Source organism: Lactuca virosa, chromosome 4, assembly GCF_052849685.1.
Source record: "Lactuca virosa cultivar CGN04683 chromosome 4, Lactuca_virosa_CGN04683_v6, whole genome shotgun sequence".
NCBI classification, from domain to species: Eukaryota; Viridiplantae; Streptophyta; class Magnoliopsida; order Asterales; family Asteraceae; genus Lactuca; species Lactuca virosa.
The window spans coordinates 462,779,218-462,851,306 of NC_136429.1; the positions used below are offsets into that span (position 1 = coordinate 462,779,218).

Consider the following 72,089-nt stretch of genomic DNA (forward strand, 5'->3'; position numbering starts at 1 on the left):
CCCCACTCATGATCTGGAGTTGGCAGCGGTAGTATTCGCCTTAAAGATATGGAGAAGGAATTGAACATGAGGTAACGGCGCTGGCTAGAATTACTCAAGGACTACGACTGTGAGATACTTTGCCACCCTGGTAAAGCAAATGTTGTTGCTAATGCTCTCAGTCGGAAGGTAAATCTTGAAAAGAAAAGGCCAAGAGCGTTGAGAATTGAAGTTGTCTCGACAATTGTGGAAAGTATAAAGAAAGCTCAAGAGGAAGCTTTAGAGAGAAATGACCGAAAGGAGGAACGTTTGGGAAAAACGTTGGTGTTTGATACAAACGGTCAAGGACTGAAGGTATTCAAAGATAGGATTTGGGTACCTAAGGCGGGAGGAGTAAGAGGTCTTCTGATGGAAGAAGCTCACAAAACCATGTACTCGATTCATCCCGGCAGTACGAAAATGTATAAGGATCTAAAACCCTATTACTGGTAGCCGACGATGAAGCTCGATGTTGCTAAGTATGTGGCCGAGTGTGTAACTTATGCTAGGGTTAAGGCACAACATCAGAAACCGTATGGGAGTTTAGAACCTTTGCCTCTACCCATGGGCAAATGGGAAGACATCACTATGGATTTTGTGACTAAACTGCCCAGAACAAGGAACGGACACGACATGATTTAGGTGTTCATTGATCGCTTCACTAAGAGTGCACATTTCATAGCAGTCAACGAGAAATGGTCTATGGATAAACTTGCGAATTCTTACGTGAAGGAAATTGTGAGACTTCACGGTGTTCCGTTAACGATTGTATCCGATCGTGACAACCGTTTTACCTCAAGGTGTTGGAGAAGTCTGTAAGAGGAATTGGGTACTAAGTTGTGTTTGGATACAGCTTACCATCCGCAAACCAATGGTCAGAGCGAATAAACGATTCAAACGTTGAAGGATATGCTGAGAGCATGTACCCTAGAATTCCAAGGTAACTGGGATGAACATTTACCTTTAGTAGAATTTTTCTAGGGTAATAGTTTCCACTCAAGCATCAAGATGACACCTTATCACGCTTTTTATGGGGAAAAGTGTTGAATGCCGTCATGTTGGCTGGAAGCTGAGGAAAAGCAGTTTATGGGACTTGAAATAGTCCATTAGACTGCTGAAAAGTTGAAAGTGATTAGGGAAAGGATGTTAGCTGCTCAAAAGAGCTATGCTGACAAGAAAATACAACCGATATCATTCGAAGTTGGAGATTCGGTTTTACTTAAAGTCTCGTCATGGAAGGGACTTATAAGGTTTGGTAGAAGGGGAAAGTTGAGTCCAAGGTTTATTGGACCATTTAAAAGTTCTTCAGAGGATCGGGAATCAAGCTTACAAGCTAGAATTACCGGAAGAACTAGAGGGTATTAATAATACCTTTCATGTGTGTTATTTGAGGAAGTTCACGAGAGGTGTGCCCGAGATAATTCCCATTTCTGAATTAAGGTTGGATGAGAGCAAGAGGTTAATTGGAGAACTTCAGGCAATCGTTGACCGTAAGACTAAGAAGTTGTAACGTAAGATGGTTGATTTAGTGCTTGTGCGTTGGAAACATATAAATGGACCAAATCCCACCTGGGAAACGGAGAGTGACATGGTGAGTCGCTACCCGTAGTTGTTTGTCGTTGTGTGATTCCGGGGACGGAATCATCCTAACGGGGAGAGAATTGTAATGCCCGTGTTTCTAGGCTAGACATTAATATTGACGTGATAGTCTAGGTTAACCTTTGTGACTCATTTTGAAGAAATGAAAAGGAATTATGTGAATATTATGCGTTTTATGTGTTTTATGCTTAATTACTAGGAGTTACTTAATTAAGAATAAAAATGAGTGTCGAAAATAAATATTAGATAAAGCCGATATTTATTAAGAAAGTTGTAGTGGTCGTGACAAAGATTACGGATATATAAAGAATGCCGAAATCCGAGTTATAACGAAGAAGTTATGACCTGTCGAAGTTTCGCGACAAACCGGCACGGTGCCGAATGTCGTAAAAAGTGAGTTTTTGATAAACTACTTTTTAGCCTTAGTGATCTAAATGAAACTCGTAGTGTTCGTTAAACCGAGAGTAGGTATAAAAAGAGCGCCCAAATCTGACTTCGTATGAAGAAGTTATGATTTTTCGAAGTTTCAGCTTAGCAGTAGACAGCTAAAAACTCAAATTTTAGATCGAGTGATTTTTAGCCGACACGACCTAAACGGGAATCGAAGGTCTCGTCATTAGTAGCACAACAGTAAAAAGTCTGACGAAAACGGACGTCGGATGAAGAAGTTATGAATTTTTAACGGATTTCCTGTCCCGGTCTGTTAAAAATAATAATATAAAAATTAAACACAAAATTATCCGACGAAGTCTAAACGAAAGTCGTAGAGCGTAATTTTACCTACGCGTGCATATAAAGAACGTCAAAAACGGAGCTCGTATGCGAAAGTTATGGATTTTAGAAGTTTTGGTGCGAAAACCGAGAAATTTCGCATAGGTGGCTTCGGCCACGTCACCTTCGCTCAGAACGTGCCACGTGTCCGAAATTGGTGAGTCATGCAAGCCACGTGTCCGAGCTGCTGAGTCATCCGATCTCGTGAGCTGATCTGAAGCGGTCCAGTAGAAGTGCGACGCGTGCCCTTTATCACGTGACCGAACCCTCGCAAGGATGCCACGGACCCCCCTACTTCGGACCTAGACCTCGGTCCAATCACAAGAGGCCAGCAGCCCCCTCGCATGCGCAGCCACGTGCGAGCCTATGTCCTGCGAGCCTCGGATCTTTGCCACCTGGAGGCTTCTCAGCCGTCCGATCAGAAGCTCCTCCCTATAAATAGAAGGCTGCGAGCCTTCTCGGATTTTTTTAAGAAATTGCCACTTTTAGCCCCTATTTCCATATTTCTTTCATATTAACATCCCCCAAAGCCCCGACATCGATTATAACCCCCGGAATACGCCACGAAGTGCCCGTGAAGCCCGAAAAATTTATCTTTTCGGTTTTGAAGCCCGACCCTTCGCAGAGCCCGGTTTCTCAATAAAACTCCCGGTTTTATTAGAAGCGATCGTTTTAGGAAACGAACTGCTGCCCGGTTTTTATTAAATCGGGTGAGTGTGTAGTTACTTTCACCTTACACATAGATATGAAGTATTTTATATAAAATACGTGCTGTTTGAATATTTATTGTTTGTTTATTTGAGTTGGATGTTGAAGGTGTGATTTATACATGTTTTTAAATAATTTAAACTGTATATGTATTTTTATCTACAAAAATGTTGGGTAAAACATGGGTAGATGAAATAGTGGGTGTGTGATGAAAGGTGAGTTGGATAAATGAGATGATCAGTAATATAGATCATAAGTTGAGGGTGAGTGGTGAAAGGAGATCATAAGTTGAGGGTGAGTGGTGAAATATGAGATAAGCCCTTACCCAAACGGTGACCCCCATCATTCAACAGAGTATGGATGACAACCATAGACTATTCTAGACGGTCTGTGGAACACTAGCAGGCTTGCAACCTGTAGGTGTGTGAACTATATGTTCATCAGGCGTACTTTAAAAACCCATTGACATGTATGACAGGGGCGAATACTGTCAATAATACTGTCGATAAATGAGAGCTATGGTGTAAAGCCGTAAATTTTCAAACAAATTTTTCATTTAAAAGAAACCGCGTACTTTTCATAACAAATTGTATAAAATCTCGTTTATTCATATTACAGAGCACAACTCCATTAATAATCCAGGATCCTCAAAATATAACTCTTTCTCTGGTGTGTACAATCAAGCCGGTGCCGTCCCGCGATCTCGAGAAAACCTGAAACACAAAACACATAACACGGTAAGCACAAAGCTTAGTGAGTTCCCCAAAATACCACACACAACACATATTAGCCACTCGAGGCTATAACTCTGTTGACCCTCTGGTCAATGTGTCTCAGTGGGACCCTCCAGTCCCATAACTCTGTGGGCCCTCTGGCCCTAACTCTGTGGACCTTCCGGTCCTAACTCTGTAAACTCTATAACATACATAGCATAAATCACATAGAAATCACATCATGCAAAAGCATACAAATACTCTGTCACATAACTCTAATTACCACTCTAGGTAAAGTATAGTGAGAAGACTCACCTCGGATGAAGAACAGCTCCTATAATCACTGCTGCTACACACCGGACTCTAACTCTGTGCCAAACCCACAATAATCTCAATTAGGAGCTAAGTCCAACCTCTCACTTATTAGGTCTAAAGATAGACCACCTATCCGCCCATTAATTCCCTAAGTCCATTGGGCCCACCAAGGCCCAATAATAAATGGGCCCTCACACGGCCCAAATCCCAACCAAAAAGGCAAGTCCAAACCAAAGGCCCAAAGCACATACATACACTTCTCTAGTCCAAGACTCTATTACATGAGGTCCAAACTCCCGGCCCAACACTCAAGGCCCAACAAAATGCTTAGCCCAAAAACCCCCAGAAGGAGTTACGCGGGGCGTACCCCCCTGGTACGCTCAGCGTACCCAAACACTCAAGGAACTGATCGGGGACCTCAACCCATTACGCGGGGCGTACTAGAATTACGCGGCTGGATCTGGACTTCCTAACATCTCTTGGATCTGGACTTCCTAACATCTCTTACTCCATAAAGTTAACAACTTTAAGCCTTTGCATGGCTGATAAGGCCACAACACATGAAAACTCTTGCTTTCTTAACCCAAAGTGCTCATAACTCATGCATGCGTAGATTCACACGATCAAGGCCTTATTTTTATGGTTCTCCACCACAAGAAACACTTAAAAGGACATGTTATTAAGCTCTGGAGGGCATCAACTCATAAAGCCTCAAGCTTAGGACCAAAAACCCTAAAATTGGTCCAAGAAGCACACAACCATAACAACAAGGAAAGTTATGAGCTTTTTACCTCCAAGTGAAGCTTCTCCCTTTGTAGAACTCAGATCCAAGCTTGCACTCCAACTTCTAGCCTTCACAAGAATCTCCTCTTCTTCTTTACTAACACACAAAGGCACTTTAGCTCCAAAAACACTCACACAAGCTTAGAACGAAGGTTGGCTCTCTTTTAGGGTTTCACTCACTCAAATGGTGGCTGAGGATAAGGCCATAACCTTCTTTATATAGGGCTTAAGTCTAAATTAGGGTTTTGCATCTGGGCCGGTTACGCCCAGCGTACTTCATGGAGTCTGCGTTTATTAAAAGCGAATGAGTACGCGCATCGTACTCTTCAGTACGCCCAACGTACTCCTTTGCAACATTTCCATAAAGGGGCTTCTCTTGACAATTTGGAGAAGAGGAAGGGTTAAACAGATATACCCAAATTCCCGGATGTTACAATTCTCCCCCACTTGAATTAGATTTCGCCCTCGAAATCGCTCCTTACCATACATAGATCAAACCCAACTACCCGAGATGCACTAGCTGTTGGATTAATGTCTAAGACCGTAACTATATTTGGTATGTACTTGACCCGACCCGGCATGGTCCATTTGGGTTGCACTTCACCGACACAATTTATATGGATAGTCTTTTGAGAATAGTATATTTATGATTTATATTAATATATTATAAGTTCTAATATATTAATATATAATAATATTATTTAATTAGTATTGATCAAGAATTAATTTATAATTAATTAAGTGATCAAAAGGAACTAATTAAATATGGACTCTTAGATATATATGTGTAGTGGGCCAAGTTCATTTAGGTTGGGCTAAGTCTTCATGGATAGTCCATGGAGCTTTAACCCATGGATCCTAGGAAATGAAAGGTCATGGGTATTAGGGTTTAACCCTAATCCTCCACACTATATAAAGGGTCTTATGGTTCATGAAATTAGGCTAGTGGCTAGTGTGGATACACTAAAGAGGGCAATAACCGATTTCATAAGTGTGAGCCACGTATCCATATTCTCTAAAGGTTTTCCAAGGTGTTTTGGTGATTTGTGATTCCACTTGAGGCTTCCACACTATTAGGGCTAAGCTCTTAAATTTCAAGACTTCAAGCTTCATTAAAAGGTATGTATTCTAACTTGTTATATTACCCAAGTATCAAGGATTGTATGCTAGATAGGGTAATACCTTGGAATATTCATATTTGCATGTATAATAGAGAAAACATAGATCCAAGGTATTTAGGGTTGCATGTACACTTAGGAGTGTTAGAATGCTCAAAAACTCAACAGTGGTATCAGAGCCATGGGTTGTTTTCTGTTATATTGATGCAAATGTTTTATTTTCAAGTTGAAAAAAAAGGAAAAAAAAACATGACGTTTGTCAAATTTTAAGATAATTACTTCTTTTGTGAAAAACGAATTATTTGTAAAATTTGAATCATTTGTTATATGAGTTGAATTAGGTCAAATTTAGTAAAAGATAAAATGATATGATTATTTTATTAGTTTTAAAAGTTTGATCTAAATGTTTTAAGGAGTTACATATTTTGTCATAAAATTTTGGATCTCAAAAGTTTTTTTTTTAAAGTTGTGATCTTAAGGGTTTTTGAAACTTCCATAAGTTATGGATATGAAAGTTTTCTTTTAAAAAAAAAAATTGATTCAAAGCTTTTATGGAGTTACAAAATTTGGTGTTAATGTTTTAAAGAATTCCATAACTTGTTCTTAAGTTATGGAACATGGAAAGTTTCATCATAAAACACCATTAATTCCATAAGTTATGGAATCCAAAGGTTTTCAAGAATTACAAAACTTGCCCTCAAGTTTTGGAATTTGAGAAAAGTTTTTTATGAAAAAAAGAATTGAATTCTAAAACTCTTGGGTTCATAACTTAAACAATTAATTAAATGGTTTTAATTTTGAGTTTAATAATTGGAATTATGATGTTTTGTTGAATAGTTCAAATTAACTCTTATGGACTTTATTAATAGTTAATTAAAGCGTTTAATTAACAGAGTATTATTAAATCCATAAATATATGGTTTGAGTTTAATTAAATTAAAAGTCTAGTTTAATTAATAGATTAAACCACCAAGTATTTTAAATGTCCAAAATACACCCTTATACTATTATAATATTAAAAGTTTAATATATTATATGTATAAGAGCAAGTCGTCTTACCATTAGTAGGCCTCATTCACGAAGCCGGTCTATAAGGGGGGTATAAGGTTGTTGCCTATAAAATGGCAGCTTAATGGGTGTCCACTCTCACCCACCGCTTCCTTGACTGGTGGAGGGTCGTTAGCCGAACAGGTAGGACAAGGACTATAATTCTCCCTTCATTAAAAGTATTAATGATAAATACTAAGTAACTAAACCTTTTATTAATTCCCAATCTTAGTTACTTAGGAAAATGTGAATAAGGTGCTAATCCATGAAATTACACTTTGCACTTTGTTTAAACCGTTAGTGGAGCGTGTGTGGTTAACCGGCACACTAACCTGGATTTAACAAAGTAGGCAAAGGGTAACTTAATATTTATCATAGTATCGGTGGAGCTCGTGTGGTTAACCGGCACATCGATTGAGGGGTAAATATTAAGGGTACCAAGTATATTTGCATGGTTACTTCACACCTTGTTTTGTGATCCTCGGCATCCCAGTCACAAAACCTGAAGGGCACACTCGAGATTGAAACATGCCATTGAAAAGTTCAATGAATCTCAAAAGAATCTAAGAGTTTCAAAACCAATTAAAACCTAATAATACATTTCGTTTATCTTGGTGGAAATTGGTGAATCGTCATTCACCTACCTTCAAATATTTTATAGCTTGGATTACGACATCCCTCTTCCAAGTTATAAAATAGTTTGTTGGGTCCTAGCCTTAATATATCATATTGGGTGTTATATTAAGGACTTAAATCAACTTTACGTGAATTTCTCCCATTGTTGATGTCTGGTTTAGACAACAATGATCTTCCCAAACCAAGCTTTCCTAATGAATATGACTTCCCGAGTTTGGCTCATGGAAGTCATACTTCTCTTCGTCCACCTCCTCCAATTATTCTCCCTAACCCACAAGTTCAAGGTCACTCAAGCCCTAATGGCAAGCAAGGTCTATGTGTGATCACATCTTAGAGATGAATTCACATATTGACAAGCCGGGAGAGTTGGGTGTCAAAGTCTTGAGAAAGTTGGATGTTCAATCACTTTCTAAGTCACATAGTAAGTTCCTTTGGGACTACTATGAAACAGACTATGACATGAACCTTAATGATCATATCTATTTGCTTGGTGCTGCTGAATCAGCAATGATTTGGAACGATAGTAAAGCAAATTTGATAAGAAGATCAACTTCCCAAAAACTTTATGGACAGTGACAATGGTGACACTGGAAATCCAGAAAAAGCATTCTCTTCCCAGTGGAAAGGGATTGGCCATAGTCAACCCGGTTGACCAAATGGTAAAGAGAAAGGCTAAGTCTGAGATAATCCCATTACCAAAGGGTCCATATGTTTATTTTGCCAAAGGAAGGGGCGTTGATTGCAAAGCTGCCAAATTTACCTAAGGATGTTAAAGTCAATAAGTTTGACTCTACATCAGGTAGAGCCCATTATCTAACTCTGTTAAGTTCTATTCTGAGATCCTCATTACATGATGTGACTGGGTCACATGTTGATGTTTTAATAATCAAAGAATAGAGAGAAATCTTAAAGGAAGTATATGCTGATTCTGATCGCGAAGGTGGATTTCGATCGCATCAGAATTTTGAGCAGTTGCTTAAGAAGTTATGATATATTGCTAAGGAATAGATAACAACAATTTTCCATGTGGATTGTAAGGATAAGTTTTTCCGCAAAGTTTTAAAATAAAAGAAAATTGTTTAATTTTATTTATTTGAAGTATCCTTACAATGGCATTTGTGGAAAATTGTTGCTTATATGATTCCACTGATAGCAATATTGGAAAATGGATTTGATTCTTTCATTTGTGGTAGTGTCTAAATTTACCAAATCAGGAAAGTTCCTCATCGCCCAAGTTTCAATTGGACCGAAACTTGGAATCATGCAAGTTTAATAGTATGATGAATGAGAACTTTCAAGCATTGGAAAATCAAGACTAATTACTTGTTCACATGGATGTGTGAGTCAAGTGAAGGACTAAAGGGATCGAGTACACATTCTTGTGCACAGGTCATGTCCACCACAAAGCTCGTTAAGACTATTTGATTTACTAAAGTTTAGTAAATATGGTTATACTTACAAGTTTAAGTATAATTCTGAAACATTGGAAAAGTCTCAATGTATGGCAGAACGAATGGGAAGAATCAAATTAGGCAGAAAGATAAAAGTTTCTCAAATCTGAAAAGATGGGAGAGTACTTTAGTATCATGTTTGTGATCATCTTAATGATTTAGAAATCATATCACAATTAGTCCTCTAAAGGTCATCTTAGTGCATTCTTATGACTAAGAAGAGGAGTCATGAATTGTTGAAATGGTTAGATCAGGAAGATGAGTCATACTTCGTTCCAAAACAATTCTTAGAGTCATACTCCAAGATTGTAACTTGAGTGACATATCTTAAAGAAAGGTTTAAAACACTTGTCAAATGTAAGAGTAAAAGTGTCCTACTCTTGTACATTTGAAATTGGTAAGTTGTGATGTTTTGGATAAAACAAAGACCAACTAAGGCCAATTGTGTGAAGTGTTTGTCTTGATAAAGAATCTGCACTATCTCTTGAATATTTGGCAAGATAGTCTTATATGTCAAGAGGATAGTGGGAGTCTTAAAGATCCTAAAAATAATTTCAAGAACTAATCAAGAATAAAACCTGAGGTTCTTCACTAGCACACGACTTGAGGTTTATAGCCTATCGTGTTGACATATTATGTGCCCATTCCAGTTAAAGTTGGCTTTGCATAGGAGTTCTGAAAGTTCTCAATTGGTTGCATAACAACTTGGAAGCAATGGCAGGCCCTGTACTGCCAGGTGGCAAGAAGTTAAGATTACATAAGTTCAGTCCATATGAGTTTGGATTTGTCATTATCCTTGTCTTGTGACTATGGTTTTGACGATTCACATGGATAAGAACACATACACCATAAAATCTAAGGGTCATAAGGTTTCTCTCCGATTCATGAAAATGATGGTGAGGAAACACTTCCACCAAGTAGATTTGAAGCAGATGGCAAAAGGTCTAAACAATTGAGACTATGATTACGGCATCCCTTTTCATAGTTCTGAAATTGTTTAGACACACATGCATGCTATCTAAGGAAAGTTGTATGACTTTGATAAAGTTTTATCAAAGCATCTCGTATCAGAAATCTGAACTTTGGTAAGAAAGTCAATAAAGTATTGATTTCTAGAAGTCCAGCTGATTTCTGAGTACATGTCAAAGCTAGTGGGAGCATAATTGTTATGCTAATAATCATCATGTTAGTGGGAGCATGATAATTATTGTTAGTGTTGCAAGTTAGCAATGTTAATTATAGAAAACAAAAGTTTCAATTCATGAGGCTGCAGGGATTGAAAAAGTTGTTTTGCTATAATTAAGGGAGAGGATATACTTCATTTCAGTTCTAAAGGCTTAGATTGAGACCTTAATCATCTTTAGTCAAGAATATATATATGAATTTCATGTTGGATTGGTTCAACTTAAGGAAATTCTATATATTGCGTTCTCAAAATTCGATTATGATTACGGCATCCCTCTTCATAGTCAAATTTTGAAAACATGGAAAATAAAAATATTGTAGCAAAAGACTGGTCTAGAATCATGTCTTTATGTGAGACATCATGAATCGTGTATCATTTGCTTTGGGTACAGGATCGATTGCATGTGCTATAATATTTGTCATTTCTAAATTTTTCCAAATGCCCTGAGGCATTAAGAAGGGAAAAGGTCTAGAATTGGATATGACTAAAATGATTAAGCAATTGTCGAGGAAAATCTGAGGTTTACCAAAGATTGGTTGCTCAGGGACAGTTGGAAGTATAGTGCTAATTTTGGAAGGACCATATTGACATATTCTGAAAAGAGGCATCTCTTATTCAGAAGTGATAGTCAAAATGAGAATATGGAGTTGTCTCCATAGGTGGAAGTTATCTGTGTAAGATTAGAAAACTTAATGCAAGAAGCATGTCCAAAGCAATGTACTTTGAATATGAGACTTAGTTTCCATGGAGTTGATCTCCATTGGAATACCTTATAATGACTGTTGACAAGTCTTTGTGACTTTGTACATATTCATTATAGGAGGGTCAGTGCATATAAGTTTAAAATCTAAACATATTTCGATAACTGATAGGAATTTGAAATTCTCACATTTTTCGATAAGGATTTGGGAGTGTGAAATTAGAATCATTGAAATTATGTTCAATTGGTTTATTTCACAAAGTAAGGATCATAGACAAACATAGAGTGCATACTTGGTGTATGGCAAAGCTATTGTTTAAGAAAAACATAGTGTACATGCTTGGAGCATGGGACAACTAGTGTTTTTAATTCAAGTATAAAGTTGATAAAACCGAAACAATGAATAATGAGTAATCAGTATGGTGATAAATAAAAGTGTTTATTTATATTCATAGGGTTTGATACCATATTTGATTCATTTATTCTTGTGTTTCACTTTGCATGTTTTGACTTCCAGAATAACTAAGTCGCTCTTCCTGAATGATTAAGTTATTCAAACCATCCACAGTCGGTCATATGTTGGAAGTAGATATGAATCAAGACTGTCATGGGTTGGTTTGTAGAGGTCCAAGTTGGTGGACAGTGTGGTGCTACAACACTCATGAGTGCTCATAAGTTCTGAGTATTGGATTCAACCCGCGCTCATTTGAATCACTTCATGGATTTATCACGAGTGATCATGAGACGATAATATCTTATATTCTTCAAACCTAGAGATATGAGTTGTTACTATGAGTTGGTTATACATTGATTGCACGAAAACACATTTGGTAATTCAATGTTATAAAACGTGCCTTTGTGTATGATTCAACAAGTAGTAGAACAAGCCATATGAGTCGAAGTTTATCCATTCCTTTTACCTTCGGGATAAAAGCGATATCTGTGGGCCCCTCGATGATTTAGCGATGACACATGTGACTGCTTGGCCAAGCCAGGACTGATTTGATTTGTTCAATCAGTCAGTCATCATAAATCGAAAATCGGGAAACAACAAATGGACAGAGAGAATGATTATAATCCATGTCTCAGTCCATATGATATCTAGAATGGAGGAATATATGATCCCTTATCTAATGGACAAGTCATTGACAAAGGTCAGAGTTCGTTGACAAGATCAGAGTTCGACAGCAGCTTTAAGAGCTACGATTGCCAGTTGGTTTTTGAAGTCATACTCAATAATAGTTTTAGACTTATCCAAGTGGGAGACTGTTGGATTAATGTCTAAGTCCATAACTATATTTGGTATGTACTTGACCCGACCCGGCATGGTCCATTTGGGTTGCACTTCACCGGCACAATTTATATGGATAGTCTTTTAAGAATAGTATATTTATGATTTATATTAATATATTATAAGTTCTAATATATTAATATATAATCATATTATTTAATTAGTATTGATCAAGAATTAATTTATAATTAATTAAGTGATCAAAATGAACTAATTAAATATGGACTCTTAGATATATATGTGTAGTGGGCCAAGTTCATTTAGGTTGGGCTAAGTCTTCATGGATAGTCTATGGAGCTTTAACCCATGGATCCTAGGAAATGAAAGGTCATGGGTATTAGGGTTTAACCCTAATCCTCCACACTATATAAAGGGTCTTATGGTTCATGAAATTAGGCTAGTGGCTAGTGTGGATACACTAAAGAGGGCAATAACCGATTTCATAAGTGTGAGCCAAGCATCCATATTCTCTAAAGGTTTTCCAAGGTGTTTTGGTGATTTGTGATTCCACTTGAGGCTTCCACACTATTGGGGCTAAGCTCTTAAAGTTCAAGACTTCAAGCTTCATTAAAAGGTATGTATTCTAACTTGTTATATTACCCAAGTATCAAGGATTGTATGCTAGATAGGGTAATACCTTGGAATATTCATATTTGCATGTATAATAGAGAAAACATAGATCCAAGGTATTTAGGGTTGCATGTACACTTAGGAGTGTTAGAATGCTCAAAAACTCAACACTAGCGAAGGTCCTTAAACCATACAACAATCGCTTCCACAGATACTCGATCCCACCAGGGTCTCCTGACCCAAAAGGGCAGACCCAACTGTCGCTGCGGTACTCAATCTGAATCTTCAGAGCTTGAAAACTCTTGCGGTCTATCTCCTGGCCAGATCACACTCGAATCATCATCCTGTTAACCGCCCGCTGACTAAAAGACTCTAAGAACACTCTACCAACCTTGATTCCCTGATCAAACCCGATCTCAACTCAAAAGGACAGAAAGATCATAATCTCCCCCCTTTCTCCAGGACCTACTGCAAGCACCAACATCAGGATTCATCAGAGGGGATGAACCCAAAACTCTAATCTTGGACACCAGAAATTGATCATGCTCGCCTGGGAATATTCTCTTACTTTAATAACCCAATAGATGAACCTCATGCCCACCCATCCCATAACCAAAAAGGTTTCACCGATTCCCATCTTATAATAACTGTCTCGACTCTTAGTGACGCACAAGTCACGCAGTTCGCTTCCCTCAAGCGAACACTACACTCTATTGAAGATCGGATCACCCCTGAACTCTGTCGATTACTGCTCAATAGTTTCGTGCATCCCGCTGCACCTCCCGAACCAAGGCCCTGACCTACTCAGGTCTAAGACATCAGATTACGAACAATACCCCTCATATGGAATCCCACCTCCGATTCCAGAATCTCATCTCACCTATCCAACACACCACCAGGACTCAACTCAACTCGAGAGTTTGGTCCGACCCGTAGTTGTAACCACTCGTCCCCAAGACCCACTCAACTCATGACTCGTGACCCACAACCCATGCGTACTTCACTTATCCAGTCCCTTCGGATTGCGATGTCCACACCTTACTCAGAATATAATGATTCCCGATCATTGAGGAGACCCCGGTCTCGCCCCTGGTCCGACCACCAGGCTCCCAAAAACTCATAGATTAGGGCTACTCATGCCTAAAACTCTTCTGTGTCATGCTCTGATCAAGAATGCTTCATCATAACAACCTCTCGCTAACTAGTGCGTACTACGGTTCCCCATGGCATCACAACAACCTCCTACTGACTAGTGAGTACTACGGCTCCCCGTAGCATCACAACACCCCCTCTCTGACTAGTGAGTACTACGGCTCCCCGTAGCATCACAACACCCTCTTCTGACTAGTGAGTATTACGGCTCCCCGTAGCATCACAACACCCTCTTTCTGACTAGTGAGTACTACGGCTCCCCGTAGCATCACAACACCCTCTTCTGACTAGTGAGTACTACGGCCCCCCGTAGCATCACAACACCCTCTTCTGACTAGTGAGTACTATGGCTCCCCATAGCATCACAACACCCTCTCTCTGACTAGTGAGTACTACGGCTCCCCGTAGCATCACAACACCCTCTTCTGAGTAGTGAGTACTACGGCTCCCCGTAGCATCACAACACCCTCTTCTGATTAGTGAGTACTACGGCTCCCCGTAGCATCACAACACCCTTTTGCACTAACTCATTGAACTGCAGCTCTTCGCAGTCCCACCCCACTAACTCTTACCACTTCACAATCTCATCCTCAGGTTGACATCACACTGCGATCATTAACTCATGCTTTGTGGCCCAGCATAGATAGGTACACACACACCCATCCAGGCTAAGAATCACTACTTCGGACGACCACCGTCGTGACAAAAACCTCTTTTTCTCGCTGCAATTCACACTCTCAAATAAATCCATTTGATGTCAATTAGCTGAAGGGCCCCCACCGAAACCATAGACACCTGATGCACCACTTGTCATCTCAAACTCAAACTCAAAATAATCCGAGATTTAGGACATTAAACTCGGATACCCCGGAATATTCCATCTCCCAAATTAAAACACGGAGAAATTGCCGACGACTCAGAACACGAAGATGACAATCCGAGACTTCCTCCTCTATTGCTCAAAACTCATGCAAGAATACTCATAATAACCCTGAAGTTGATTGCTCAATCAACTTCTTTCCTTCCCATACTGCATATAATAGCCCATACTCTGAACTAGAAACTCTCAACCGCCGAACTAACCTCACAAGCCAACCACCTCGAATTCACCTTTTTAACCTTGAAGGATTCCTAACCACCACCAGGTCTCCGACCAATGGCCACTTGCCATGGAGACACTCATTCTTTCTCAAACACGTACCACATGCACTATCTCACTCTGCACCTGCCCTTGACCACCAATAACTCTGGTCTCAGGAATCCACACCGCAGGCCTCTCTATCCAGTTCTCTAACCACCCTTGAACAAATCTCTAATCTCCTCAAAAGTACCCGGTTCTCCCCCATTCAGGGTTCGAACCATCACCAATTGGTTCGCCAACAATCTAACCCACAAACTGTTTTTACTAACAGCATCGCACCTACTCTTGGAAGGTGATACACAATGCTCGATGATCTCCCCGATGGAGGTCAAGCAATTCCAAATACCCCGAATCTTCGATGAAATCCTCATAAACTTCTCATCATGACAATAAGAGCCACCGCCCCAATATCCTCTTCTTGATCATCTGCCGCTGCAGCTAATACATGCCCTACTATGCTCAATAGGGTGTATCCTTGTCCTTAACCATCTCAGTCCCCGATGACAACCTGCTCATGCTCTAACATTACCTCTCGGCAGACCTACTGCCCAAATACTCTGATGAAAGATCGTAACCAAAGCTACCCCACAGGGTTCACCCCCAACTATGGAAACCGGAAATCTCAATACCTCTCTTGTTTCCCATAGGAACAGAAATAGCACCGCTCAGGTCACAGAAAATGACATCTCCACTATCGGCTGATTGCTCAACTCATGCCATAATCCTCCATAACCGCCATCTCTACTCATTCCTGAGTCTTGCGACTCCACTTGGCATGTCACCAACAATCCCTCGGAGCTAACTCGATTTCCCCTTTTAAGGTATGCTCCATTAAAACTCGTTCATCATGGCCCTCTGGCCCCATACTCTTTCACATCTGATCTCGGTCTAGCCAATCACCACGGAATAACTGGTAGAACCAATAACACTAACTGTCACGGGTCATGGTACTAGAACCATGCGGCCACCTCTCGATCTGCTACAAATCATGGTACTCGAACCATGAAATCACCTCTCGATCTGCTACCAATCATGGTACTCGAACCATGCCATCACCTCTCGATCTGCTACCAATCATGGTACTCGAACCATGACATCACCTCTCGATCTGCTACCAATCATGGTACTCGAACCATGCCATCACCTCTCGATCTGCTACCAATCATGGTACTCGAACCATGACATCACCTCTCGATCTGCTACCAATCATGGTACTCGAACCATGACATCACCTCTCGATCTGCTACTTAGAACGTCTGGAATACTCCCTGCATCGAGTATGGGTCCTCTGCTTTCAGTAGTACGGGCCCATACTACCTGCCACATCTACCCATACTCTTTACACGGACCATTCCCGATTCCCTAAGTAGCTGCTCAACATTCTCAATCACCAATCCCAACACGCGTGCTCGCTCCCCAGCGAAATGCTCTACTCTGTCCGCGTACTCATCTGACTAAGGTCACTTCCTAGGCTCTTCCTAGGTTCTCACACTTCTCCGCCATCAGCTGCTGAGAAACTCCTTATGATGCCAGTCATCTACCTCCTGAATATCGTCACATTCACTTGGGAGCCGACTCCCATCATCGGGAATTCCACAAAGCACGAAGCAAGCAACATTCGGGCATCGAAATAACACGTAAAACCCGCTCTAGGTGATAACTCCACTTGCTCTACTCATACTCAAAAGACATCACCGAACTCTGAAACTCTACCCCCGTGGGTATCTAGCTACTCTCTCGGTAGGCTCCACAAATGCTCATCTAGGTATCTTTCCTAGATTACTCCTCTACTCAATCCCTCTCCACAAGGATTCCCGTTGGATACTCTTACTCAGCACATACTCGAAAACGCATCATAGATAACAGCAACTCCTAGGCTAAGGCATCACAAATCAGGCCACTCTAGTCCTAAAATATGAAATACCTAGCCTATCTCTAGCATGCATAATATCTCATAAACACATAAGGTAAGGGTATTTTGGGAAATCACCGTTCGGGCTCTGGCTGATTGTACACACTGCTATTTCTCGTTTTCTCTTAGGAACTCTTGCTCGTTTTAGAAAAAATCATTTATTTTGAAAATTTTCCTCAATTCCTCAGTTTGAGTCCAGATATACCCGAAGGTGCATCCGAATCCCTCAAACCAAGGCTCTGATACCAACTTGTAACGCCGTAAATTTTCAAACAGATTTTTCATTTAAAAAAACCTCATACTTTTCATAACAAATTGTATAAAATCTCGTTTATTCAAATTATAGAGCACAACTCCATTAATAATCCAGGATCCTCAAAATATAACTCTTTCTCTGGTGTGTACAATCAAGCCGGTGCCGTCCCGCGATCTTGAGAAAACCTGAAACACAAAACACATAACACGGTAAGCACAAAGCTTAGTGAGTTCCCCAAAATACCACACACAACACATATTAGCCACTCGAGGCTATAACTCTGTTGACCCTCTGGTCAATGTGTCTCAGTGGGACCCTCCAGTCTCATAACTCTGTGGGCCCTCTGGCCCTAACTCTGTGGACCTTCCGGTCCTAACTCTGTAAACTCTGTAACATACATAACATAAATCACATAGAAATCACATCATGCAAAAGCATACAAAATACTCTGTCACATAACTCTAATTACAACTCTAGGTAAAGTATAGTGAGAAGACTCACCTTGGATGAAGAACAGCTCCTATAATCACTGTTGCTACGCACCGGACTCTAACTCTGTGCCAAACCCACAATAATCTCAATTAGGAGCTAAGTCCAACCTCTCACTTATTGGGTCTAAAGATAGACCACCTATCCGCCCATTAATTCCCTAAGTCCATTGGGCCTACCAAGGCCCAATAATAAATGGGCCCTCACACGGCCCAAATCCCAACCAAAAAGGCAAGTCCAAACCAAAGGCCCAAAGCACATACATACACTTCTCTAGTCCAAGACTCTATTACATGAGGTCCAAACTCCCGGCCCAACACTCAAGGCCCAACAAAATGCTTAGCCCAAAAAGCCCCAGAAGGAGTTACGCGGGACGTACCCCCCTGGTACGCTCAGCGTACCCAAACACTCAAGGAACTGATCGGGCACCTCAACCGAGTACGCAAGGCGTACTGGAATTACGCGGCGCGTACCATCAGGCTTGCTTAATCCATTTTCTGGGTCTTAACCCGTTAAGACCTTAGCTCAACTCTTGGATCTGGACTTCCTAACATCTCTTACTCCATAAAGTTAACAACTTTAAGCCTTTGCATGGCTGATAAGGCCACAACACATGAAAACTCTTGCTTTCTTAATCCAAAGTGCTCATAACTCATGCATGGGTAGATTCACACGATCAAGGCCTTATTTTTATGGTTCTCCACCACAAGAAACACTTAAAAGGACAGGTTATTAAGCTCTGGAGTGCATCAACTCATAAAGCCTCAAGCTTGGGACCAAAAACCCTAAAATTGGTCCAAGAAGCACACAACCATAACAACAAGGAAAGTTCTGAGCTTTTTACCTCCTAGTGAAGCTTCTCCCTTTGTAGAACTCAGATCCAAGCTTGCACTCCAACTTCTAGCCTTCACAAGAATCTCCTCTTCTTCTTTACTAACACACAAAGGCACTTTAGCTCCAAAAACACTCACACAAGCTTAGAATGAAGGTTGGCTCTCTTTTAGGGTTTCACTCACTCAAATGGTGGCTGAGGATAAGGCCATAACCTTCTTTATATAGGGCTCAAGTCTAAATTAGGGTTTTGCATCTGGGCCGGTTACGCCCAGCGTACTTCATGGAGTCCGCGTTTATTAAAAGCGAATGAGTACGCGCAACATACTCTTCAGTACGCCCAGCGTACTCCTTTGCAACATTTCCATAAAGGGGTTTCTCTTGACAATTTGGAGAAGAGGAAGGGTTAAACAGATATACCCAAATTCCCGGATGTTACATGTGGACATGTATGACAGGGGCGAATACTGTCAATAATACTGTCGATAAATGAGAGTTATGGACTTAGCACCTGTTGTATAAACCCTGGAGATGGTGTGACCTTGTGCCTATTCCTTAAGATGAATCCTTAGGAAGGAGTGATAGTTGAATCTTAGGGTAAACCCTTAAGAAATAAATAAGATAATGGGGTTGGGGTAATTTGGTTGATTGATTGTTGTTTAAGTATAATAAATTTATTTATTGTGGGTTGAAAACCCTATATACTCACCAGGCTTCCAAGCCTGACCCACTCAGCTTTTTATAATTACAGGTAGTGGACCCCGAGCATAGTCGGATGATGATGATGAGTGATTTTGGATTATAGCCAGTAGTTATAAATAACTGTTGTAAGGCTTATAATGCCTTGTTTATGCTTTTGATCTGTATCGGAACATGACATCCCAAGGTTTTGATATAAAAGGAAATTATATATTTCTTAAAGAAAGATTTTGACAAACTTTTATCATGTTTTGTTTTGGGGACCAATTCCGCAACATCTTTTAAAAAGATTTCTCTGATTTTATTTTAAAAAGCATAAATTAAATCGGTCTTTTCTGGCCGAGAAATTAGGGGATGTCACATTATGCTTTTGATCTGTATTGACAATGACATCCCGAGGTTTTTAATATAATACATTTCTTCGGAAATGATTTGATAAATTATTTATCATATTTTTGGGAATAAATTCCGCAACATATTTCTTTAAAAATCTACTCTGATTTTCAAATAAAGCATAAACAAATCGGTCTTTTCTGACCGTGAAATTGGGGATGTCACAGAGACATTTCCCAACAGTAGTATTGTTGGTTCCCTTATACCGGGTGTTATCCCTCGGGCAGTTGCAAACCCTAGGATGAGGCGTTTGCATGCACCTGATTGTGAACGTATTCTCGATGTTACTAATGTATGTAGTTTAGCCCACCTTATAATTTATAAGTTGATATGACATAAATAAGTTACGATTAACCTTATATATTGTTTTTTTATGCAGCGTCCTCCCCAACGGGTTGTTGCAGCCTACTGTGCATGAGCGTGCGCGAGGTGGTGGATTGAGAGTGCCCAGTGGATAGATGATGCATATTACGCTAATGTTTGAGTTATGGTTTTCTTTGTTAATGTTTTAAAACAATTGTCTTTTGTAGATGTAACAAAAAAAAGTTTATCCTTAAAACAATATTATAATATCGTACATACATCAGTATAAGTTTTTTAAATCAACAATATCATATTGTTGGCTACCTTTTTCACTAGTATGTCTACTCTTAGATTGAACATTACTTTTGCCACTTGACTTGGTCCTACTTGAAGATTCACTTTTTCTTGACTCTGTGGGAAACGAAGCTTCTCAGTTTCTGCTTGTGTGACCAATCCTTTGGCAACGACTACATTTTTTCTGAGTCGGACCTTCACCTTGGGATGAGATACAGTTATGGTTTTTAGGTCGTCCGGTTTGTCGTTTGTCCATCAATGGTGGCAAAACAACCATAACTTCATCGGGATCTTCGTATTCAGTTGGAACTGGCACATGAAACACAACCTCTGCATATGTTGAACGATATGTTTCCATTGTGAAGTACGATGACACCCATGCACTGCAGTGTTGATATCTTAGTTCCTTGAATACCACCATAGCATGAGTACAAGGTATATCCGACAATTGCCATTTCCCACACGTGTAGTGACGACTTTCAAAGTTTACTATAACATTCTTCATTTGGTTAGTCACCTCATATCTGATTTGATTAATTTGGTATACCCGAAAACCCAATGATTTGTTGATCCTCCCATCGATGACCTTCTCAGCATACTCAGTGACATCTTTTTTGCTTTCAGCTATAACAAACATTTACGTATACGTTGTCATGCACATTAAATTACACTACAATTATCATTGAACTATTACAATATAGGGAAACACTTACCTCCAGCATTACGTCGATGACACCACCATTGACAGACTCGACACTATTTGATGTCATAATATTGTACCGAACCACAGGGAAACACGACCTTGCCCATCTCTCTTTACTGATTCTGTCTAGCCAAATCTGACAATCATTGTTTAGTGCACGGCGTAGCCTACTCAAGATTTCCTTGAAATCAGACTCTCGGTATGCCTTTGCAGCCTCCTAAAACAAAATCTATGTTCTCTCTTGCTTGTCGATCTTTGTTCTCATATTCATCAATAAATGGCGACAACAGAGTCAGTGATATGCATTCGGGAACACAACTTGAATGACCATTTCAATTGAATTGGCTCTATCTGATATTATATCCAAAGATGGCATGTCCCTAATACATTCTTTGAGTCTTGATAAAAACAAAATCCATGACTCTCCACTTTCACTTTTCCCAACAACAAATGCAATAGGAAGGATTTGGTTATTACCATCCATGCCTACTGCTAGGAACATGGCGCCCAAGTATTTCCCTTTAAGGTGTGCGCCATCAATGATAATAATAGGACGCAAACATCTTTGAAACGCTCGAACATTAAAAATAATTAAAAATCTAACTAAAGCAAACACATGTGTATGAACATTAAATATAAAGAAGTAGGTATATAAAATATATTACCGCACAACCTATAGCCATGAAAAGGTATTCAAATTTGTTGTCATTACTCGTCTTTATATATGTAACCGCCCCTGGATTCTTCTTCTCCAAGTTGTAACAGTATATAGGTAGTCTTAGAAAACTTTCTTCAGGGGTCCCTCTCAATAGATTTAGAGCATACATTTTAGCATTCCATGCTTGCCAGTATGAAACATGTACACAAAGACAGTCATTTAAAGTTTGTTGAATCTGTTTCCCCCGCAACATATTACCTGTACTATCAGCTAATATGCCCTTCACGAAGTGACACAATACCTTTTTCTTGGCTTGTCGGTGATGGGGACGTAGATGTGTGTTTGAGCATGTGTGTTTCTTCGATAGTTTAACCACTTGAAATGAATCAGTAGTATTATGTTTTGTTGCCCTAATCCGCCAGTCACAATTATCCATATAGCAAATAGCTTCAAACCTGTCTTTTGTATATTGTTTCACTTTATATTGGAAACATTCACTAATACTTTTTAATCCTAAATTAAGCTTAAGTTCTTCTTAATTTTTGAAGAGTTGGAATAACTTAAGATGGGAATTATATTTGTGTGTTGTGGCCCCTTTAAGATTTTTTTGAGCTAATTTCGGCAGTTGTAAAGGATCAGGTATACCCCAATGGGTGGGTTGTCTTTTTTAGAATTGGAAAAAATAATAAGAAACTTTTCCTGTTATGATTTTCGGGGTTGTGGTAAGGGATAAGTTTCCTCTTCTTCATCTTCATGATCATCCCCGTCAAATTTAGTGTAACTCTGAAAATGTTCCACTGACTCTCTATGTGGAACTATATTACCATCATCAACCAACATCATTAGTTTCGCCTCATCATTCGCAGATTCATCAACATCAACATTAGCATCATCATGAACAACAACCTTACCTTTAGACATATAATCACCCCCATGTATAGGGTCCATGTAAGAAGGAACATGGTTGGTTTTCATAGGTAATAAGTTACAAATTTGGTTACTTCCAGCACCGAAAGAACCATTTCTAGAACGATTTCCCCTGGGAAATCGATTAGTACCACTATCCATAACATTATTAACAACAAACAATTGTACTGTGTTGGGAGGCATAGTAGTAAAAAAAACTAATAAAATATCTAACATCACTATCGTCAAGAATCTTCATAACTATATTTGATACAGGACATTGAAAAGATAAACGAAATTGATTTGTATGTAACCTGGACTTGGAAGCAACCAACGTAACTAACCCAACGAAGTTGATATCACTGGTTATATCTACACCAAAACATGTGTAATCCGGAGCAAGATATTGCATACATCCGTCGATACGCTGCCATTGCCCTCCATTAGAAACTGGAACTCGGAAAAAACTCATATACGTACTCATTCCGAAACATTTTTCGAAAGTATCGAACACACAAATATATTAAAACACAAATGTATTGCATATTTGGAAGAAAAACATAGAAAAACCCTAATTCTATCTCTCCGGAACGCCACTCCGAAATATACGGCCGTTCCGGACGTTAGTCCGGAATGCCCTTTTCCAGTCCGGAAGGTACAGAGTGTTAGATTTCGGACCTAATCCCCACCAACTGGCAACCCCTCCGGAACGATATCATAAATACTCGGGAATATCGTGTTCCAGAGCACACCTCCGGAACAAAACATCGTGCTCCGGAACACGATATTCCGGATCAAGTGGTCATTTTTCCAAAAAACAAATCGTGGGTTATTTTTGTCAAAAAGGTCGTTTATAAGGGTTAGATTACTCAATTTCCCTAAAAATAAACCATAACACCAAGTTTGCCAAGAGATGAAATAACTTTTTTTTGTTGGATGAAGTCGTGCAAAATCTCCTAAGAAGCATTCGTAGTGACGATTGATGAAGGAAGCCTCAAGTCTAAGCTGCATCAAGTAAAAGTCCATTTCTTGAGGTCTGAAGCAAAGGAGTAAGATAGAAAAACGTGATCAATGGATTCATCTGTCGAATTACAAAATAGATACGAAAATAAATGTGTGTGTGTGTGTGTATATATATATATATATATACACACACACACACACACACATTTACAAACCATATTAGAGGGAAATAGGAGCCATGTTTTAACAACCTCCTAGAGAAACACATACATTTTGACGACATGATCATCTGAATATGAGAAAGATGTAGCATCAACGGTGATGTTCCATAAAGAACATATATAAAATGCACTCGTCTAAGCCCACCCCAAAGGTCACATGCATATAAAATATTAGAGTCGTCTAAAAACTACATTAAATCCTCAAGTTCCACTCTAGAACCCATAAAAAGCCACTCAACAACTTGACTTAATAGAGATTAAACAATTTGGATTTGATTTTGATTGAGGGCACATTTCTTAAACATATTGATTATGAAAGTATAATATAAATGAATTTTCTTTTAAAAATGCTAGAAATCCGATGTTTGGAAAATAGTAATACACTGATTATTTGTCTTCTTTTTGAAAATTGCTTGTATCAGTTTCAACTTATTATTAATGAGTGAACATTTGTATATGATCTTTCATAATAGGGATTTTATGAGATGATTTTATCAACTTAAGTTTTAAATATAATTATAAAATTTTTATTTAATAAAATATTACAATAAATTTTTTTTATTGTGTCAATTAGATTTCTCTTAAACTTTGTAAAATGTTAGGATCAACATGTTTTTTGACGACTCCATAATCAATTTTCTATATTTTAATATGAAGTCATAGGACAGTTTTAACGTAAAAGTTATTATAAATAGGATAATGATTCCCACACAACATAAAATTTTATAATGTAATATTTTAAAACATATATTATTATTTAAAAAAAAATATAATATACAAATCATCTGAATAGATAAATAGTTATCTTCAAAGATTTCATCTTAAAAAATTTCAGATAGCAATATGAGTAAAGTTGACTATCCAATAACATTTTAACTTAGAGGCCATTTTATCTAGTTATTTTTTTGAATATCAAAATAGTTCACTTTAAACAATAAAAATATTGTAGATATTTTTTGTGTTTATGTTCTTATAGTATTATTTAATTATTATTATTATTTTAGATAAACCCATTTTCAAACAAAATTGCAAATACCAACTAAAAGTATATTAGCTATGTGTTTATGTTCTTATATTAGCTATTTGTTTGCCAACATCTCGATATAAATTTCATTAGGTTGGAGGGAATGATGCCATACAAATTGCACTCCTTTCACTGTCACATAGACGACACCTCACTCTTTACCACGAAAGTGTGTTTTTCCATACCACACCCATAAGTGGTATCGGTGTGGCACACTTGAGTATTTTTTTTATTTTTATTTTAATAAATAAAAGAGACCAATTATAAGAAGTCAAGAAAAATGGATCAATCACATTACTTCTACCGCACCCAGAGGAGGATGTGTTCCTGTGATGTGGCATTCAAGTACGGCAGGGCCGCAGCCCTTCCCTAGTCTTATTGTCGTTATTATTGTTTTATAGAGTTGAAGTAAATGCAAAAATATAATAAATAAAATATAATTGATCCAGATAGTTACGTAATCCAACGGCTAGAAACGTTTGGTTGACTAGCATAGAAACGACACAAGAAAAGAAAGGTCAAACATTTAGTCATCGGCCGTTTAATACTTTATTATTTCAAAATCCTCACCGTATTTGATCCGCTATGCCCCTCTCCTCAATTATTTCTTCTTCCTTTTTCCTTTTTTGACCTTTTGCTTTCACTTTCTTTTTCTACTTTCTTTTTATTTTACAAAATTCAATGGGTCCAATATTGACGAAATATCATTTATTTTTTTTTATGTCTTTTAATTCAAATCAAATAATATTTACATGTTATATGTCCAAAAGTATATGGTTGTTTAAAAATTGATTTTATAGTTCTGAGATTTTATAATAGAAAAACAATTTCATTCATATTAGGATCAATCTTGAAATAAAACCTACTCAAATTTTAGGATCTGGACTACGATCTTAAGATATTTAACATGTTATGTTTATAATTTTATTATTTAGTTGAAACTTAAAAGTTTGTTTACTCAACTTGAAATTGTATGTATAAGAGTATAATTTTTTCATAAAACATCACCCCTTCATCGATTTATATACACAAAATTAGTACCAGGATTTTTCGGTTATTGTCGTGTAATATGTTATGTTTTTCTAACATCTTTCTCTTAAACTTCTCTTGCGTCTCTAATAATATATTTCATATTACTGTTTTGTCATGCTATCTTTAATCAATGGTATTTTGTTTAAGTAAGCTATAACAAAGTTTATTTAGTTTGATTTGAGTTGGTTTTTAGCTGCGAGTTTGGTTTCAGTTGTAGAAAGTTTGGTTAATCGTAATGTCTAAATTCTTTTTTCCAGTTCAATAAAACGTTATCTCTATATATCTAAATATCAAATATTATATAGAATAGATACATAGTTAAAATTTCATAAAAAAAAATTTCTACAAGCTCTCACAAAATGTGAAATATTTGACAACAATCATAAAACAAATTTAACCAAATTAAGCTTTACTGATAATTAAATTTGAACTATTTTTTTTTTTTTGTAAAAAAAAATTAGGAAAATAAATAAAAGGGGGTGGACTATGTGGTTGGATCTTACTCATACCAACTTTTGACTAAGCAGATTTGATAAAACGACATGCCAGTCACCCACTGCTTACTTTTCTCATTTCTCACCCTCTTCGCCTATTTACCTCGCCGATCTAATCATTTTGACTGCTTCTTATCTCTGCAAACCACCATTTTCATGGTCTAATCCGCCATGGCCGCCGTAGATCTAATCATGGGCTTCAGAAACACTACCTCCGACGAAACCAACGCCGTCCAAGAAGCTGCTTCCGGCCTTGAAAGCGTCCAAAAGCTCATCCGTCTCCTCTCTCAATCCCAGTCTCAACAACAAAACCAATCGCCGGCGGATTATAAAGCTGTCGCCGATGTCGCTGTTACCAAGTTCAAACGGGTTATCTCTTTGTTGGGAAGACCCAGTCGGGAACTCACCGGCCATGCCCGTTTCCGACGAGCTCCTGTTAATCATGGTGGTTATCTGAATCATAATCAGATGATAATGAAGGACCACGAACAGGACGATGTCGTTTCGGATGAAGGTGAGAATAAAGTCTATTGTCCAACACCTATACAACAAGTACCTTTTGTTCCTCCGCCGCCTGCGGCGGCTCCGGCTACCGGTAATCAACCGGCAGTGTTTCAGAGGAAAGATTCTTTGCCTAAAACGATTAGTTTCTCTTACTCCCCTGCGGTTTCTCGAGCTAGCTCGTTTATGTCATCGTTGACCGGAGACTCCGACGGAAAACAACTCTCCGCCGGTGGTAAGCCTCCGTTGTGTTCTTCTTCTTGTTTGAAAAGGAAGTGTAGTTCATCGGAAAATGGCGCTTCCGGCAAGTGCAGCGGTGGTTCTACTGGCCGTTGCCACTGTTCAAAACGAAGGTAAGAATTCAGAATTCAAAATTCGAACAACCCCCATTTAATTGTTGAGTTCACACATATCGATTTATTATCAATTTTAATCTCATTTCGTTCTATAATTCAGAAAGCTGAGAATGAAGAGGGTAATTAGGGTTAAGGCAATTAGCATGAAGCTCGCCGATATTCCGCCGGACGATTACTCATGGAGAAAATACGGCCAGAAACCTATTAAAGGATCTCCACATCCCAGGTAAAATTACTCTCTTAATTCGTCATTTCCGCCTTAAAAAACCCAACAGATTTTGAATCAATCATGAAATCCGCCATGAATTCATCTCTAATTTCTTCAATTTCTTCCCTGAAATCCACAGAGGATACTACAAGTGCAGTAGCGTGAGAGGATGCCCAGCTCGGAAACATGTCGAGAGAGCATTGGATGATCCAAGCATGTTGATTGTTACTTACGAAGGAGATCACAATCATGCTCTTTCTGTAGCAGAAACTTCTGGGTTGATCTTAGAATCATCTTAATTTCATCAAAATCGATCTTTTTTTCATTTTTTTTCTCTTGATTTAGCTTAAGAACAAAGATCAGTGAGCGTAATTAATTTTATAATTTTCGATTTTAGGACTTGTATTAATTCCCATGCAAATTGAAAGGGTATTACAGTAGTGGAAGTTTGGTAAAGACTTTGGAATCAATTCCATATCTTGGCTTTGAAAAATCTAAATCCGATTGTGTTTTATTGATTAATTAATTCATTCTTTGAGATGCCATGTTACGATGATGATGATGATGATGAGAATTTGGTCTTCCTTTTTTTCATATTTTATGGAATTAGTCAATTGATTGTGGTTTACTCTTTAGTTTCCAAGATTCCGATTTCAAATCCAAATTTGCTTTTGCGCTTAAGATATATTTTTTAATGTTTCTAGAATAAAATTGACTAAATAGTTATAAAGAATTATGTTTAAGAATTAAGAATATGTACTTGGGCAATAAGTAAGGGATGTTTTAACTTAATTTCTAATATTGGACTTGCTTCTATTGTGAGATAATCAGTAAAAGTCAAACTAAAACTCTAAAACTATAGATTTTGAGACCAAATTTCGTCCAGCAACCATAAGTGAAATGCTATAACAAAATAAATCATTGTAAGCAACTTTACCTTGATTTCGCAATCATAAGCATCTAAAATACAAGGCTTGAAGTTGTACCAAGAACCGCATTGTGCAGTGTGTTGAGTTGGATGAAACTGCATTTAGGAACCACAACTTGCTTTGTTAAAAATCGTTTTTTAGGTTTAAAAATTGGTTTGGTTCAGGATTTTTTTTTTATTTAGAAAATACGGTAATAAAATTGTTTTTTGATTAACAAAAACGATTCATAAGCGCTAGTATGTGATTTGATTTGTGTTTATCTATTTGTAACATCCAGATCTTTTCAATCATTGACGTATTGTCCTGTTTCGAGAAGTCTCTTATTTTGAGATTATGGACAATAAATTGATCAAGTAAAGGCATTGGACTTCAAGAGAATAAGGTTTAGACCCTATTGAATGTGGATAATATTGGTTATGTGATCCAAACTCTTAGTTTGTGTTTTGGAATCAAATGGTAAAATGGGAAAAATGATGTTTCAGACTTCTTTCATGAATTAATGATTTTAGTTCAATATGTTTGAAGTCAAAGGTAGTTAGATATGATTGTGGGGCTCTTCAATACTTTTCTATGCATATAAAAAACGCCGAAAACGAAATTGAAACAAAAAACGTTATGGTTGTTTGATGTTGAAGTGGAAATTGGGGATTTTTGGATTACGCAGGGCGTAACTAAAAGCATAATGTGGGTTTAATGGATTACGCATGGCGTAATTTATGTTACGTAGGGCGTAATTTGGGCAGATCAGAACCTTAAATCTTCGGTTTTGAGCTCTATTTAAGGGTGCTAACTTATGGGAAACCCTCTCATGACCAGCCTCCATTACCTAAGATCATTCATTGAGAAACCTTAGCCTCCTCTCAATTGTTTTGAGCCTTGGCATCATTTATGAGCTTATTTCTCCATTGGAATGTTAAATCTTGAAAAGCAAGGTGGTGGCAAAGAGTATATAAGAAGAGTTCAAGTATAGATCTAGCAAGATTACATTATAACTAGACTATTGTGAGTAAAAAGCTTCTAAGTTGCTCATTAGTTTCATAGATCTAGTTATTTGTCAAATTTGCCACTCTTTGATTATTTTAGTACATAAAATTTAGATCTTGAAAGTTTGTGATCATGTTATGGATAAAGTTGGAAAATTTATCTATCTAAACATCATATCGATTAAGATCTGAAGGTTGGAGACTTGGACTTAATAGATTAAGTTGAGAAAATGCATTTTTGGTTCCTTTGAGACTTAAAGACTAGATCTTGGGTGTTTGGATCAACCTAATGGAAAAAGTTGGAAACTTTATCCATTATGGAGCTAGTAAGAATTAGATCTGAGACTTAGTGAAAGTTCTTAATGTATTAAGTGCTTAAAATGAAGTTTTGGATCTGGAGGTGTATGCAAGACGTACTTAAGGTTATGCAGTGCACAGCCTGGTTGGACCCATATTCTAAAATAAGGCTATACGACATGCGTAGAGCTGGAGTATGCAACACGTAGGTCAATGAAAGTTGACATTTACTTTTTGACTCGTTGACTTTTGGTCAACTGTTGGGGTAGGTCTCGGGAAGGGCAAAATGGTCTTCTGCCCTTTGAAGAGTTACTCTTGGTCTAAGGACTTGTCGGGGTTTGATTTTTTTATGTTGTTTTTTTGTACGTAAGGATGTTTTGATGAATTGATAGTGTAAGGAGTTCAGGGGTCAGCATCTCTAGCTCGTGTTTTCTCTTTGAAATCGTCCCATGGATCCATACCTTTATCCAAAAGCTAGAAGGGCCCGTATGTGAAGTTATTTCACATATCACGGGTTTTCAAAAGTTGAGTTGTTTGGATGTTCAGAAATCTTCAAGAAGTCCCCACCACTTGTTAAAAGTATCTTTATAATTATCAAGATTGTCGGCCACATGTAACAAATTAAATAATGGCCCTTGTTTAAACGTCATCGCTTACGTTTTTATTCTTGTCCAATAGTTTGTAAGCCCATCTATATAAGGGCATAAGTTCTAAGTTTGGGATCATCGAATCCATTCACCTACAATCACCACCACCACCATTGTAACAAAGCTTCCGTAGTATTTTAATAAAAAGGTATGTACTTTAAAGTTTTAGTTTTTGAGCTTTAGTACAAGATAAAAAAATTCCTGGCAACGTAATTTTTATCTTGGTATCTAATTGAGGCGAGTCTTCTCACTGTACAAGTGGGTTGAAGGCACCAATTCCAGCCCATTGGATTATGTTATGTGGAATGCTAGTTGTCTTTGTGATACTTGCATGGTAGACCCCGAGGGTAACCCGTGGCATTTGTATGAAAGACCATGGAGGCAGCCCAGGACAATTGCATGAAAGACCATAGGGGTAGCCCATGACATTTGTATGAAAGACCACGAGGGGCAGGCCACGAAAATTGCATGAAAGACCATGGGGTAGCCCATGTCACTTGGATTGTAAGACCTTCAGGGTAGCCCATGGCAATTATATGTATGTTATATGGTATTTGGGGGAACTAACTAAGATTTGTGCTTAGGTTTATGCTTAAAATGTTTCATGTACTTCTGGTTTCAAAAGGAAGGGTCCGACTTGATCGCACTGCATCCCCTGGAGATTTATTCTGTACTGAATGTTTACGAATTACTATGATGTTTTGTGAATACTTTGACTCTGGTCGTCTTTTGGAACAATAAAGGAATGGTTTTAACTTATTTAAAATGAAAATTTTACTTGGTATTTTTGGGATGTTACAAGTTGGTATCAAATCCTTAGTTTGCGGGATTTGGGAACACTCTCGGGTCTGTCTGAACTCAAACCGAGGAGTTAATAGAATCTTTTAAAAGAAAATGAGTTTTCCAAAAAGGTTTTTAAGAAAAAGGGGTGTGATGCATGCAATCAGCCGAACTCAAGTAAGTATTTCCCAAAATACCCATACATGTGTTATGCTTAATGTTTTGGTATGAGTACATGAGAATTGCATACTAGATTAGGGCTAAGGATTTGCTCAGGATTTGCATTATAGAATTCTAAGAGAGATGCATTTATATGTCTGTTGATTGAGCTTTTGGAATTACATGCTAGTATGGATTTCAAATGATGGATAGAATGACAAGTTTAGGTGATGCAATGGGTTAGATTACTCGATGCTTGAATGCTGCTTGCTTTGTGTTTTTAGAGACCTTAAAGAATAGCTGCTAACTATTAAGCGAATATATTATGTTACATGTTGCAAGGATTAGATAATTTTAGAAGGCTAGGTTTAACTCTATTGCATAGCTCTCGTCTGAGTCTAACCATTGTAATGGGAGACCTTGCAGTCGAAGAATTATTTAGTGCATGTGGCATGTAATTGTATTCGTGAGGTAGTTAGAAGGTATTATAGGGAGTCTCTTCTGCGTCCATTGTGTAGCAAGGTTAGTATGAGGAAGGTGTTATGTAGCAAGGTTCACGAGTGTCGCGTGTGGAAGTGACTTGATGGATTACTCAAATGCTGCTTGCTTTGTGTTCTGTGGAGCCTATATTGATGTTAACTAACTATTAAGAGAATATGTTATGTTGCATGCTACAAAGATTAAATGGTTTTAGAATGAAATATTTGGCTCTATTGCGCAGCTCTCGCCTGCGTCTAACCTTGTAGTGTAGGACCTTTCCGTTGGAGGATTGTTCAATCTTTTTTACATGTGATTGTATTTGTAAGGTGGTTGGTTGACATTGGTAGAAGTTTTTCTTTGAAACTGAGAGCGGGATGAGGTAGGGTTCCTTGTGAATCAAGAACAATGTTAGAACATGATTATGTGGGAAGTAAGATCCTAGAAGGAGAATCTAGGAAGATTAGCAGCATGTTCTCGTTTGAGAGAGGGTATATGTGCTTGGATCAGATGGTAGTGGACACGAGTAGTTACTTAGAGAATCTAGGATAATTATTGAGAAAAGTATGGATAGGTGTGGAAGGTAGTATTGTGCCTGTACTACTAAAAGCACGGTATCCATACTCGAATCTAGGAGGATTTCGTGGAGTCTAAGGATTTGATGGAGGGTAGACTGTATGGTTTGGCACAAAGATTCACTATAGTGTGTTTCCGTCTTTATTGGATTATCGGTTATGGTTGTTCGGACTGGGGATGTGTCTGGTTATTGTATGGGCCTTAGTGCCTATGTCAGTCTAGTTTTGAATGGTGCAGACCTAGGTGAGTTAGTTGTTTTTGAGGTCTTGAGGTCCTTGCTCAAGATAGTGCCAGTCAAGTCGTTGGAATCAAGAAGGAAGCAATTGTGAAGATCGGATTGAGGATTGCAGTCGGAGGCTGAATAATTGGCAGAGATGTCACTATCTTCGACATGGTTTATGTACTTGTGGCCTTCCATGTTCTGAGGAAAGAGAGAGCAAACATGTGATTTCTAGAGTTGTGGGTAGACCCAGCATGGGTCTAGATAATTGTGGTTTTCTTTGGCTATAGGTATGGCAGTATGGGAATGCACAAGAGGATATTTGTGGTATGGTTTCCTTGAGATGAGGTCAAGGGCGTGCTTTCTTTGAATATAGTTAGGTCAGGTACTAGATTATTGCTTCAGGAATCAGGGAAATGAATCAGGAACGAAAAACTTTTGTTGATGTATCCCAACCATGAGAATGATGCCTCTTGAATTTATGAATGATTCTCGCGATGAACTGATGATTAGGAATTTTTAGGCAAGGTGTGTGATAATCCATTTGTTTCTAGCTAGAGAATCAGTGTTATGAATGGACTACAAGTGGGTAACTTTCATTTTTATTAAGGTAAAACTTCCAAATTATAAATCCATTTTTATTAAGGTGAAACTTCCAAATTATGAATCCATTTTTAAGAGAAACCAGTTATTCCAAGTTACATTTATCGAAAATCAGATTAATATAATAACACGTAATCCTCAATGTTTCTAATGAGTGTGTACAATCACACTTTCGCCTTACCACGAACCTATGATACCTGAAAAATAACAGCAAGTGGGTAAGCATAAAGCTTAGTGAGTTCCCCCAAAATACCGCTCATAATAGAAAACATACAAGCATGCATATTGGAACCACAGTCATCGGACTGGCTTTCCCCATGTATGTTGGTTTTCCGCCTCAACCCAACCGCTCCTTCCGAGCCTCCGTGCCTACGGCTTACAGCCGACCCGCACCTAGTCTCTTGGCCTACAGCACACAACAGGACTGCCTTAACCTCATCCACCACCATATGTCGACATATAAACAATTAGGGATCAAGTGGGCACATAATACAAGCAATTGCCTATCATATAGTTTACTACCGCCTACAAGACCTCTCACAACACATTTCTCCGCTACCAGCTAATAACTGCATAATATATAGCCATAAGTAACCAGAGGTGAGATAGCCACCAAAACATATGATCCTACTCTAGAGCCTCAACCAAACTAGGAACAGGCAAGAAAGCCTAGATCAAGAGTTCTCAGGCTATCCTACATGACCACATACGACCCTTAGGGCACTCCACTAGATGATAACCATGTTGGGTTATGAGCATTCTAACACTCCTAAGTGTACATGCAACCCTAAATACCTTGGATCTATGTTTTCTCTATTATACATACAATTATGAACATCCAAGGTATTATCCTAATCTAGCATACAAAATAATAAATATAACAAGATAGAATACATACCTCTTTGATGTAGAATGTCTTCATGAAGCTTGAGTACCTAGTGCCCCAAGTGTGACACCTCAAATGGTTCACACAACACCAAATACACTTGGAATAACTTGAGAGAAACTTGAACACTCCTTGAAATCGTCTAGCCCTCACACTCACACATTAGTGCACGATTTCTTGAGCCATGGGATTCTTTTTTATGGTGGCTATTAGGGTTACACCATGTAACTCATAACTTTACCCATTCCTTATGCTCCATGGATTTTAACCTCCATGGAGTATCCATGGGTCACCCCATGGACTTAGTCCAACATAAGGAATCTTGGATCACAAGCCCACATATATAAGAATGAATGATTTACACAATCAACCCATATATTTAATTAGTCTCCTTTTGATCACTTAATTAATTCCAAATTAATTCTTGATCAATACTAATTAAATAACCTTATTAATATATTAGAATTTATAATATATTAACCAACCTTAAGTGTTATTTCTCTCATTATAGTCTATCCAAATGCATGATGCCATGCAACCCAAATGGACCATGCCGGGTCGGGTCAAGTCTTACCAATTATAGTTATAGACTTAGACATTAATCCAACAGTCTCCCACTTGGATAAGTCTAAAACTATTATTGCGTATGACTTCAGGAACCGATCAGTAATCGTAGCTCTCAAAAGCTTCTGTCGAACTCTGACCTTGTCGATGAACTCTGACCTTAGTCAATGACTTGTCCATTAGATAAGGGATCATATATTCCTCTATTCTAGATATCATATGGACTGAGACATGGATTATAAATCATTCTCTCTATCCATTTGTTGTTTCCCGATTTCCGATTTATGACGACTGACTAATTGAACAAATCAAATCAGTCCTGGCTTGGCCAAGCACTCACATGTATCATCTTTAAATCATCGAGGGGCCCACATATATCGCTTTTATCCCGAAGGTAAAAGGAATGGATAAACTTCGACTCATATGGCTTGTTCTACTACTTGTTGAATCATACACAAAGGCACGTTTTATAACATCGAGTTACCAATGCGTTTTCGTGCAATCAACGTATAACCAACTCATAGTAACAACTCATATCTCTAGGTTTGAAGAATATAAGATATTATCGTCTCATGATCACTCGTGATAAAATCCATGAAGTGATTCAAATGAGCGCGGGTTGAATCCAATACTCAGAACTTATGAGCACTCATGAGTGTTGTAGCACCACTTTGTCCACCAACTTGGACCTCTACAAACCAACCCATGTCAGTCTTGATTCATATCTACTTCCAACATATGACCGACTGTGGATGGTTTGAATAACTTAATCATTCAGGAAGAGCGACTTAGTTATTCTGGAAGTCAAAACATGCAAAGTGAAACACAAGAATAAATGAATCAAATATGGTATCAAACCCTATGAATATAAATAAACACTTTTATTTATCACCATACTGATTACTCATTATTCATTGTTTCGGTTTTATCAACTTTATACTTGAATTTAAAACAATAGTTGTCCCATGCTCCAAGCATGTACACTATGTTTTCTAAACACTAGTCATGCCATACACCAAGTATGCATACTATGTTTGTCTATGATCTTTACTTTGTAAAATAGATCAATTAAACATCACTCCAATGATCCTCTTTTCACAGTCCCAAATCCTTACTGCAAATGCAAGAATTCCAAATTCATGCCATTTACTGAAATCTGTTAGATTCTAAACTTATATGCATTGATCCTCTTAATGATTATGCACAAAGTCAGAAAGACTTGACAACAATCATTACAGAGCATTCCAAAGGAGATTAGCTCCTTGGAAACATCCTTCTTTCATTAAGTTTCCTAATCTTACACAGATTGAATAATTTCTAACTTTGAAACATATCCATATTCCATTTTGACTATCACTTCTGAACAAGAGTTGCCTCCTTACAGATTATGTCAATATGGTCCTTCCAGAATTAACATTATACTTACAACTGTCCTTGAGCAACCAATCTTTGGTAAACCTTAGATTGTCCTCGACAATTGCTTAATCATTTTAGTCATATCCAATTCTAGACCTTTTCCCTTCATAATGCCCCAGTCATTTGGAAAATTTTAGAAAGGATGAATATAGCACATGTAATCGATCCTATATCCGAAGCATATGGGACACGATTCATGATGTCTCACATAAAGACTAAACCAGTCTTTTGCTATAATATTTCCATTTCAATTTGCCAAGTTCTCAAAATTCAGATTATGAAAAGGGATGCCGTAATCATAATCGAATTTTAGAACGCAAATAATGGACCCATATATAGAATTTCCTTATGTTGAGCATATATCCTTGATTAAATACGATTAAAATCTCAATCTAAGCTTTTAGAATTGAAATGAAGTATAATTTCCTCTCCCTTAAATATAGCAAAACAACTTTTTCAACCCCTGCAACCTCACGAATTGAAACTTTTGTTTTCTATAATTAACATTGCTAACTTGCAACCTTTGTCATAATTATCATGCTCCCACTAACATGATGATTATTAGCATAACACTTATGCTCCCACTAGCTTTGACATGTACTCAGAAATCAGCTGACTTTCTTACCAAAGTTCAGATTGTTTTGATAAAACTTTATCAAAATCATACACCTCTCTTAGATAGCTCACATGTGTGTCTAAACAATTTTAGAACTATGAAAAGGGATTCCGTAATCATAGTCTCAATTGTTTAGACCTTTGTCACTTCTCACAAGTCCATGTTAGTGTGTCGGTAAACCACACACGCTCCACTAACGACTTTGAGAATGCAAATATCACAATTTCTATCTAGCTAAAATCTACTTAGTGAAAGTGTTTCCTCACCATCATTTTCATGAATCGGAGAGAAACCTTATGCCACTTAGATTTAATAGTGTATGTGTTCTTATCCATGTGAATTTGTCAAAACCATAATCACAAGACAAGGTTAGTGACAAATCCAAACTCATATTGATTAAACTTGTGCAATCTTAAATTCTTGCCATTTGGCAGCTCAGGTGCCTGCCATTGCTCAAGTCGTGTGCTAGTGAAGGACTTTAGGTTTTATTCTTGATTAAGTCTTGAAACTTTCAAGAGCTTTAAGACTCCCACTGTCCTCTTGACATATAAGACTCCCTTGTCAAATATTCAAGAGATAGTGCGGATTCTTTATCAAGACTAACACTTTACACAATTGGCCTAAGTTGGTCTCTGTTTTATCCAAAACATCACAACTTACCAATTTCAAATGTACAAGAGTAGATAACCTTTTACTCTTACATTTGACTAGTGTTAACAAACCCTCTTTAAGATATGTCACTCAAGTTACAATCTTGGAGTATGACTCTAAGAATTGTTTTGGAACGAAGTATGACTCATCTTTTTGATTTAACCATTTCAACAATTCATGACTCCTCTTCTTGTCTTTAGAGGACCAATTGTGATATGGTATCTTAATCATTAAGATGATCATAAACATGATACTAAAGTACTCTCCCATCTTTTCAGATTTGAGAAACTTTTATCTTTCTGCCATACTTTGATTCTTCTTATTCGTTCTGTCTCACATTGAAACTTCTCCAATGCTACAGACTTATACTTAAACTTATAAGTATAACCATATTTACTGAACTTAAGTAAATCATGACGAATAGTCTTCTTGATCTTTTGTGGTGGACTTGACCAGTGCACAAGAATGTGTACTCGATCCCTTAGTCCTTTCCTTATTCACATAAGGAATTAGTCTTAATTTTCCAAGCTGAAAGTTCTCATTCATCATACTATACAACTTGCATGATTCCAAGTTTCGGTCCAACTGAACCTTGGGTGATGAGAATCTTTCCTTATTTGGTAATATTAGACACTACCACAACCGAAAGAATCAAATCCATTTTTCCAATATTGCTATCAATGGAATCTTATAAGCAACAACTTTTCACAAATGCCATTGTAAGGATACTTAAAATAAATAAAATCAAAACCTTCTTCTTTTATTTTAAAACTTTGCGGAAAAACTTATCCTTACAATCCATATGAAAACCTTGTTGTTATCTATTCCTAAGCAATATAAATATCATAACTCTTAAGTAATAGCCCAAAATTCTGATCACCGAACCATGCGATTGAAATCCATCTTCGCGATCAGAATCAACATGTACTTAATAGAGTTAGACAATGGACTTTACCTGAAGTAGAGCCAAACTTATTGACTTTAACATCCTTAGGTAAATTTGGCAGCTTCGTAACCAATGCCCCTTCCTTTGGCAATAGTTACCTATGGACGCTTGATAATGGGACTATCTCAGACTTCGCCTCTCTCTTTACCATTGGGTCAACCGAGTTGACTATGGCCGATCCCTTTCCATTGGGAAGAGAGAGCTTTACTGGATATCCAATGTCATCATTGTCAATGTCCATAGCGTTTTAGGAAGTTGATCTTAGCAAATAGATAAGATCATTAAGGGTCTTGTCTTAGTCTGTTTCATAGGATTCCCAAAAGAACTCACTATGTGACTTAGAAAGTAGTTGAGCCACCAACTTTTTCAAGACTTTGACACCCAACTCTCCCGGCTTGTCAATATGTGACTACATCTCCAAGATGTGATCACACCTAGACCTTGCCTTGCCAATAGGGCTTGAGTGATCTTAAACTTTTTAGGAACTTGTGGGTTAGGGAGAATAATTGGAGGAGGTGAAAGAAGTATGATATCCATGGGACATCATCTTCATTTAGGAAAGCTTGTTTCAAGAGATTTGGGAAGATCATAAATGTCTAGACCAGACATCTTTTTGGGAGATATTCAAGATAGTTGATTTAAAGTCCTTAATATGACACCCAATATGAAATATTAAGGCTAGGACCCAACAAACTATTTTATAACTTAGAAGAGGGATGCCGTAATCCAAGCTATAAAATATTTGAAGGTAGGTGAATGACGATTCACCAATTTCCACCATGAAAAACGAAATAATTTATTAGGTTTTAATTGGATTTGAAAGTCCTAGATCTTTGAGATTCATTGAACTGTTCAAAGGCATGTTTCAATCTCGAGTGTGCCCTTCAGGTTTTGTGACTGGGATGCCGAGGATCACAAAACAAGGTGTGAATAACCATGCAAATATACTTGGTACCCTTAATATTTACCCCTTAATCAGTGTGCCGGTTAACCACACACGCTCCACCGATACTATGATAAATATTAAGTTACCCTTTGCCTACCTTGTTAAGTCCAGGTTAGTGTGCCGGTTAACCACACACGCTCCACTACCGACTTAAGCAAAGTGCAAAGTGTAATTTCATGGGTTAGCACCAAATTCACATTTTCCTAAGTAACTAAGATTGGGTATTAATAAGAGTTTAGTTACTTAGTATTTATCATTAATACTTTTAATGAAAGGAGAATTATAGTCCTTGTCCTACCCGTTCGGCTAACGACCCTCCACCAGTCAAGGAAGCGGTGGGTGAGAGTGGACACCCATTAAACTGCCATTTTATAGGCAGTAACCTTATACCCCCCTTATAGACCGGCTTCGTGAATGAGGCCTACTAACGGTAAGACTCACTTTACTCTTATACATATATATAAATATTATTAACTTATAATATTATAAAGTATAAGGGTTGAATTTTAACTTTTAAAATTCTAAGGGCTAACTTGGAATTAAAGTATTCATAAGTGAAAACTTTTCAAATTCCAAAACTTGAGGGCAAGTTTTGAAACTATTCAAAACTAAGTAATTCCATAACTTATGAGTTTAAAGTAGTTTTAATTAAAAAAAAAAACTCTTCAAGTTCCATAACTTGAGGACAAGTTATGGAATACTTTAAACTAATTAATAAAAAAATAACCTTTTTTTATTGTAACTTATGGAACTAATTAAGGTTACACTTTTTTTTTAATTTAATGAAGAGACTCTTCATTTTGTGACCTTTGCCAACTTTTATGAGTTTTATGATTCTTAAATGTGACTTTTCATATAACTTGAGGACAAGTTACAAAAACACACTTTGGAATCAACTCTTAGATTAAAATGGATTGAAAACAACTATTTCACACAACTTTTCTATTAATCTAAGAACCTCATAAGAACAAGATAATTCAAATCATCAATCTTCAAGAAATTAGCATGAACATACAAACTAATACAAATCTTGAAATTATGACAATTATCTTAGAAATTGGATTAGCATGAACATTACCACATCAAAAACAAGTTTATAAGTCCAAAAACATCTTAGGGTAATGTTCCTAGTCCAATTCCAGCCAAAACAATCGAATATATGCATCCAACTCGATTTTTCAGCTACTTTTGCAAGTATAACAAGAAAACAAACCTGGCTCTGATACCACTGTTGGGTTATGAGCATTCTAACACTCCTAAGTGTACATGCAACCCTAAATACCTTGGATCTATGTTTTCTCTATTATACATACAATTATGAACATCCAAGGTATTATCCTAATCTAGCATACAAAATAATAAATATAACAAGATAGAATACATACCTCTTTGATGTAGAATGTCTTCATGAAGCTTGAGTACCTAGTGCCCCAAGTGTGACACCTCAAATGGTTCACACAACACCAAATACACTTGGAATAACTTGAGAGAAACTTGAACACTCCTTGAAATCGTCTAGCCCTCACACTCACACATTAGTGCACGATTTCTTGAGCCATGTGATTCTTTTATATGGTGGCTATTAGGGTTACACCATGTAACTCATAACTTTACCCATTCCTTATGCTCCATGGATTTTAACCTCCATGGAGTATCCATGGGTCACCCCATGGACTTAGTCCAACATAAGGAATCTTGGATCACAAGCCTACATATATAAGAATGAATGATTTACACAATCAACCCATATATTTAATTAGTCTCCTTTTGATCACTTAATTAATTCCAAATTAATTCTTGATCAATACTAATTAAATAACCTTATTAATATATTAGAACTTATAATATATTAACCAACCTTAAGTGTTATTTCTCTCATTATAGTCTATCCAAATGCATGATGCCATGCAACCCAAATGGACCATGCCGGGTCGGGTCAAGTCTTACCAATTATAGTTATGGACTTAGACATTAATCCAACAAACCAGCCTACTGGTACTTTAGCTAACATACCACTTTTATTGTATCGTAACATACAAGGATATATATATATATATATATATATATATATATATATATATATATATATATATATATATATATATACACTATAGCATAACAACACCCTATACACAGGGATACATAACCAACTCTCCAAGGAATGCATAACCATGTGTACCCAAAGGTGAAATAGACACCCGGATTGATGATCCTACTATAGCGCCACAACCAAACAAGGAACAGGAAAGAAAGCCTAGATCAAGGGTCCTCAGTCAAATAACATATAACAAGCAATTCTCTATACCACAAGGCATCACATAAATCAGACATTACTATCCAACAGTTCCTAAAAGAACCTTATGGAAGACTTTAAGCAATTCTCTGGCTGACAGTCATCGATTGGATTGCCCCGGGTATGTTGGTCTGCCGCCTCAACCCAACCGCTCCTCCCGAGGCTCCATGCCTACGGCTTACAACCGGCCTACACCTGGTCTCTTGGACTACATCACACAGCAGGACTACCTCAACCTCATCCGTCACCATATTTCGACATATAAACAATCAGAGATCAAGTAGGCACATAATACATGTAATTACAAATCATATAGCTCACTACCACCTAATAGACCTCTCATAGCATTGTAACGTCCCAAAAATATGATCCAAAAATTTCATTTTTAATTTAAATAAACCAGTATTCCAAAAACATTATCCATACATCTCAAATGAAAATAATATCTCAATAACATAATAATCAGATTGATTTCTCAATAGTGGAATCCATGTGGCGTAGTTAACAAAAGTAGACCTTGACTTTTTGACCCGTTGACTTTTGGTCAACTATAGGGGTAGGTCTCGAGAAGGGCAAAATGGTCTTATACCCTTAGAAGAGTTATTCTTAGTCTAAGCATGGACAAGTTATGGAAGACTTTAAGCAATTCTCTGGCTGACTGTACACACCACATCTTCTTGTAAAACAAAGATTAAGTCAAAGGTCCATATTCTCGATCCCAAGCCAATAATCAAACAAGAACATGATAAGAGATCGAGCCCATGTCCTTAACCCAACCCTTTTATTGTAAGATTTCTTTTTCAAAAACATTTTTTGAAATTCAGATCCTAGCTTGAGTTTGTAGTCACACAAGTGTTTCTCCAAATCCCTCAAACTATGGCTCTGATACCAACTTGTAATGTCCTATTTTTACAATAAAAAATTTCCATTTTTGTGAAGGTAAAACTTACCAATTATAAATCTATTTTTAAGAGAAACCATTTATTCCAAGTTACATTTATCGAAAATCGGAGAAATATAATAACGCGGAATCCTCAATGCTGCTGATGAGTGTGTACAGTCACACCTTCACCTTCCCACGAACTTATGATACATGGAAAACCACAACAACTGGGTAAGCATAAAGCTTAGTGAGTTCCCTCAAAATACCGATCACAACAGAACACATACAAGCATGTATACTGGGCCGACAGTCATCGATTGGATTGCCCTGGGTATGTTGGTCTGCCGCCTCAACCCAGCCGCTCCTCCCGAGGCTCCATGCCTACGGCTTACAACCGGCCTACACCTGGTCTCTTGGACTACATCACACAGCAGGACTACCTCAACCTCATCCGTTACCATATTTCGACATATAAACAATCAGAGATCAAGTAGGCACATAATACATGTAATTACAAATCATATAGCTCACTACCACCTAATAGACCTCTCATAGCATTGTAACGTCCCAAAAATATGATCCAAAAATTTCATTTTTAATTTAAATAAACCAGTATTCCAAAAACATTATCCATACATCTCAAATGAAAATAATATCTCAATAACATAATAATCAGATTGATTTCTCAATAGTGGAATCCATGTGGCGTAGTTAACGAAAGTGGACCTTGACTTTTTGACCCGTTGACTTTTGGTCAACCATAGGGGTAGGTCTCGAGAAGGGCAAAATGGTCTTATACCCTTAGAAGAGTTATTCTTAGTCTAAGCACTTGTCGGTTTGAAGTTTTTACCTTTGTTTTGACTTAAGGATGATTTCGTGAATTGATAGTGTAAGGAGTTCGGGGGTTAGTAGCTCTAGCTCATGTTTTCTCTTTGATAGCTGACTGAGGTGAGTCTTATCACTGTACTTGTGGGTCGAAGACACCAATGCCAGCCTACCAGATTATGTTATGTGGAATGCTAGTTGTCTTTGTGATACTTTCATAGAAGATCTTGGGGGTAGCCCGTGGCATTTGTATGAAAGACCATGGGGCAGCCAACGACAATTTCATGAAAGACCATAGGGGTAGCCCATGGAATTTTGTATGAAGGACCATGAGGGGAAGTCCATGAAAATTGCATGAAAGATCATGGGGGTAACCCATGTCACTTGGATTGTAAGACCATGTGGGTAGCCATTGGCAATTGTATGTATGGTATGCGGTATTTTGGGGAACTCACTATGCTTTGTGCTTAGAGTTTATGTTTAAAATGTTTCAAGTACTTCTGGCTTCAAAAGGAAGGGCATGACTTGATCACACTGCATCCCCTGGAGATTAATTCTGCATTGAATGTTTACGAATTACTATGATGTTTTGTGAATACTTTGACTCTGATCGTCTTTTGGTATAATAAAGGAATGGTTTGAACTTATTTAAAATGAAATTTTTACTTTTTTTGGACGTTACATGTACCTGGTTTCCATATAAGTGGATTGTAAGTATATTGCTAATAACACCTGATCCATCATTGGATCACCGGTCCTGTATTTTATGCTCTCAGGCAGAAAATTGATGCTGAAGAGGCTGATGTCAAAAATTCAAAACTGATTCTTGAAAATCAGAAATCCTTGTTTCCGGCCTGGTCTATTGAACGTATACAAAAGGAAGCTATTGATGATCCTAATCTTTATTGGTTGGAGCCAACCACCTCCTTCGACACAAACAATGATATAGAGTGTCAGCTGGATTTTCCCATGACTCCAAGAGCCTTTCTCTTCAGATGCTTTAAAAAGATTGAAAAATCTTTGATCTCCAATAAAGCTGTAAATCAAATACTCTTCTCGTTCTACCTAAAATATGCGAAACCGCAATATGAGTCATGTAGTTTAAAAAGGATTGTGGGACTGAAGGTTGGCTTGCCAGTTTAGACAGAAGAATTTCTGAATATACAATTCAAGGGGTTCCGAGGTGCTAATCATGTTCTTCACGAATTCACTTTGGCTAATCTGCCATTCATGAATCCTTGCGATTGGATATCGTTGTTCTACATTGTTGCGAAGAATATGAAGAAATTGTAACGACCCAATTTTCAAAAGAAAATTTTCATTTTTGATTAACCAAAACATTATCCATGATCGTTGAGATTCTCAAATACAATTGTTTCCGAAATCCATATTAAGTACAATTTTATTTCAATTCATCAGAGTGTCCCAAAAAACGCCTGAGAGAGTGCACGTCGTGCCATCATGCCTTGCCCTTTCCCTTGGGATCAGATGTAACTGAAACAAATCCACAAACTGTAAGCTAATGCTTAATGAGTTCCCCAGAGGATACCGCACATACAATCCACATATCACATATCATATTAGCCATAAAGCTACATATATCACATAAGCCATGCATAAAACGTATATGGATGCCCTAGAAACCCTCCGGGGTCTTACTCCGGGTGCCTCGGGAACCCCCAGAGGTCTTAGCCCAAGGATTCCCTGGAAACCCTACAGGGTCTTACTTCGGGTGCCTCGGGAACCCCCCGAGGTCTTAGCCCAAAAGCCTCGGGAACCCCCAAGGTCTTTACTAAGGATGTCTCGAAAACCCTCCAAGGTCTTACACATAGGTACCTCGGGAACCCCTGAGGTCTTTCATGCAAGTTTCACAAATAACTAGCATATCACATATTGCATAACCAATTAGCACATCACATAACAAATAATGGGCCGGCCTTGGTGCCTTAGACCCATTGGTATGGTGAGGAGACTCACCTCTGTCTGAAGAATCCGAAGGCTGCTCTCCTAACAGTCCGTAAACACCCGTGCTGAACAATAATTACATTACTCAATGTTAGGATCAAACACCATCTAAGTGGAGAACCTAAATCCACAAGTCCTTCCACAATGGCCCAAAAAGTCTTCCTTAGTTAATGGGCCCGAAGTCCATATCCAAAATCATTAATGGGCCTCATGGCCCAATAAAGCCCAACCATAACATCCATGGCCCAAAATAGATAATCTGGCCCACTAACCCCAAAACGTGACCAGGCCCAATGACTAATTGAGACCTAAAATCTCGAAGGCCCAAAACAAATCCAAGTCCAACTGTTGTACGTACGCCTGGCGTACCACCCTGGTACGTGCAACGTACTGAGTCCTTGAGCAGTACGCGTGACGTACACTAACTTACTCCCAGCATACAAACAGGTTAAGCACTTCCTTCCATTAAGTGCTTAATACTCGATGTTCTAACGTCCAAACCCAGATTTGAGCTCATTAAGACGTCCTAGGGCATAAAGTTGGAAACTTTATGCCCTTGCATGCTCTACGGGACTTAAATACTTCATTATTCACATTAAGACTTCATATAAGGCTCCAAACTCTTGCATGGAGTCTAGATACTCCCCAAGCTAGCACCTTTATGCATCTAGCATGCTCACAAGGCTCAGATCTAACCATTTCAACCTCTGGAGTTGCTCAACTCTCAAGAGAAGGTTCAAAACCAACAAAAGGGACCATAAAGAAAACCCTAACTAGATCTAAAGAGTAAGAAGGCAAGATCAAAGCTTTATACCTCGAGAAGCTCCTCAAGGTGAACTAGATACAGATTCTTGAAGCCCAATGCCACTCAAAGCTTGCTTGATAACTCCTTCTTCTTGAATGGACACTAAAATGGCCACAAATACACTCCTTATGCTCAAAGCACACTCTCTAATGGAATTAGGGTTTTCAGAGACGTTTGAAGGTGAAAGACGCTGATTAGGGTGAGGCTCAAATGAGATAAGGATGCTTATATAGGCCTTAAGTCCGGAAATTAGGGTTTGGGCATCCGTCACGTACGCCCAATGTACTCTTGGGACGACCAGCATAAGTGTTGTCCCTCCGCGATCATTCTTGCAAAGTACGCTAAGCGTACCCATGAGTACGCCCAACGTACTTAAGGGACTTATATGCAACATTTAAAATATTCAAGGGATTCAAAGGTAATACCTGATTTGGAGTGTTACAACTCTCCCCCACTTGAACTAGACTTCATCCTTGAAGTCCGTAGATGTGAATACATCGGGGGTAATGCTCCCGCATCTCCTCCTCCGGCTCCCATGTCCATTCGTAGCCCCTTCGGTGCTGCCATTGCACCTTTACAAGCTTCACTTCCTTGTTTCGAAGACCTTTGGTCTTCCTATCGAGAATCGCAACGAGCCTCTCAATGTAGTTTAGGCTCTCGTATACTTGAATGTCGTCCAGAGAAATGACTGCGGACTCGTCAGTGACACACTTCCGAAGCTGCGACACATAGAAGGTGTTGTGAATCTGGCTAAGCTCAATTGGCAATTCCAAGCGGTATGCCACCTTGCCTACCCGGGCCGTAATCCTGAACGGGCCTATATAACGAGGTCCTAGATTGCCCCTCTTTCGAAACCTGATAACCCCCTTTCAGGGCGACACTTTCAGTAACACAAAGTCCCCCACCTGGAATTCAAGATCCGATCGTCGCCGGTCAGCATAACTTTTCTGACGGCTCTGCGCGACCCGCAGCAGGTCGTGCACCTGCTGAATCAGCCCAGTAGTGTTGAGTACTACCTCAGTGATCCCCATGACCCGGTGTCTGACCTCGTCCCAACAAACCGAGGTCCTGCACCTCCGACCATACAACATCTCAAATGGAGCTCGGTCGATACTGGCATGGTAACTGTTATTGTACGAAAACTCTACCAATGGGAGGTACGTATCCTAACTCCCTCCAAAATCCAACACACATGCTCGCAGCATATCTTCAAGTGTCTGGATCGTCCTCTCGCTTTGGCCGTCTGTTTGGGGGTGGTACATCGTGCTAAAATGCAGCTGGGTGCCCAGTTCCTCGTGGAACTTCTTCCAGAACCTAGATGTAAACCGAACATCCCTGTCAGAGACTACTGACACGGGCACCCCGTGTATCGCCACCACCTCTCGTACATAAATTTCCGCCAACCTTCAGCGGATATACTCTCAAAAATCGGAATGAAGTGGGCACTCTTCGTCAATCTGTCCACGATCACCCATATGGCGTCCACATCCCTTTCCGTCCTCGGTAATTTCATGATGAAGTCCATAGTGATCTCTTCCCATTTCCACATGGGAATGGGTAGCGGCTGAACCTTTTCATGAGGCCGCTGATACTCGGCCTTGACCTTCCTGCAGGTTAAGCACCGCTCCACAAACCAGGCGATCTCCCACTTTATGCAAGGCCACCAATAACTCAGCCTCAAGTCTCTATACATTTTCGTAGCCCCTAGATGTATAGAGAACTTGGACTTGTGTGCCTCCTCTAATATCCTCTGTCTCACTCCTCCAGTCACCGGTACCCACACCCGGCCACACTGTGTCAAAAGGCCACGACTATCCTTAACAAACAAGGGATACTGTCCCCGAATCTGCTCTATCTTCCAATTCTTCTTCTTCAACCCCTCGACCTGAGCCTCCTTGATCATATCCAATAGTGGAGAGATCACGGTCATCCTCAAACAAACGTTCCCACTCGGGGAACCGCAAGGGAATCTGCCGCCTTGTGGCTCAAAGCATCAGCCACCATGTTGGCCTTCCCGGGATGGTATAGAATCTCACAATCACAGTCTTTCAGCACGTCCAACCACCTCCTATGTTGCATATTGAGGTTCTGATGATCCATCAAATACTTCAAACTTTTGTGATCAGTATAAATGGTGTACCTCACTCCATAAAAGTAATGCTTCCAAATCTTGAGGGCAAATGCCACTGCCCCCAATTCCAATTCATGAGTGAGGTAGTTCGCCTCATGAGGCTTCAACTGTCTCGAGGCGTAAGCTATCACGTGCTCCATCTGCGTCAGTACCGTGCCTATCCCTGAAATCGATGCGTCACAGTACACCACCAAATCGTCTAACCCCTCGGGTAGTACTAGGATCGGAGCCTCGCATAACCTCCGTCTCAGGGTCTCAAAAGCCAACTGCTGATCCGTGCCCGACCGAAATGTCACGTTCTTCTTGGTCAAGCGGGTCAAGGGTACAACAATCTTGGAGAAATCCTGGATAAATCTCCGATAATAGCCCACTAAACCCAAGAAGCTACGGATCTCAGATGCATTCTTCGGTACTTCCCACCGCATCACTGCCTCAACCTTGGTTGGATCAATCGAAATGCCCTCCTGGTTGATGATTTGCCCCAAAAATTGTACCTCTCGCAGCCAAAAGTAACACTTGGAGAACTTGGCATACAGCCTCTCCGCCCTTTGTGTCTCCAATACCTCTCTCAAATACTGCTCCCTGGTCTTAGAATAGACCATGATATCATCAATAAAAATGATCACCGACCGATCCATCATTAGTCTACACACCCTGTTCATGAGATCCATGAACGCTGCTAGGGCATTGGTGAGCCCAAACGGCATCACCACAAACTCGTATTGCCCATACCGAGTCCTGAAAGCTGTCTTCGGTATGTGCTCATCCCGAATCCTCATCTGATGGTACCCCAACCGAAGATCAATCTTGGAAAACCAAGACGTACCCTGCAGCTGACCGAACAAATCATCGATCCTCGGCAACCGATAACGGTTCTTCACCGTTAGTTTGTTCAGCTCTCGTTAATCAATGCACATCTTGTGTGATCCATCCTTCTTTTTCACGAGCAGGATCGGTGCTCCCCAAGGGGAACTTCTCGGACAGATGAACCCTCGGTCTAGCAGCTCCTGAAGCTGCATAGATAACTCCTGCATTTCGAGCGGTGCCAACCGGTATCGTGCCTTCGCTATCGGAGCGGCACCCGGCACCAAATCATTGCGAAACTCCAGCTGCCTCTCCAGAGGCACTCCTGGTAACTCTTCGGGAAAGACATCCTGAAATTCTTGTACAACCGGCACACTTCCCACATCCGTTGTGGTCTCAACCCTCGTATCTGAGATATAAGCCAGAAATCCCGTACATCTCTGCTGCAGAAATCTCCTAGCCCTCGTAGCCGAACAGAGAGTTGGCTCCTACGAGGCCCTCTCACCATGTATAACCAGTTCTCCCCTACTTAGGGTTCGAACCCTCACCAACTGATGCTTGTAATCGATCATGGCCCCATTGGCCCCCAACTAGTCCATCCCGATAATCACCTTCAGTCCTCGTAACAGTATCGGAACTAGATCAACACGGAACCTCTCCTCAAGCACATTCAGGAAATAGTCCCGATACACCCTTGCTGCGCTAACGGTGCGATCATCCGCAATCTCAACCTCAAAAGGGGAATCCAAAGTCCCCGGCGCATCCCGAAACTTCTTGCTAAGTGTAAGAGATACGAATGATCGGGTAGCCCCCGAATCGAATAATACGTGAGCAGACATACCATTGACCAAAAAGGTCCCTATACATAAGCACAATGTACACATAAGCACTGCAAATAAATAAATAAAGAGCAGGTAGATAAGTACATACCAACCACAACGTCTGGCTTTGCCCGAGCCTCCTCGGTGGTCAACTGAAACGCGCGTCTCTTCACCGCCGGAGCATCCGCCTTAGCAGGGCGGCCATTAGTAATCCTCAGTGTGGCGGGCGCTGGCGCCACCACCGCTCCCCCCTCCCTACAACCTCAGACAATCGACTTTTTTATGGCCAGTCTGGTTGCAGTGGAAATAAATCAACCCCTTTTTGGGGCAATCTCTGTTCACGTGGCCATGTTGATTACATGTATAACATGTCAGAACCATCCCCCGTCAAACCCCACCATGAGATCTCCCACACTTGGCACACCGGCCACGGCCCTGCTGGCCCCTACTAGATGAATATGAGGTCTTAGGCTTTTTAGCCTGACCTACTGCTGTCTGGACCTGCTCAGGCTTCTGCTTGCTGCGGAAGTCCAACTCCATCTCCCGCTCACGGGCCTTCTCCACCATCTCATTCAGGGTTTTGCACCCATGTGAAACTCACAAACTCCCGGATATCATCCCTCAGCATGGAATGATACCTCGTTCTCCTTATGTCCTCATCGGTAGCATACTGTGGAATCAACAATGCTCGTTCCCGAAACTTGGCGGTGATCTCCGCCACAGTCTCGGTGGTCTGTTGAAGGTGATGAAACTCTCTCACAAGCCGTTGCACCTCAATCGGTAGTGCAAACTCCAAATCAAACCTCCCAACAAAATCGGCCCATGTCATCTCAGCCACCCCGACTGCTCCCACTTGGCTAGTCACCTCACCCCACCAGTCCCGGGCTCTGTTTCTCAGCATACACGAAGCAAAACCCACCTTTGCCGCATCCGGGCAAGAACTCGTGCGCTGGGCGTTCTCAATATCCACCACCCAGCGTCGGCTAACAATGGGGGTCCCTGACCCCGAAGAACTCCGGTGCCCCACATGCCTTGAACTCCCGAATCGAGGGAGTTCGAGCCCCAAACTGACCCGTAACAATCTCGGCTCTGAATTCCCTGAGCCTCTCCTCCATAATCTCTATTATACCCTCCTTGATCGTCCCAAATATAACCGGGGTAGCATCAAGGATGCCCCTAGTAACCTCGGATGCGATGAGCTCACACAACCTCTCGACAATGGGCTCGGTACCATCGCCCGACCCCGATCCAAATCCAGATCCTGATCCCTCAGCTCCGTGTCGTGTCACCACCCTACTGTACTGCAATACCATACAACATAATGATCAGGATGTCTTTAAAAGGGAATACTCCCATACCGGTCCTCGTTAGAGCTTCCAGGTCTAACATTGGTTTGGGTACAAGTCCTGTGCTTTGAGTAGTACTGGCCCAATACTACCTTCCACACCTACCCGTACCTTTCCCAAGGCTCTACCTGATAACTCCAATTAGTCCCAAAATGAATCACATTCCACAGACTACCGCATATATCAAATCCTAGGCTGTCCTAATATTTGCTCTACTCACATCAATGAGACCGATCATATCAGGTTGATTTTATGCATACAAATTATACACAGAAGAAGGATGAAATAGACTTTCGAATAATAGATTCTACCCTAAGACCACAACCAAACAAGGAACAGGCAATAAAGCCAAATCAATCATTCTAAGGCTATAAGCTCCTGACTGTATACAATTTTAAAAGCATACACATAGCAAGTTCCATACGATTATCAAAGCTCAAATATCAGTATAACATGGCTAACACGTTGGTGAACTACGTACTTGGCTCGGCTGATCTCGCGCGTTGCACTCTCATCTTTTCCATTCTTTAAAAAAAACTTCAACTTTTATTTTATTTTTTTGAAAACAATTTTACCATTTCCTTAGCTTGAGTCCTGACACACCCGAGGGTGTGCCCGAATCCCTCAAACCAAGGCTCTGATACCAACTTGTAACGACCCAATTTTCAAAAGAAAATTTTCATTTTTGATTAGCCAAAACACTATCCATGATTGTTGAGATTCTCAAATACAATTGTTTCCGAAATCCATATTAAGTACAATTTTATTTCAATACATCAGAGTGTCACAAAAAACGCCTGATAGAGTGTACGCCGCACCATCATGCCTTGCCCTTGCCCTTGGGCTCAGATGTACCTGAAACAAATCCACAAACTGTAAGCTAATGCTTAGTAAGTTCCCCAGAGCATACCGCATATACAATCCACATATCACATATCATATTAGCCATAAAGCTACATATATCACATAAGCCATGCATACAACATATATGGATGCCCTGGAAACCCTCCGGGGTCTTACTCCGGGTGCCTCGGGAACCCCCGAGGTCTTAGCCCAAGGATGCCCTGGAAACCCTCCAGGGTCTTACTCCGGGTACCTCGGGAACCCCCTAAGGTCTTAGCCCAAATGCCTCGGGAACCCCCCGAGGTCGTTACTAAGGATGCCTCGGAAACCCTCCAAGGTCTTACACATAGGTGCCTCAGGAACCCCCGCGAGGTATTTCATGCAAGTGTCACAAATAACTAGCATATCACATATTCCATAACTAACTAGCACATAACATAACAAATAATGGGCCGGCCTTGGTGCCTTAGACCCATTGGTATGGTGAGGAGACTCACCTCTGTCTGAAGAATCCGAAGGCTGCTCTCCTAACAGTCCGTAAATACCCGTGCTGAACAATAATAACATTACTCAATGTTAGGTTCAAACACAATCTAAGTGGAGAACCCAAATCCCCAAGTCCTTCCACAATGGCCCAAAAAGTCTTCCTTAGTTAATGGGCCCAAAGTCCATATCCAAAATCATTAATGGGCCTCAAAGCCAAATAAAGCCCAACCATAACATCCATGGCCCAAAATAGATAAACTGGCCCAGTAACCCCAAAACATGACCAGGCCCAATGACTAATTGAGGCCCAAAAGCTCGAAGGCCCAAAACAAATCCAAGTCCAACTGTTGTGCGTACGCCTGGCGTACCACCCTGGTACGCGCAATGATTTGAGTCCTTGAGCAGTATGCACGGCGTACACTAACTTACTCCCAGCGTACAAACAGGTTAAGCACTTCCTTTCATTAAGTGCTTAATACTCGATATTCTAACGTCCAAACCCATATTTGAGATCATTAAGACGTCCTAGGGCATAAAGTTGGCAACTTTATGCCCTTGCATGCTCTATGGGACTTAAATACTTCATTCTTCACATTAAGACTTCATATAAGGCTCCAAAATCTTGCATGGACTCTAGATACTCCCCAAGCTAGCACCTTTATGCATCTAGCATGATCACAAGGCTCAGATCTAACCATTTCAACCTCTGGAGTTGCTCAACTCTCAAGAGAAGGTTCATAACCAACAAAAGGGACCATAAAGAATACCTTAACTAGATCTAAATAGTAAGAAGGTAAGATCAAAGCTTTATACCTCTAGAAGCTCCTCAAGGTGAACTAGATACAGATTCTTGAAGCCCAATGCCACTGTAATCTTGGTTGACCACTCCTTCTTCTTGAATGGACACTAAAATGGCCACAAATGCACTCCTTAAGCTCAAAGCACACTCTCTAATGGAATTAGGGTTTTCAGAGATGTTTGAAGGTGAAAGAGTTGTTGGGTTTTGAGCATTCTAACACTCCTAAGTGTACATGCAACCCTAAATACCTTGGATCTATGTTTTCTCTATTATACATTCAAATATGAATATTCCAAGGTATTACCCTAACTAACATACAAAGCGTTGATACTTGGGTAATAAACTAGATAGAAATACATACCTTGTTGATGTAGCTTGACTCCATGTAGCTCGAGAGCCGATTGCCCCAAGTGTGACACCTCAAATGGTTCATACAACATCACCAACACATGGAATAACCATGAGAAGAAGACACTCATGCTCAAATCAGCTAGCCCTTATATATGTATCACTAGTGCCAATTTCTTGAGCTAAAGGGGTCCTTATATAGTGTGCACATTAGGGTTACACCATGTAACCCATGACTTTACCCATTCCTTATGCTCCATGGGTTTTAACCTCCATAGAGTATCCATGGATCACCACATGGGTTAAACCCAACATAAGGAATCATGGATCATAAGCCCACATATATAAGAATGAATGATTTACACAATCAATCCCCATATATTTAATTAGTCTCTTTTTGATCACTAAATTAAGTCCAAATTAATTCTTGATCAATACTAATTAAATAACATGATTTCATAATAATATATTAGAACTTATAATATATTAATATGTCACAAATGTCTTCTCCTCACAAACGGTCTATTCAAATGTTCCGATGCCATGCAACCCAAATGGACCATGCCGAGTCGGGTCAAGTACATACCAATTATAGTTATGGACTTAGACACTAATCCAACAGTTTCCCACTTGGATAAGTCTAAAACTATCATTGCGTATGACTTCAACAACCAACTGGCAATCGTAGCTCTCAAAAGCCGCTGTCGAACTCTGACCTTGTCGATGAACTCTGACCTTAGTCAATGACTTGTCCATTAGATAAGGGATCATATATTCCTCTATTCTAGATATCATATGGACTGAGACATGGATTATAAATCATTCTCTCTATCCATTTGTTGTTTCCCGATTTCCGATTTATGACGACTGACTAATTGAACAAATCAAATCAGTCCAGGCCCGGCCGGGCAGTTATATTTGTCATCACTAAATCATCGGGGGGCCCACAGATATCGCTTTTATCCCGAAGGTAAAAGGAATGGATAAACTTCGACTCATGGCTTGTTCTGCTACTTGTTGAATCATACACAAAGGCACGTTTAATAACATCGAGTTACCAATGCGTTTTCATGCAATCAATGTATAACCAACTCATAGTAACAACTCATATCTCTAGGTTTGAAGAATATAAGATATTATCGTCTCATGATCACTCGTGATAAAATCCATGAAGTGAGTCAAATGAGCGTGGGTTGAATCCAATACTCAGAACTTATGAGCACTCATGAGTGTTGTAGCACCGCTTTGTCCAACATCTTAGACCTCTACAAGCCAACCCATGACAGTCTTGATTTATATCTACTTCCAACATATGACCGACTGTGGATGGTTTGAATAACTTAGTCATTCGGGAAGAATGACCTAGTTTATTCTGGAAGTCAAAACATGCAAAATGAAACACAAGAATAATTGAATCTAGTATGGTATCAAAACCTATGAATATAAATAGAACACGTTTTATTTATCACCATACTGATTACTCATTATTCATTGTTTTAGTTTTATCAACTTTATACTTGAATTAAAAACACTAGTTGTCCCATGCTCCAAGCATGTACACTATGTTGTTCTAAAAAATAACTTTGCCATACACCAAGTATGCACTCTATGTTTGTTTATGATCCTTACTTTGTGAACTAGATCGATTGAACGTAATTTCAATGATTCTCTTTTTACACTCCCAAATCCTTATCGAAAATGTAAGAATTCCAAATTCCTATCATTTACCGAAATCTGTTAGATTTTAAACTTATATGCATGATCCTCTTGTAATGATTATGCATAAAGTCACAAAGACTTGTCAACAGACATTACAGAGTATTCCAATGGAGATCAACTCCATGGAAACGAAGTCTCAAATTCAAAGTACATTGCTTTGAGCATCCTTCTTGCTTTAAGTTTCCTAATCTTACACAAATTGAATAACTTCCAACTATGAAACATTTCCATATTCCCATTTTGACTGTCACTTCTGAACAAGAGTTGCCTCCTTTCAGATTATGTCAATATGGTCCTTCCAACACTATATTTCCAACTGTCCCTGAGCAACCAATCTTTGGTAAACCTTAGATTGTTCTCAACAATTGCTTAATCATTTTAGTCATATCCAATTCTAGATTTTTCCCCCTTAATGCCCAGAGCATTTGGAGAATTTAGAAAGGATGAATATTATAGCACATGCAATCGATCGTATATCCGAAGCATATGGGACACGATTCATGATGTCTCACATAAAGACATGATACTAGACCAGTCTTTTTGCTATAATATTTCCATGTCTATTTGCCAAGTTCTCATAATTCAGATTATGAAAAGGGATGCCGTAATCATAATCAAATTTTAGAACGCAAATAATGGACCCATATATAGAATTTCCTTATGTTGAGCCACTCCAACATAAAATTCATATATATAACCTTGACTAAAGACGATTAAAACCTTAATCTCGGCTTTTAGAATTGAAATGAAGTATAATTTCCTCTCCCTTAATTATAGCAAAACAAATTTTTCCCAATTGAAACTTTTGTTTTCTATAATTAACATTGCTAACTTGCAATACTTATCATAATTATCATGCTCCCACTAACATGAAAATTATTAGCATAACACTTATGCTCCCACTAGCTTTGACATGTATCCAGAAATTAGCTGGACTTCTAGAAATCAATACTTTATTGACTTTCTTACCAAAATCCAGATTTACGAAACGAGATTGCTTTGATAAGACTATCAAAATCATACACCTTATCTTAGATAGCTCACATGTGTGTCTAAAAACTTTTAGAACTATGAAAAGGGATGCCGTAATCATAGTCTCGATTGTTTAGACTTTTACCATTTCTCATAAGTCCATGTTAGTGTGCCGGTTAACCACGCACGCTCCACTAACGACTTTGAGAATGCAAAGATCACAATTGCTATCTTACTTAAAATCTACTTGGTGGAAGTGTTTCCTCACCATCATTTTCATGAATCGGAGAGAAACCTTATGACCCTTAGATTTTATGGTAATGTGTTCTTATCCACGTGAATTTGTCAAAACCATAATCACAAGACTAGGTTAGTGACAAATCCAAACTCATATGGATTGAACTTATGTAATCTTAACTTCTCGCCACCTAGCAGTATAGGGCCTACCATTGCTTCCAAGTAGTTATGCAAACAATTGAGAACATGTAGAACTCAAATATATAGCCAACTTTACTGGAATGGGCACAGAAATGTCAACACAATAGGTTATAAACCTCAAGTTGTGTGCTAGTGATTAACAATAGGTTTACTCTTGATTAGTTCTTGAAACTATTCAAGATCTTTAAGACTCCTATTGTCCTCTTGACATATAAGATTCTCTTGCCAAATATTCAAGAGATAGTGCGAATTCTTTATCCAAAACATTTGACAAACACTTCATACAATTGGCCTTAGTTGGTATTTGTTTTATCCAAAACATCACAACTTACCAATTCCAAATGTACAAGAGTAGGACACTTTTACTCTTACATTTGACAAGTGTTATAAACCTTTCTTTAAGATATGTCACTCAACTTACAGTCTTGGACTATGACTTTAAGACTTGTTTTGGAACTAAGTATGACTCATCTTCTTGATTTAACCATTCCTACAATTTAAGATTCCTCTTCTTAGTCATAAGAATGCACTAAGATGTCCTTAGAGGACTAATTGTGATATGGTTTCTTAATCATTAAGATGATCACAAAACGTGATACTAAAGTACTCTCCCATCTTTTCAGATTTGAGAAACTTTTATCCTTCTGCCTAATTTGATTCCTCTCATTCGTTCGGCCATACATCAAAACTTTTCCAATGTTTCAGAATTATACTTAAACTTGTAAGTATAATCATATTTACTAAACTTTAGTAAATCATGACGAATAGTCTTATCGATCTTTTGTGGTGGACTTGATCAGTGCACCCGAATGTGTACTCGATCCCTTAGTCCTTCACTTGACTCACATATACATGTGAACAAGGAATTAATCTTAATTTTCCAAAGATGAAAATTCTCATTCATCATACTATACTACTTGCATGATTTCCAAGTTTCTATCCAACTGAAACCTTGGGTGATGAGAATCTTTCCTTATTTGGTAAATTAGACATTACCACAAATGAAAGAAACAAATCCATTTTCCATTACTGCTATCAATGGAATCATATAAGCAACAATTTTTTTCACAAATGCCATTGTAAGGATACTTAGAATAAATAAAATCAAAAATCTCCTTTAATTTTTAAAACTTTGCGGAAAAACTTATCCTTACAAAGCAAAAGCATATAAAAAACTTGTTGTTATCTATTCCTAAGCAATATATCATAACTCCTAAGAAACAGCTCAAATTCTGATAAGTGAACCATGCAATCGAGATCCATCTTCGTGATCAGAATCAGCATATACTTCCTATAAGTTTCTTCACTTTTCTTTGATTCTTAAAACATCAACATGTGACCCAGTCACATCATGTAATAAGAATCTCAGAATAGAAACTTAACAGAGTTAGATAATAGACTTGGCCTGAAGTAGAGTCAAACTTCTTGACTTGATCAACCTTATGATCTTTCAGGTAAATAGGCAGCTTTGCAATCAATGCCCCTTCCTTTGGCAAGAGAAACATATGGACTCTTTGGGAATGGTGTACTGGACTATCACAGACTTGCCTTTCTCTTTACCATTTGGTCAACCGAGTTGACTATGGCCAATCTCTTTCCATTGGGAAGAGAAAGCTTTTCTGGATATCCAATGTTACCATTTCTCAAAGTCCATGGAAGTTTCGGAAGTTGATCTTCTAATCAAATTTGCTCTACCACTGCTCCAAATCATTGTTGATTCAGCAGCACAAAGAAAATAGATAAGATCAACAAGGGTCATGTCATAGTCTTTTACATAGTAGTCCTTAAAGAACTCATTATGTGACTTAGAAAGTGATTGAACATCCAACTTTCTTAAGACTTTGACACCCAACTCTCCCGGCTTGTCAATATGTGACTTCATCTCCAAGATGCGATCACACATAGACCTTGCATGCCAATAGGGCTTGAGTGACCTTGAACTTGTGGGTTAGGGAGAATAATTGGAGGATGTGGAGGAAGTGAAGTTCCAAGAGATTTGGGAAGATGACAGATGTCTGAACTAGACATCTTTTGGGAGATATTCAAGATAGTTGATTCAAAGTCCTTAATATAACACCCAATATGAAATATTAAGGCTAGGACCCAACACAATATTTTATAACTTGGAAGAGGGATGCCGTAATCCAAGCTATAGAATATTTGAAGGTAGGTGAATGACGATTCACCAATTTCCACCAAGAAAAATGGAATAATTTTATTAGGTTTTAATTGGATTTGAAACTCCTAGATCTTTTGAGATTCATTGAACTGTTCAATGGCATGTTTCAATCTCGATTGTGCCCTCTCAGGTTTTGTGACTGGGATACCGAGGATCAGAAAACAAGGTGTGAATAACCATGCAAATATACTTGGTACCCTTAATATTTACCCCTTAATCGATGTGCCGGTTAACCATACGCACTTGATCGATACTATGATAAACATTAAGTTGCCCTTTGCCTACCTTGTTAAATCAAGCTAGTGTGCCGGTTAAACACACACGCTCCACTAACCGACTTAAGCAAAGTGCAAAGTGTAATTTCATGGGTTAGCACCATATTCACATTTTCCTAAGTAACTAAGATTGGGTATTGTAAAAGGTTTAGTTACTTAGTATTTATCATTAATACTTTTAATGAAGGGAGAATTATAGTCCTTGTCCTACCCGTTCGGCTAACGACCCTCCACCAGTCAAGGAAGCGGTGGGTGAGAGTGGACACCCATTAAACTGCCATTTTATAGGCAGTAACCTTATACCCCTCTTATAGACTGGCTTCGTGAATGAGGCCTACTAACAGTAAGACTGACTTGCTCTTATACATATATATATTATTAACTTATAATATTATAAAGTATAAGGGTTGAATTTTAACTTTTTAAAATTCTAAGGGCTTAATTTGGAATTAAAGTATTCATGAGGGAAACTTTACAAATTCCAAAACTTGAGGGAAAGTTTTGAAACTATTCAAAACTATTCAATTCCATAACTTATGAGTTTAAAGTAGTTTTAATTAAAAAAAAACTCTTCAAGTTCCATAACTTGAGGACAAGTTATGGAAGACTTTAAACCATTAAAAGAATGTGACTCTTCCTTATTCATAACTTATGGAAAACTTTATGAGTTTTATGAATCTTGAATGTGACTTTTCACATAACTTGAGGACAAGTTACAAAAACACATTTTAGAATCAAATCTTAGATTAATTTGGATTGAAAACACATTATTACATAGCTTTTCTAATTATCTTATCAACTCATAAGAACAAGATAATTCAAATCAAACTTTTTCATGAAATTAGCCTAACCATTAAACTAATACAAAACATGAATCTATTGACAATTATCTTTGAAATTGGATTAGCATGAACATTACCACATCAAAAACAGGTTTACAAGTCCAAAAACAGCTTAGGATAATGTTCCTAGTCCAATTCCAGCCAAAAAACTTGAAAATATGCTGTCTGGGGCTCCTACTCGTCGAGTGTATGAACCTACTCGACGAGTAGGATAATTTTCTTCATGGACTCGGCGAGTCCATCAGTGGACTCGGCGAGTCCAGTGCCCAGACAGCCAAAAAATCGATTTTTTTCAGCTTTTTCAGCAATTTGCATCAAGTATAATTGAATACAAGCCTAGGCTCTGATACCACTGTTGGGTTTTGAGCATTCTAACACTCCTAAGTGTACATGCAACCCTAAATACCTTGGATCTATGTTTTCTCTGTTATACATGCAAATATGAATATTCCAAGGTATTACCCTAACTAACATACAAAGCATTGATACTTGGGTAATAAACTAGATAGAAATACATACCTTGTTGATGTAGCTTGACTCCATGTAGCTCGAGAGCCTAGTGCCCCAAGTGTGACACCTCAAATGGTTCACACAACATCACCAACACATGGAATAACCATGAGAAGAAGACACTCATGCTCAAATCGGCTAGCCCTCATATATGTATCACTAGTGCCAATTTCTTGAGCTAAAGGGGTCATTATATAGTGTGCACATTAGGGTTACACCATGTAACCCATGACTTTACCCATTCCTTATGCTCCATGGGTTTTAACCTCCATGGAGTATCCATGGATCACCACATGGGTTAAACCCAACATAAGGAATCATGGATCATAAGCCCACATATATAAGAATGAATGATTTACACAATCAATCCCCATATATTTAATTAGTCTCTTTTTGATCACTAAATTAAGTCCAAATTAATTCTTGATCAATACTAATTAAATAACATGATTTCATATTAATATATTAGAACTTATAATATATTAATATGTCACAAATGTCTTCTCCTCACAAACGGTCTATCCAAATGTTCCGATGCCATGCAACCCAAATGGACCATGCCGAGTCGGGTCAAGTACATACCAATTATAGTTATGGACTTAGACACTAATCCAACAAGAGCCTGATTAGGGTGAGGCTCAAATGAGATAAGGATGCTTATATAGGCCTCAAGTCCGGAAATTAGGGTTTGGACAACCGTCACGTACGCGCAACGTACTCTTGGTACGCCAGCATACGTGATGTCCCTACGCGATCATTCTTGCAAAGTACGCTAAGCGTACCCATGCGTACGCCTAGCGTACTTAAGCGACTTATATGCAACATTTAAAATTTTCAAGGGCTTCAAAGGTAATATTTGATTTGGAGTGTTACAGAAATATGAGCCCATATATGAGTACTTGAAGCGATTGATGAAGTGTTACATTTTGGAAATTGGAAAAATGGATGTGGAAATTTCCTTTGTTCTGAAAAAGAGACCGATATTAAAGCCACAAGATCAACCATAAGATATTCAACATCTGAAGGGAGGACTCATTAACCAGAAGCACTGGAGCATTGTGTACAAGATGAAAGAAGGTGAAGTGATCAAGAATTGCATGTTCTATCTAAGGCATAAACATTTGTATTCTATAAGTGCTTTGAATTCCATTCTTTCAAGGGCTGAAGCGAACAAATCTAACTCAGCTGTGGATGTCAAGTGCATTTCGGACATGATTCATTGGTATCTGTTTGTCCGAGCTTCTATTCTGAAGATCATGCCTAAGATTTTTGATGCGCAAAGACAATGATGAAGACCTCCTTCCGACTTGACACAAAGGGGGATATTGTTAAGTCTAATTTAGTGTTGTGTCAAATGTTTGTTTTCAGATTTATGTCCAATTTCGATTCCGAAATGGGGCTTGTCCATTTTTCAAAGTTGATGTATTTTTTTTGTCTATATATAGCATATGCATGTAACATCTAGGGTAACGCCTTTTACCAACACTAAAAGAATAGTCTCGTCTTCACGAACTGTTCTCTTGCTGAGGTTAATAGAATTCAACTCTTTTCAATCATCATCTGTAACATTAAAAAAAATCATGCCAAATTTAAACTTTTTAAAACATTTCAAAACCCATGATCATTACAAAACTTGTTTGCAAAATAGTATATTGTCAGAGTATCCCAGAATTAAAACATGAAATCATAAAGTGTGAGGAGCGGTACGATCACGCCTTCGCCTTCCCGCGATCATCAGAAGTACCTGAAACAATAATCGATAAATGTAAGCTCGAAGGCTTAGTGAGTTACCCCTAAAATACCAACGTCATACAGATATAACCATAACATATAACGTATAAGCAACAATACAGCATGCGTAATGAGCCATCAATCTGACTGGACCAAATCCCAGTCCTCAGTCTTTCTGGACCGCTCTCCGAGCCCTCAGCATGTCTGGACCGCCCTCCTCGGGGCCTTCAGCCTATCCGGATCGCTCGCTGGGCCTTCGGTCTGACTAGATTTACCCGGCCCGGGCCTGCAGTCTACTTGGTTCGCCCAGGGTGTCTTGGCCTACTGCACACAGCAGGACCTGCCTCAACCCTTTCCCCAAACCAATAAACATGTGCACATAAATATCATACACTATCATGCAATAACAGATAGTCATGCAGATCTAACAAATCACTAACATGGAACCATCCTACAACTAGGATATCAATCTAACAAATTACTAGCATAGCAACCATCCTTAAACCAGGATGAAATCTAACAGATCCATAACATAGCAACCATCCTAAACCAGGATGTAAATTATAAAGGGCCGACCTTGGTGCCGTAGACCCTGTTGATATAGTGAGGAGAACTCACCTCTCAAGTAGCTCAAATCGATAAAGTCAACTTAACCAAATGCAGCTCCAAATCCAACACCTACATCCACCGATGACTTACTTCCATAAATTCTAAAAATACCCCCAGAGGTCAAGCTGGTCAACCCTTGGTCCAAGTCAAAGTCAACGGTCCATGTTGACCTAACTCATGAGTGCAGCTAGCAACTCGTCGAGTTCCTTAAGAGTTCAGAAGGCCATAAAACCCTCACCGACTCGCCGAGTTTCCGACCAACTCGTCGAGTCTATGCCTGTCCAAAAGTCGGGAAAAACCCTAGTTGACTCGCCGAGTCACCCCACTGACTCGCCGCGTCCACAACAATCTTTATCGGACTCGCCAAGTTGACCATGCAACTCGTCGAGTCCCTTCAGTCCATATCCATACAGATGCTTATTAAGCCATCTTAAGGTTCCATATTGCAGATCCAGCCTCCCAAGGCATGTTTATCACGTAAAGTTGCAAACTTTACGTGCATGCAAGGCTCTAAAGTCTTATAATGACAAAACCAAGCTTGTAATGGAGTTTTACACTTGAGGAGAGGTTCATACTTGCCAAAAATGAAAACTTTATGGACTTAGAGGCCAAGGAGAGTCCAGATCTGAAGTTACAACTTCAGATCTTATCTTATACCCATGAATGGCTTCTTATTATGTTAGAAATCCCTAATCTTTAACCAAATGAGATCTAGAAAGAAATGAGGTCAAGGTAGCGACTTGATACCTTCCACTATATGTCAACTGAGGTAGATATCGGATCCACACAAGTTCCTTGCTTCTAGTCACTTGATCTCCAAGCTCTTCTCACCAAGAATCCTCTTCTAAAGCTTAAAACACACAATGGAGCACACACACACACACACGTATTAGGGTTTTTTTGAGCTCTCAAGGGACTGTAAAGAGGCTGAAGGAGGCTTATGATTCTTTAAATAGGGTGTAAAACCCCGAAAATTAGGGTTTCATCCCCCAGCTCCTACTCGTCGAGTCGTATCTTAGACTCGGCGAGTCGGTCACTTAAAGACGTGGCCAAAACCCGCTCCTACTCGACGAGTCAGGGCATCCAACTCGTCGAGTAGACCTTGCAATATGAAAATTAAAGCCATAAAATTAATACCTGAGAGTCGGGGCGTTACATCATCATTCTATATCATTGATTTATTGCATAATATATAATCCATCAATCTTTTAAATATTTATATCAACATTTTCGCTTTTGATCCTTCGATTCGGGTTTATCATCCCCAACTTGATGTCCCTTGTCAATCCCCTCTACAATTTCAATACCAAAATATACTACATATCGATTTCCTTCACAAAAAAACCAACATGGTAAATTTTTATTGAGACATTATTGTCTGGTGTGAACTTTTGGACACAAATTCTTAATGATATTCAGAACACGAGAAATATTATTTAGACTATAAGGAAAGCTAGTGTAGTGAGATGGAATATTCCTATGGAAAAAATTAGTATACAAATTCCTATTTCCCACGAGAATGTAATGTTGTTTACTCAAAAAAATATAATTAGAAAGTTTTACTAAAATCTTTGCTAACTTAAGAATTAGAGCCTATGTACATGTACCATGTGTGATCTAGTTGTTGAATGTGCTTGGTGTCTCATTGAGTTCGATGGGAGTCATGCAAAGACCGTGGGAAAATGTGTCACACCCCGGCCGTCGGCGGAAACACCGGGCAGTGTAACGTCATTTCTCGTATCATAGTTATCAACTTCCTGAAAACACATGCATTTAAAAATACGTCAACATAAAGTTGGTGAGTTCACAGGTTTTGACTGCATATAAAAATAATACTTTTTCTAAGTTCAAAAGTTTAGTTTTGAAAGTATCATTTTGACTCTCAAAAAATTAATATATATATCCTAGGTATAATGGTTTATTTACCAAATGAGTATATACCTATAAGTCTCATATATTATAAATATAAATGTTTGTAATTCCATACAAACGAAAGTTGCTACGTATAAATCTTATTTCATTTCTATACAAGTAAAACCGCTACGTATAAATCTTATTTCAATTCTATACGAGTAAAACCGCTACATATAAATCTATTTCAATTCTGTACGAGTATGTGTGTTAGGTATAATTATCTACTTAATATACAAGTAGTACCTAAGGTATAAGTAAGGGGAAACTTATACTTAACATTAATACTTGTATACGACAAAGTATAATGTTTCTAACAATTTGCTACCATGAGCCTGTATGTAGCACCTGGTTCTTGGTACGTATTCTTTTTATTAATTCTTTAAATATTTTGCATTTTGGCCTTGGACTCGGCGAGTTGAAGGACCAACTCGCCAAATAGAAGCGAGAAGGGACGCGGGACTTAAGTGATGAACTCGGCGAGTCGGGTCCCGGACTCAGCGAGTAGGTGCTGTTCGGACCAAAAACCCTAATCCGAGGGTTTGCACCCTATTTAAGCAATGATATGACGGCCATATTGTCCCTTATGCTCCCAAAACACTTCTCATTGAAACCCTAGCCGTTTGTGCATTGTTGAGGCCATTTTTGGTGTTGTTGTGTGGTTGTAAAGCTTGGAAGGAAGAAAGGAGCTTGGAACCTGAGTTGGGGACAGTAGATCCAGAGATTTTACTTCATTTTCAGCAGCTTCAAGGTATAATGCCCCTGTCTTGACTCATCTATGTGTTATTCATCTTTAACTTGGGATTTCTTTGGATTGCTAAGTCATGTTTTGGTATTGGAAGTGTGGAGTGGGTTTTGACTTCAGATCTGGGCCTTAAGAGGGCTTTCATGGCATAAAGGTGCCAACTTTAGGGCCATGAAAGCCCCATGTGCATTGTAGGACACTTTATGTGGATTTTTGAGCTAAAAACCCCATGCATGTGCATCAAGTTTGGAACTTTACGTATAAAGTGGACATTAGGAGGCCAGATCTATGGTTTTGGTGTGCTAGATCCCATTTAAATCAACTGTATGGAATTGGTCAAGACTGGACTCGGCGAGTCCGTTCTTGGACTCGGCGAGTCCAAGGCAATCTTCTTAGAACTCGACGCGTTGTTCATCAACTCGGCGAGTCGAGGACAGATCTTGTTCATCAGATGAAGGTGGACTCGACGAGTTGTTCATCAACTCGGCGAGTCGAATGAGTTTTCATGTGACGTTCATATGAGAGAAGATCTCGTCGAGTTGACGGCCCAACTCGACGAGTAGAGTCGTGGATAAGGACAAATGGAAGGTTAGGGACTCGGCGAGTTGGCTAGCCAACTCGGCGAGTCAGGTCAACTGGAAGTTGACTTTGACTTTGACTTGACTTGATCAGGGGTAAAATGGTCATTTTACCCAAAGAGTAGATATCAGACTCTGATTGTGTGTTTTGTGGGATTTATAGCCGGAGGATTTCCGGAGCAGCAACAGCAGATAGAGAGTTCCCGCACAAATCAGCAGCTACTACGAGGTGAGTTACCTTCCAGTAGCGGTGGGTCTACGGCCACAATGTCGGCCCACCAGTAGGGATCGTATGATAGATGTTTGTCTTTGTGATATCCATCTGTGTTGCTACTACCTGATATGTTATATGCTAGCGTGATATGATATGTGATAGTGATAGAGTTCGGTTGTTAGGACCGAAGGGTAGGTTAGGCACCCCAAATATGCCTAACAGTATGTTATGATATGTTTAGCTGCTAGCATGATATGTTACATGAGCTAGAGGTAGTAGGAGGGGGAATAGTCCCCAAGATTCGGTTGTTAGGACCGAAGGGTAGGTCGGACACCCCAGATATGTCTGACAGTAGATTATGCTATGATATATGCGATAGTAGTAGTAGGGGGTGAAATAGTCCCCGAGGTTCGGTTGTTAGGACCGAAGGGTAGTCAGCACCCCAGAATGGCTCGACATGGGTAGGTCAGCACCCCAGAATGGCTTCACGTGGGTAGGACGGCACCCCAGAATGGCCGCATGGGTAGGTCAGCACCCCAGAATGGCCGTACGGGTAGGTCGGCACCCCAGACTGGTCGTACCGGGTAGGTCGGACACCCCAGAAATGCCTGGCAGTATGTATGCTATATGATTGTATGGTATGTGGACGATGGGGGAACTCACTAAGCTTCGTGCTTACAGTTTATAGTTTTGTTTTAGGTACCTCTTCAGCGAAGGGGAAGGAGCTGGCGTGGTAGCGGCACATCATACACACACACATTGGTTTTTCCGCATTATGACATGTTCTGGGATTGTACTCTGACATTATTATTATTTTTTTATGATTTAGTTTTCAGACACGAGATATATTTTTATGAAATGATATGATCGGATGATGTTTTAATACAAATGTTTTACAAATCAATTGATCAAAAAAGAAATTTTCGGACGTGAAAATTGGGTCGTTACAAGTTGGTATCAGAGCCCTGGTTTGAGGGATTCGGAGACACCTTCGGGGGTGCCTGGACTCAAATCGAGGGATTAAAAGATTTTTATAAAGAAATGATTTTCTAAAGGCTAAGTAAAAGAGTTTTGAGAAAGAACAAGGTGTGTGATGTGCGCGACCGGCCGAGCTCAAGTAAGTTTTCCCCAGAGTGCCCATACAAGTTTATGTTATGTTTTACCAGTTTCAGTAGAACAGCATGCTAGAATAGGACTAAGGATCTAGGAATGATGCCTTATGTGCCTGCTTTATGTGTTCCAGCCTTATGAGAATTGCATGCTAGTATTGAGTAGACAGTAGTAGGATAGCCTGTTTAGGTTATGCCTGATAGTATGAGCTTAGCATTGTATGCTAGCACAGTTTCTTGTTATGAGAATAGATTTGATTGAGTAGTTTCCTTTGTCTGAATGCTGTTTGCTTTGTGCTTTTAGGAGTTCTAGTTGTCTTTCACTAACTAGTAAACGAATATGTTAAGTTACATATTGCAAGGACTAAATAATTTCAGAAGGTTGGGTCTAGCTCTATTTCGCAGCTCTTGTTTGAGTCCAACCATTGTGGGGTAGGATCTCTCATTCGAAGAATTATCTAGTCTGAGTAATATGTAATAGTATTCGCGAGCTAGTTAGGGGAAGAAAGCAGGGAATTCTTATGTAGCTGATGGCGAAGGGTGGGTTGGTGGTTACCTAGGGCAAGCCTAGGATGAGATTAGCATGAGATCAGCAGTAGTAGTAGTAGTGACTTGGTAGAGTCAAGGCGGTTCTTGAGGAAAGTACGGATAGATGTGGAAGGTAGTATGGGCCCGTACTACTGAAAGCAGAGGATCCGTACTCGAATCGAGAGAAGCTAAGGCAAGACCAAGGAGCTCGTGATGGATGTGATCCCTCTTGATGTATCAGTATCACTAATGGTTGCCTGTATGTATTGCAGAATGGTGGTACTACGTCCGAGGCCAGCAGTTGGCAGTTCAGGAGAGGGATCGGGTTCGGGATCAGGTTCCGAGCCAGGAGATGAGAGACTACGCGAGTTCATCGCGTCAGAGATCACCAGAGGCATCCTTGAGTCGACCCCCATCATTTTCGGGTCGATCAAGGAAGGGATAGTTGAGCTGATGAAGGACCGCCTCAGGGCGTTCAAGAGTGACATGGCATCTGGCCAGTTAGGATCTCGCACACTGTCCTTTAAGGACTTCAGGAGCAGTGGTGCGACGGATTTCCATGGGGCGAAGGACCCCATTGTGGCCAGACGATGGATCACAGACATTGAGTCTGCGCAGCTGACCAACTTCTGCCCCGAGGGGTCGAAGGTGAGGTATGCAGCAGGATGCTTGAGAGACAGGGCCAGAGATTGGTGGGAGTCGGTTGGTGACTCTCTGGGAGCCTCGGCGGTTGAGGCTATGACATGGCCGGACTTTGTGACCCGGTTCAGAGTTGAGTTCGCACCTGCAGTGGAGCTCCAGCAGTTGGCGAGAGAGTTCTTAGATATGAGACAGACTACGAAGACTGTGGCGGAGATCACCGCCAAGTTCCGGGAGAGAGCATTGTTAGTGCCCCAGTATGTGGGAGATGAGGACATGAGGAGGACCCGCTATCATGACATGCTGCGAGCCGACATTCGGGAGCATGTTAGTTTTTCAGCTTGCCCTACCCTGGAGTCCATGATTGCCAGGGCAAGGGAGAGGGAGATCGATCTAGAGCATGTCCGGAAGAGGAAGGTAGAGGAGGGGCAGACGATTGGGGCTTCGGGGAAGAAGCCCAAGGGATCAGATGGTAGGCCGAAAGGCCAGTCAGGACCGAGCCGCTGCAGGAAATGCGGCAGACCACATGAGGGGGCGTGTAGATTGGGATCGTCGGGCTGCTATAGGTGCGGCAAGACGGGACACTTCAGTAGGGATTGTATCGCTCCTACACCTGTTATTCAGACGTCTAAGTTTCTGTGTTTCCACTGCAACCAGAGGGGCCACAAGAAGGCCAACTGCCCCCAGTTGACAGCAGCAGCGCCAGTGAAGGCGCCAGCCCCAGCGACCCTGCGGATTACAGATGGCCGGCAGGGCAAGTCAGAGGCTCCAGTGATGAGGAGTCGGGCCTTCCAGTTGACTACCGAGGAGGCACGCACTGCACCCGATGTGGTGACGGGTATGACCTCTTGTTTATGTTTCTATGATATGCTGCTGTGATTTTGATATGTTATGTATGTGCTCTGTTTAGAATCGTTCCATGTGAACGGTATCCCAGTTCAGGTATTGTTTGATTCGGGTGCTACCCGATCATTCGTCTCTCTTGCGCTTAGCAAGAAGTTCCTGCGTCTTCGGGCATGTTGGATTGCCCTCTAGAGGTCGAGATTGCGGACGACCAGTCGGTGTGAGCATCTGAGGTCTTCCAAGATTGTGTTTTGAGATTATTCGAGGAGCGTTATCTAGTAGACCTGGTTCCTATTCCTTTGAGAGGGAACAAGGTGATTATCGGTATGGATTGGCTAAGCCCCAACGGGGCGGTGATAGATTGCGCACAGCAGCTAGTGCGAGTCAGGACCCCAGGTGGGGGAGAGTTAGTGATTCAGGGCGAAAGGCCACAGCGAGGACCAGCTTTGTGTTCAGCAGCGAGAGCTAGGCGTTACCTTCAGCAGGGTTGCGCAGGTTATGTCGCGTATGTTATGGATACCCGGGAGGCGGGTAGGGCGACGGTGGGCGATGTGCCCGTAGTACGAGAGTTCGCGGATGTATTCCCCGAGGAGTTGCCAGGGATACCTCCGGAGCGACAGGTAGAGTTCAGGATCGACCTAGTTCCTGGTGCAGCTCCGATAGCCAAGGCACCGTATCGGTTGGCTCCTCCTGAGATGCAGGAGGTGTCTACACAGCTGCAGGAGCTGTTAGACAAAGGGTTCATTAGACCGAGCAGTTCACCCTGGGGAGCCCCGATTCTATTTGTGAAGAAAAAGGACGGGTCGCATTGGATGTGTATAGACTATAGGGAGCTGAATAAGGTAACGGTAAAGAACCGTTACCCACTCCCGAGGATTGACGACCTCTTTGACCAGCTACAGGGAGCATCTTGGTTCTCCAAGATTGATTTGCGTTCAGGGTATCATCAGATGAGGGTCAGAGAGGAGGATGTGCAGAAGACGGCGTTTCGGACGCGTTATGGCCACTATGAGTTCGTGGTGATGCCTTTCGGGCTCACCAATGCTCCTGCCGTATTCATGGACCTCATGATTCGCGTGTGTAGACCGATGTTAGACCGGTCTGTGATAGTGTTTATCGACGATATCTTGGTTTACTCCAAGACGCGAGAGCAGCATGAGGAGCATCTGCGAGAGGTTATGGAGACTTTGAGGAGGGAGAGCTTATATGCCAAGTTCTCCAAGTGTGAGTTCTGGTTGCGCGAGGTGCAGTTTCTTGGGCACCTTGTCAACCAGAACGGGATTTCGGTAGATCCAGCGAAAGTTGAGGCCGTGATGAGATGGGAGGTTCCGAGGTCTCCATCTGAGATTCGGAGTTTCCTGGGATTAGCTGGTTACTATCGGAGGTTCATCCAGGATTTCTCCAAGATAACCTTACCCCTGACCAGACTAACGAGGAAGGCCGTGGTCTTTCGTTGGGGGCCTGAGCAACAGGCTGCATTCGAGACACTGAGGCAGAGATTGTGCGAGGCGCCAATCTTAGCCCTGCCAGAGGGCATGGAGGATCTCGTTGTGTACTGTGATGCGTCCATCTCGGGATTGGGCGCAGTATTGATGCAGATAGGGCATGTCATTGCTTACGCTTCGAGGCAGCTGAAGCCTCACGAGGCGAACTACCCGACGCATGATTTGGAGCTGGGGGCTGTTGTGTTCGCCCTCAAGATTTGGCGTCATTACCTCTATGGGGTTCGTTGTACGATTTTCACGGACCACAAGAGCTTGAGGTACCTCATGGATCAGCCGAATCTAAACATGAGGCAGCGTCGGTGGTTGGACGTGGTGAAGGATTAAGATTGTGAGATCCTTTACCATCCGGGGAAGGCCAATGTGGTGGCCGATGCGCTTAGCCGCAAGGCGGCACCGATCAGAGATATCTACATGCGGATGACAGTAGTGACCCCGTTATTGGAGCAGATCCGAGAGGCCTAGCAGGAGGCTATGAAGGAGGAACATCGGAAGAGTGAGCGTATAGTGGGTCAGGTTTCGTCCTTCGACTATGACAGCAGGGGATTATTGACGCTACACCGCAGGGTGTGGGTTCCATACCACGGAGGCGTGCGCCAGGTTTTGATGGAGGAGGCGCACAAATCCCGATTCTCCATTCATCCTCGGGCGACGAAGATGTATAGGGATCTTCGTCTTGACTATTGGTGGCCCTGCATGAAGCGGGATGTGGCATGGTATGTGGAGCGGTGCTTGACCTGCAGGAAGGTCAAGGCCGAGCATCAGTGACCACACGGCAAGATGCAGCCGTTGGATATTCCGCTGTGGAAATGGGAGGATATCACGATGGATTTTATCACCAAGCTTCCCAGGACCGCGCGGGGAGTGGATTCAATCTGGGTCATCGTCGATCGATTGACCAAGAGCGCCCACTTTATCCCGATTCAGGAGAGCATCTCGGCCGAGAAATTGGCCGATATCTATATCAGGGAGGTGGTGGCGCGGCACGAAGTGCCAGTTTCGGTGATTTCAGATAGGGATGTGTGGTTCACTTCCAGGTTTTGGAAGAAGTTTCATGACGAGCTGGGTACTCGCCTGCATTTTAGCACCGCCTTCCACCCGCAGACGGATGGTCAGAGCGAGCGGACCATCCAGACATTAGAGGATATGCTGCGGGTATGTGTTTTAGACTTCGGAGGTAGCTGGGATACCTACCTTCCGTTGGCAAAGTTCTCGTATAATAATAGCTATCATGCGAGTATTGACCGTCCTCCCTTCG

At 39.9% G+C, this 72,089-nt stretch overlaps 2 protein-coding genes across 2 annotated transcripts; one reads left to right on the forward strand and one right to left on the reverse strand.

Moving 5' to 3' along the window:
• Window positions 1-20,512: 20,512 nt before the first annotated feature.
• On the reverse strand, window positions 20,513-21,013 carry LOC145106806 (uncharacterized). The gene has a single exon (XM_079043737.1). It carries the CDS (start codon window positions 21,011-21,013, stop codon window positions 20,513-20,515), a length of 501 nt encoding a protein of 166 aa, XP_078899863.1.
• A 5,443-nt stretch (window positions 21,014-26,456) lies between these two features.
• On the forward strand, window positions 26,457-27,964 carry LOC145109164 (putative WRKY transcription factor 7). Its single transcript, XM_079046263.1, has 3 exons — window positions 26,457-27,231; window positions 27,335-27,460; window positions 27,582-27,964. Exons 1-3 carry the CDS (start codon window positions 26,549-26,551, stop codon window positions 27,739-27,741), a joined length of 969 nt encoding a protein of 322 aa, XP_078902389.1. The 5' UTR covers window positions 26,457-26,548; the 3' UTR covers window positions 27,742-27,964.
• Window positions 27,965-72,089: the final 44,125 nt, after the last annotated feature.

Bases quoted from the DNA above. Each gene is read 5' to 3' on its own strand.
- LOC145109164 (XM_079046263.1), top strand. From the start codon at position 26,549: ATGGCCGCCGTAGATCTAATCATGGGCTTCAGAAACACTACCTCCGAC. The intron at 27,232-27,334 runs GTAAGAATTCAG...TCTATAATTCAG, and splicing joins TGCCACTGTTCAAAACGAAG to AAAGCTGAGAATGAAGAGGG. The intron at 27,461-27,581 runs GTAAAATTACTC...TGAAATCCACAG, and splicing joins AAAGGATCTCCACATCCCAG to AGGATACTACAAGTGCAGTA.
- LOC145106806 (XM_079043737.1), bottom strand. From the start codon at position 21,013: ATGTTTGTTATAGCTGAAAGCAAAAAAGATGTCACTGAGTATGCTGAG.